Raw genomic sequence first — 72,089 nt, 5'->3', positions numbered from 1 at the left:
TGCACGAAGGTGAGGCAGAGAGAGCCTGTAAATCCCCAACTCTCTTGAGGGAGGATAAAGCCATGAGAAGAAGTGTCTTAAGAGTCAGGATCTTATCCGATACAGTTTCCAGGGGCTCAAACGGATGCCCTGACAAACCCAGTAAAACGATGGATAAATCCCATGAAGGAACTCGCACAGGGCGGAAAGGTCTCAGCCGTCACACCCTGTATGAAGCGAGAAACCAGTGGATGACGACCCACTGAGACACCACCTATATACTCATGGTAAGCTGAGATAGCTGCCACATAAACCTTCAGGGTGGCTGGTGTCATTCCATCCGAAAAACGGTCCTGAAGAAACTCCAGTACTGAAGCCACAGGGCAATAAACTGGATCCATATGAGTTTCGCACCATGTCATAAACAGTCTCCACTTGAAAGCATATAAGCGTCTCGTAGAAAACGCTCTAGAGTTTAGTATAGTCTCGGTGGTTTCAGCAGAAAGACCGGGATATATCAACTCACTCCGCTCAGAGGCCACGCCCACAGATTCCACAGATCTGGCCTCGGATGCCAGATCCGTCCCTGTGCTTGCGATAATAAATCCCGTCTGAGGGGAATCTCCCACGGAGAGCCCGCTAACAGATTGATGAGATCCGCAAACCACGGATGTGTGTGCCATCGCGGAGCCACCAGCAGCAGCTGTCCCACTCTGTCCCGCCGTATTCTGCATAATACCGCTGGGATCAGACGAATCGGGGGAAATGCATACAAACTGGTCCTGGGCCAGCTGTGAGCTAGCGCATCCAGACCCAGGGGTGATGGAGGGCATAGGGAGAACCATAGCAGGCAATGTGTAGTCGTGCTCAACGCGAATAAATCCACTTTCGCTTCCCCGAAAATCCGCCATTGGTGATTCACCGTTTGGGGGTGTAATCTCCATTCCCCCTGCTCCAGAGCCTGCCTGGATAGTAAATCCGCTCCGAAGTTCAGTCGTCCGGGGATGTAAACAGCCCGGATCGACAGAAATCTGTTGTGAGACCAAAGAAGAATACGTCTCGCCAGCCTGCACAGGGGGCGAGAACGCAATCCTCCCTGATGGTTCAGGTAAGACACGACCGCAGTGTTGTCCGTTCTGAGAAGCACATGACGGCCGATCAGTAGACTTGAAAAATACTGGAGAGCCAGAAAGACCGCCAGTAATTCCAATTTGTTTATGTGTCAGCTGCGTTGTGCCGCTGTCCACACTCCGTTGGCTGGGCGCCCATGACAAACAGCTCCCCAACCGGTCAAAGACGCATCTGTCGTGACAGTCTCTCGGGAAGCACAAATTCCCAGCCGAACCCCGGTGAGGAGAAATTCGGCTGACGTCCATCGTTTTAACGACATCACACACCTCCGTGTCACCGAGATCGTTCGATGCGGAAGACAACGGGGTGAAATATTCCGTCGTTTCGTCCACCACTGAAACGGGTGCATGTGAAGCAAACCCAGATGAATTACGGGAAGCGCCGCCGCCATTAGACCTAACAGTCTGAGGCACAGTCTCACTGTCACTGTGTGACCCGCTCTGAAGTGCTGAACGCATGACGCAATCGACTGAGCGCGCGGGAGAGAAAGCTTTGCTGTCATCGCGCGAGAGTCCAATTCTATTCCCAGAAAAGTAATCCGTTGAGAGGGGACTAACACACTTTTCTGGAAATTCGTGCGTAAGCCCAGGCTGTGTAAATGATTCAGCACAAGATCCCGATGAGAGTGTGCTTGAGTCTGAGATTGCACTAACACCAGCCAATCGTCCAGATAGTCAATGTCACCTTTATTTATATAGCGCTTTAAACAAAATACATTGCGTCAAAGCAACTGAACAACATTCATTAGGAAAACAGTGTCAATAATGCAAAAATGAGTTAAAGGCAGTTCATCATTGGATTCAGTTATGTCATCTCTGTTCAGTTAAATAGTGTCTGTGCATTTATTTGCAATCAAGTCAACGATATCGCTGTAGATGAAGTGTCCCCAACTAAGCAAGCCAGAGGCGACAGCGGCAAGGAACCGAAACTCCATCGGTGACAGAATGGAGAAAAAAACCTTGGGAGAAACCAGGCTCAGTTGGGGGGCCAGTTCTCCTCTGACCAGACGAAACCAGTAGTTCAATTCCAGGCTGCAGCAAAGTCAGATTGTGCAGAAGAATCATCTGTTTCCTGTGGTCTTGTCCTGGTGCTCCTCTGAGACAAGGTCTTTACAGGGGATCTGTATCTGGGGCTCTAGTTGTCCTGGTCTCCGCTGTCTTTCAGGGATGTAGAGGTCCTTTCTAGGTGCTGATCCACCATCTGGTCTGGATACGTACTGGATCCGGGTGACTGCAGTGACCATCTGATCTGGACACAGACTGGATCTGGTGGCCACGGTGACCTCGGAACAAGAGAGAAACAGACAAATATTAGCGTAGATGCCATTCTTCTAATGATGTAGCAAGTACATAGGTTGTTATGGGAAGTGTTTCCAGTTCCGGTTTACCTAATTAATGCAGCCTAAAAATCCTTTAACGGATTTGGATAATAAAAGCATATTAGTATGTTATGTGTATGCCAGGTTAAAGAGATGGGTCTTTAATCTAGATTTAAACTGCAAGAGTGTGTCTGCCTCCCGAACAATGTTAGGTAGGTTATTCCAGAGTTTGGGCGCCAAATAGGAAAAGGATCTGCCGCCTGCAGTTGATTTTGATATTCTAGGTATTATCAAATTGCCTGAGTTTTGAGAACGTAGCGGACGTAGAGGATTATAATGTAAAAGCAGCTCATTCAAATACTGAGGTGCTAAACCATTCAGGGCTTTATAAGTAATAAGCAATATTTTAAAATCTATGCGATGCTTGATAGGGAGCCAGTGCAGTGTTGACAGGACCGGGCTAATATGGTCATACTTCCTGGTTCTAGTAAGAACTCTTGCTGCTGCATTTTGGACTAGCTGTAGTTTGTTTACTAAGCGTGCAGAACAACCACCCAATAAAGCATTACAATAATCTAACCTTGAGGTCATAAATGCATGGATTAACATTTCTGCATTTGACATTGAGAGAATAGGCCGTAATTTAGATATATTTTTGAGATGGAAAAATGCAGTTTTACAAATGCTAGAAACGTGGCTTTCTAAGGAAAGATTGCGATCAAGTAGCACACCTAGGTTCCTAACTGATGACGAAGAATTGACAGAGCAACCATCAAGTCTTAGACAGTGTTCTAGGTTATTACAAGCAGAGTTTTTAGGTCCTATAATTAACACCTCTGTTTTTTCAGAATTTAGCAGTAAGAAATTACTCGTCATCCAGTTTTTTATATCGACTATGCAATCCATTAGTTTTTCAAATTGGTGTGTTTCACCGGGCTGCGAAGAAATATAGAGCTGAGTATCATCAGCATAACAGTGAAAGCTAACACCATGTTTCCTGATGATATCTCCCAAGGGTAACATATAAAGCATGAAGAGTAGCGGCCCTAGTACTGAGCCTTGAGGTACTCCATACTGCACTTGTGATCGATAGGATACATCTTCATTCACTGCTACGAACTGATGGCGGTCATATAAGTACGATTTAAACCATGCTAATGCACTTCCACTGATGCCAACAAAGTATTCAAGTCTATGCAAAAGAATGTTGTGGTCAATTGTGTCAAACGCAGCACTAAGATCCAATAAAACTAATAGAGAGATACACCCACGATCAGATGATAAGAGCAGATCATTTGTAACTCTAAGAAGAGCAGTCTCAGTACTATGATATGGTCTAAATCCTGACTGGAAATCCTCACATATACCATTTTTCTCTAAGAAGGAATATAATTGTGTGGTTACCACCTTTTCTAGTATCTTGGACAGAAAAGGGAGATTCGAGATTGGTCTATAATTAAATAGTTCTTTGGGGTCAAGTTGTGGTTTTTTGATGAGAGGCTTAATAACTGCCAGTTTGAAGGTTTTGGGGACATGTCCTAGTGACAATGAGGAATTAATAATAGTCAGAAGAGGATCTATGACTTCTGGAAGCACCTCTTTCAGGAGCTTAGATGGTATAGGGTCTAACATACATGTTGTTGGTTTAGATGATTTAACAAGTTTATACAATTCTTCCTCTCCTATGGTAGGAGAATGAGTGGAACTGTTCCTCAGGGGGTCTATAGTGCACTGTCTGATGTGATACTGTAGCTGACGGCTGAATGGTTGCAATTTTTCAACACACGGACGCCCCGGAGCCGCAACGGGGCCAGAGCTGCGTCCATGCATTTTGAGAACGTACGGGGAGCTAGCGCTAAGCCAAAGGGAAGAACGCGGTACTGATACGCTTTGCCCTCTAAAGCGAATCTGATGAACTTCCGGTGTCTCTTGATGATCTGAATATGAAAATATGCATCCTTCAGATCGATCGTGACAAACCAGTCGTTTGGTTGAATCTGAGACAAAATAGACTTTACCGTCAACATCTTGAATTTGCTCGACCTGAGTGCAAGATTCAGACGGCGTAAATCCAGAATGGGTCGTAATCCGCCGTCTTTTTTTGGTACCACAAAATAACGGCTGTAAAACCCTGACTCCATCTGAGAGGAGTGTACTTCTTCTATAGCCCCTTTGCTCAGTAGAGCTGACATCTCCTGTCTCAGCACCGCTATATCCATCGTTTTCACCACCGTGGAGAGAATTCCGCGGAAAGGGGGTGGGCCTTTCCGAAACTGAATGGTGTATCCGTGACAAATTGTGCGTAACATCCATTGAGAAATGCCGGGCAAGCGTTCCCACGCGGCCCGAAACAATATTAGCGGTCTCAAAAAGTCAGTTTCCTGCAACGCTGTCGCACACATAGAAATGTCCGGGCACAAAAAACTCACGGTGTTCGTGCACAGGGGAAGTATATGCATAGTAGTCGTTGCATCCCGTTGTGCGCAATCCTGAAACGTGTCCACGGCAGGAATTAGGCCAACAGATTGAGCATCGGGCTCTGTCGCTAGCGAAATAGCGGCAGCTGTGCGAGCCGTCATGACGGGCCGTTCGAGAAAGACCCTTTGAAGTGCCCCTCGAGCTCTGAAAACTGGATCGTGCAGAGTGTCTGAGGGAGCGTTTGGAGTTACAGTTCGCTCCAATGCTGTTCGAGGCGCTGTTTGCGGCGAAACAGTCAGGGTTTGAACGTGGGGACTGCAATGAGAGTGTTGGATGCGCGAAAGCGGACCAACAGCGCTCTCTAGCGGAGGGCACAGTCCCTGGCAGGCAGCAAAAAGATCAGGAGTTGCTGTTCGGTGCCCGAGAACGAGAGGCATTGGCTGTCAACTCAGGTTCAACCTTTTTCATTGGCGTTGTTGAGCCGGTGGAACAACCCTAGGGCCCCAATCCTTGCGAGGGGGCGCCATAGGTGAAGGCTCCTCCCGAGAGGCCACTCGCTGGCGGTGAGAGGAGGTTGAGCGAGAACGCGCGGGAAACGCGCGAGAACGCGCCTCTCTGGGTCTGCGGGGAATCAGCTGGCGGAAAGCGGCTGATTGCTGTTTCGCTGCTCTGAATTTCTCCACCACTGAAGTGACAGCCTTTCCAAACAAACCGTCCTTAGACACAGGGGCGTCCATGAGAAAAGATTTATCCTTCTCCTTTATGTCGGTGAGATTAAGCCAGAGGTGGCGCTCAACCGTGATTAATCCAGCCATGGAACGGCCCACTGCTTGAGCAGTATGTTTGGTAGCACGAAGCGCCAAATCAGTTGCTCGCCGTAATTCCTTAACCGCCTCAGGTGTGATACTCTCCCCTTCATCCAATCCTTTTAACAGCTCCGCTTGGTAGGCCTGAAGGACCGCCATAGAATGGAGCGAAGCAGCTGCTTGGCCAGCGGCCATGTAGGATTTCCCCACTAAACTGGACGTGACTCGACACGCCTTCGAGGGAAGGAGGGGGCGAGACTTCCACGCCGCGGCCGAATTAGGCGCAAGATGCTCGGCGAGAGTCTCTTCCACGGGCGGTATCGCTGCATAGCCATGTCCCGCCATATCAGAAATGGTGGCGAAATCCACAGCCCGCAGCGTTCGTGATCCGCGCCGAAAACGGCTGTTTCCAGGACCTCGAAACCTCCTGGTGGAGGATCCGGGAAAAAGGGTAAAGGCCTCCGGGGCTGCGCAGGTGTCCGACTAGTTAAGAAACGGTCGTCCAGCTTCGAAGAAGGTTGGGCCTCGGCCTTCTCAACCTCCCATTCCAGCCCCAATGTACCCACTGCACGGGAAACCACGTCCAACAGCTCACTGTAGGAGGCGGAAACACGCCTCTCCTGTCCACTAGGAGGGAGAGGGCTCGTGTCGGCCGCGAAGTCCTCAGACCCCGAGGCCACAGTGGATAGAACGTCGTCATCATGGCGGTCACAACCGAAGGAGATGGTGCTACATGCCTTCGGTGTGAGCCGTAAATCCTCACAGGAAAAGACGACAGGCTCAAAAGTTTTTCTGTGTATTAGGGTAGGGGAGAGCGAGCGATGTGGATAATAATCCAGCGCTGAGCTGTCCTCAAACTCCATGTCACACGTGTCACCCCAAGCTATCACCTCGTGCGGTGCCTCGGCAGTCGCAGAAGTGGTGTGGCGGGGGTTAGACACGGCGACATCGGAGAACACATCTACCCTAGAGCGCAGCACTCTGAGCCGCAGGCCATCGCAATGGGGGCATGAAGAAAGGCCGCTAAGCGCCTCCTGTGTGTGGTGTAAGCCTAGGCAAACTACGCACCTGTCATGAGTGTCCCCCTTTACGATGTACCTAGTACACGGGTCCTTGCACTTTTTGAAACTCATCGCGTCCGTGGAGAGGAGTATACTGCTCGTTGATGATCGCTGTGAACGCGAGACAATAGGGCACAGAAGATTCGCTTCGTACTGAAGGAATGAAATCTGAGGTAAATGGCGCGCGGCACCAGGTATATATATGCGTACGCATGCATGGGCGGTGCAACGCGCTATTTGGCCAATAGGATTGGCGGGATGGTATAGGGCTTCAGACATTCGTCACACCGAAGGTGTTCCCATACGTGGTGACGTCACCGCAGCATCGAAGTGACCTATGAAAGGGAACATGGGTAAGTGAGCTGACCTGGAAGCCTTTTGCTGTGTTTGATTTCTTCCTTGGGAGATAGGAAGTTTTCTTGACTCTTGAGTTAGTGGTAGTTTAAATTAGTTAGCTCACCAGTCCTTATTTAGGATTTGTTTGTTTAAATACACTTTTTGCTGTTTTCCTATTTTTGATTTTATATTAATTTACCTGTATAATAAAACTTTGACTTTTTGCCCTGGCCACTGCGGTGTTTGGTACCTTTCAGAATGGCTTTATTATGTTGGTCCATTAACAGGGTCCAACATAAAGGCAACAGTGTTTATATGGCTCTATGTTTGGGTGGTATCGATATTTTAGATCGGAAATGCAATAACCGACATATCCACAAAATATTTCAGACAAAGAGAAGGATTACGCCAAGTAGGAAATTCTATTAGGGTTCCTTTATAACAAACAAAAACTGGAGAAAGGCCTGGCTCTTTTTTTCCATTTCTAACAAGGTTAAGGAGACTCATTATAAAATCCTTCATAAAATTTACCCCATTAATTTGTCTATTTCTAAATATTCTAATGTTGATGAGCTTTGCTGGTTTTGTTGAGGTTTTTTGATTGTGGTGGAACCAACAAATGATGGGTTGACTTAAGCACCTATGTTTCTAACCTTACAAATGTGTCCCATACCTTCGTCTTCGAAGATTTTATCTTTTGTTATGAAAATCCAAAGCTATGCTGAATATGTTGTAAACTTTCTTACACTGAATGCAAAACTCATTCATAAGCAAAAATGGCTTAAATCTCCTTCGTTTTCCCCCCTTTCTATTGTTGAGTTGGACTCTAAAAAGACTTAGTCTCTTAGACTTACAAATAGCAATAAGAATGCCAAATCTTAGTATTATGACCACTTTTCTAAAAGAATGTAAGTTTATTTTTGCACTTTTGTATCGATAATGCTATAATTTGATATGAAAATCCAGAATATTTATTTTATGGTATTTATAGGATTGCTTTTTGTTGTTTTTTGTTTTTGCAATAAAGAAAGAAAACCAAATCCCGGCCATTTGTATTTGTAGTGGTTATTGTTTGCATGTAACAACATCACAAATGTGGATTGTATAGGAGGGTTGCAAGAAAAAAAGCTACTCCACAAGAAAGGCCACATGCAGTCACGACTGAGCTTCGCCAAAACGCACTTCGAAGATTTTCTGAGGTAGATTAGACTAAAATTGAATTATTCGGCTTCAACACCAAATGACATGTCTGGCAGAAATCCAGTACAGTTCACCATCCAAATGTTCCTTTTTACAACTCAATTTTATTTTTTCTTTCCGACATTGTCATATCTTTCACTTGGATGTTATAAGTTCCACTAAGTAAATGCATCTGCATAAAACCAAAACTGTGTCCATCTTCATTTCAGGATGCAAAGCAACAAAATGTGATCATTTGAAAGGGGGTGATTCTTTCCTATACTGTGTGTATAGATATAGATGTCCACTATTCATATTTTTGCTTTTTCCAGTGCTAGTAAATGGCCAGAAGCAACAGTTTTGGTGTGGTTCCATCAGCCTAAGGGGGGAGGAAACTTTCAACTTTTAAAGTTGATCATTGATTTCAGTAAACTATATTTATTTTGGATACAACAGTATAGTAAAAAACTACAATTCATTTTTCTATAATCAATGTAAATATTCAATTGTAATGGTCTGTCTAGTTTATCCAGCATCACTGCTAAAGTAATGCTGTTTTAAACCATAAAAAGTAAAAACCTGTCATCCCTAAAGTGTTGAACCACACCCTCTCCAATGGACCCCTGCCACTGGCTCCAGCTGACAACACGTTAATTCCTTCATCAGACATTCTAATCAGTGGCAACAGAATTTAGGAATATGACAATGGATTTCCCAGAAGCAGCTTTCCTTTCATTGCGGATGGCTTTGGAGGAACTGTCAGTACCTAACATGTGTTTGTGTTGGGAGTGCTACTCACCTTCAGGCTTGGTCATGAACTCTCATTCCCGTCTACCCAAAGGTAGACACACATTTTTTTAGCTGTTTGTTTGTTTTGGAAAAAGATTTGTATCAGAGCCCTATAGGCACACACATCTGTGATGCAGACACACAGGAACACTCAAACAAGCTTGTTGAATAACATGACATGCGCACACACACACACACTCATGCACTCCACTTTCCTGAGGATAAAAAGTCAGTCAGTCATTCACCTCTGTGCCACCACTTATGTTGAACAATGGAAGTGTGTATTCAAGCAAACAGGACATCCTTATTTATCAGAAAAAAAAATTCACTTGCACATACACATACACATTGTGTATTATGTACTGTGTAACTGCTGTACAAAGTGTTTAAAAATAATGTATGCTTTTTGCACATACATTAGACTGCAAATATTATACAGGGAGTAGAATTACTAAGTTCAAGTCATATGTGGTCTTATATTCTGCTTTTTATTATCAGAACTCTTTCTACATTGTTTGCTAAAGTTTATCTTAACTAAACAACACATTTCTTGAACCAAGTAAAGAATGTATTGTTTAAAAAAAAAAATTTAATTCTTTACGAAATTTACTAGCAATTTCTGAGTGAAGGTTGTTTCAAAATAAACACACTAATACACAATTTTCTGTTTTCTCGTACCACATAATAAACTAAATATTGTAACCACAATAAATATCTATTATAATGGTTTAATTATAAATCTTATTATAACTAAATAAACAATTAGAAAGATCAAAGAAAGATCCAAGTGAAATGTTTGTAGAATTTTAAATTGGTAAGAAGTTTTATTGTTGTATATTTTTTTTAACCATTTGAATGTGATACAGTCTCCAGAGCTTCCTTTATGTCTCATTTAATGCTCGAGAATGAGATATCCTTTTATGATTGCACATCTGCCCTGGGCGTACAACAGAAAAAAAGCTCCATAAATACTGATGGTGATGTCAGAGACACCATAAACAGACGGCGAGGTGGCTGATGTGTCTCTTCCTTTGAATAAACACTGGTGACATCTGAATAACCGTAGGAAAACGCCACACAAATGGTTTATGTCTCTGTGTGCGCACAAAGTGCTTTATTTATGACAACACATCCCCAAAGCCAACCTGGCGGGCAATAGACTTATACAGTATATAAACAGGACGTAAAACACACACATCTGAAATATGACACATACTATTTTAATAAACACACCAACTGTACAACAATGCTCAAACACTACTGGTATAGGATGTCAGAGTGTATGACTTACAGCAAAACAACTCAAGAGCTCCAAGAACAAAACAAGACTAGACAATTCTATTAATAGGTGTTGTATAGCTGCAGAGAAGGCAAGGGCGAGCGTGTGTGTTTGGTGGGTTTAACAGTGGACAGAAATTCCCACTGTAAAGATTTCTTTGAATAGACAAAATCCAAATGCATAATCTCTCTCTTCCTTTTAAGAGTGAATACTCTTAATATTATATAACTGAGCAATAGATCATCTTAAATGTATTGCCCTAAAGTCAGTTTCACATTAGTTTGAAGTCAACAGGAAATTACAGAGGTCAATTGTGTGAGGACAGCACTGTGTTCTTAAACTCCCTCTATATTTCACACACACAGAGAGAGAGAGAGAGAGAGAGAGAGAGAGAGAGAGAGAGAGAGAGAGAGAGAGAGAGAGAGAGAGAGAGAGAGAGAGAGAGAGAGAGAGACACACACACACACTGGTACAACTTCCCTTCTTTTCTGTCAGACTCAAGACAACATACACCTCTCTTATCTTCCTTTTCCCTTCTGTGCTCTGACCTTTGCACCTTTTACACCTGTAGGCAGATGAATGTGCAGTGTTTGTCTCAGGCTGTCAATCTACAGGAAAACAGACCGGGTCATTAGCACAACTCAAACACAGAAAACAGCCAAACCCAGTGAACTCTTGCCAAGAAGAGAGACTACTTGAATAAAAGTTCAAATTGAAGTTAAAAGTACTTGAATGCTAGCAGACCATAATATAATTTTTTACAGAATCATCAAACAATATGTCAGGAATAATGCAGTCAGGCAGTCATTATCGCATGAATAAGGTGTGATCAGGACCTTACTTTTTAAATCTCAAATTATTGATACATTATTTAAAATTACAGAATGTATACTAGAAGAGATTAAATAGAGATCATTTCTATGTGAAATATAAAGCTGCTGTTGGAAGTGAATGTTAGTGTAAAGCACTGATTCTCACCTTTTTTTGGACTACAAAACCCACAACTCTACACAATATTCTTTTCCAGCTGTTTGTTATTTACTGTATAGAGGGATAAGATAAGAATATTTTTGTTCTAAATATTTTTACTACAGTTTCTACCCAATAAAACATTAACATAAAAAATAATAATACAAAATAAATAAATACAATAAAGTATATATTATTATAAAAATGCCCACAGAGTTATAAGATTTAATAACTTCTTTGACTTTACAAGGTCTAGAGATCACACTTTTAAAACGAGGCTTCCTCATATATTTAGGGGTTTAAAAAATGCAAACACACGCACAAAAAAGAAATATTTTGATTTGTAATTGTCTTGGTTGACTTAAATGCTTGACTTGTCTTATTTTAAATAATTTTCAGTCAACCTGAGGCCCCCTTGGAAGTTTGCAGAGGCCCTCTATGTGGCCCCAGGGCCCTGTCAGAGAACCGCTGGTCAATTCTATTTCAAGAAATAGAATTGAATGAAATTAGGTTAATAAGGTTTAAAGACCGAACTAACAGAATAAAATCACTGACTTCAGTGCGTAAACACGAATGTATACAGGAAACTAGTGGTACAAAGATACCGAGGACAATAAGCTCGTTAAGCCTTGATGAGCAATCTGATTGGTTAATATGGTTCATTTTAACTTGAGTTCATCTAGCTGATCAAGAGTAAGGTCAGCGGGAGGTTTATATTTTGGGTGGTTCTTTTGTACTGTCATTAGAACATTCTAGGTCCTGTTATTAAAATATACAAGAATAAACTCGGAAGAGCTCTTATCCTGACAAAGACCTTTTGTTTAGCTGCCTTGAATGAATTCAAGAGGCTGAAAAAATGCATGTAAACAGACACTAACTTAAACACATACACCTATTTCGTGACCTTTGACAGTCCACCTGAGAGCTGATGACAGCCAAAAACATGTCTGTGACTTAGATTCATATGTTAATTTATAGGGTCTCTAGGGTAGAAGGAGAAGAAAAGAAGTGAGGAAAGAGAGGAACAGGGAGGACAGGGCAGAAGGAGAGAGAGAGAATAAACGAGAAAAAGAAACAATAGCATGCATTCTGAAATATTGCATCGGGCGGTTGATCTCTGCCCCCATCACACAGGACTTCATGGATATTTACGCAAACAGGCTCTTGCTTCATCAGCCAACCAGTCAGGAGGACGTCCCACAGGAAACAGTAGCGTGGGTCTGAAACAGTACTAAACTCAAGACATCAGGCACACATACCTAAACAAAACCACACACGTACATCATTACTTAAAAACGCACAAAAACTAAACTGCCACTACACACACAAGCCCATGTGTAAAGATACAGTTGATCACACAAAAGTAGAGCGGATACAATTTCACACGTCATTCTCTTATTCCAACATGCTCTTTTAACCTTAAAGCACACAGGTCACTAGTTTGAGTCCCAGATGGGCCCTCCGAGGATGTTGACATTGTGTGCCCATAAAAATGTTGCATTTGCAGGTGAGAACGACTGGTTCTAATGTCACTGCCCTTCTTTTGTTCACTGTCATTGCGCCCCAGGGCAAGGCACTTAACCCTTAGATGTTGAAGAGGCCTTCCTGCAGGCTAGTCCTGCCATTACTCATGAATTCAACCCAACAAGCCAAGTGGATTAAAATATGTGCTACTGTGCAAATGTTTTCAACTGATATAAGCAGTCCTACCTAAAACCCTAAATTTAGGTGATGGTTGTTATTTGTTCATCTGGAATGCTTTGCAATAGGCCTAACATCAAACACAGACAATGCCATGCTCTTGTACAACATTTAAATATATACATTTTTATTATAAATCACAATATAAATGTATTTCAATTAATATGATTCGTTATAGCTGAAACTTTTGTAAATTGTGATGTTTAATCTCCTGAGTCGAATTAATCTTTATAAAATAATATTCACTTTTTGGAGTAGTACTTAAGTGGCTCGTAAAAGTAAATTTCCGTCTCCACTTCCTGAAGACTGATGTAGGCTATACTTGTTTCCTATGGCGTAATAATTCCTACGATTTGGTATCTAATTTAACATAACTGAAATTATACTCGTGAAGTTCAGCATCCAGGAAGCAGTGATCGGCGATTGGTCTCCGTTCAGGTTTTACTGATACTCGGAAAATAGATCTCTGGGACCATCTAGTAGGTTACGTTACCTCTCTGTTAATATGTCAGGAATTTGCCGATGAGATTTAGGCCCGGTTTCACAGACAGGGTTTAGACTAAACCAGGATCAGACCATAGATCAATTAGGACATTTAAGTAATTTTTATAAACATGCTTAGAAAAAAACATTACCGATGTGCATCTTAAAACTAAAAAGGCACTGATATATTTTTAAGATCAGTCAGTGCAAGTTTATTTCAGTGGAAACAGCTCAGACTTACATTTTAGTCTAGGACTAGTCTTAAGCCCTGTCTGTGAAACCAGGGGTTAGTCTTTAGCACAGTGAGAACTTAAACATAAAGTGACAGTCTCTGGTTTATCGGATTTAACAGAAGCAGTGAGACTCTTTAGACCAAAAAAAAAAAAAAGTAGGATTATTTTTATATTACGTTAGAACGCCATCTAGTGGTCTTTTTATGGTGTAAACTTCTCATCGCTGTCATTTTATCAATTTTCTTTCTTCCCGTTACGTACACTAACACAAAAATGAAGACTTTCACATTAGTGGCTCAGATTAGGCTATTTGACTCCGTTGAACGTGTGTCAAACACTTTCATGATATCACATGAGCTGTTATCTCTAACTGGACTGAACTCATAAGAAAATGTCTCTGCACTTATACCAACACAGTTTAAAAAGACCACTGCTGTTGATCTTAAAAGTAAAAAACATAAATGATCATTGCAGGAGGCAGCATATTAAGACATATTGAGTCCATCGTATGCGGTCGTATGTGATTGGCTACATTGCAAGCCAAGGGGGATTTAATAATTCTGTAATTTACGCAGCAACCAACTTTACAGTTTTTGGACCAAGATTGACTGGCTCTTGTGTCAATAAAATTTGAATGTTCAAAGCAATGTGTGAATTAGTATTAACTTAACTTAGTCTTAAGAAGAGATTGTGGATAATTAAATGTATAAAAAATAAATCATCAGGTGATAAACAGTTCTTGAACAGCATCCTTATCAAGCCTGAGCCACTGTGAGCTGATTATATATGGGGTTAGAATTGTTGCTTTATTCCAAATAAATAGATTATGATCCACAAATAAATGTAACAAGATTCACAAAAATATATCAAATTCACAAATAAATGTACAGAGTTAAAAAAATATATATAAAACTCACAAATAAATAAAATCAGATTTGCAAATAAAAATATATATATTTACAAATGTGTTTAATGTCACAAACACAACTCTACCTGGTATTTATTTGTGAACCGCTGTCTGTGCATTTGTAAATCACTGCACGCATTTGTGGATCGGTTCCTGTGCATTTGTGGATTTGAAACACTTCTAGCGTCGACATGCAGATAAATCCACAAATAAGTGGACTCCACCCACCGTTTACTCAAGCCAATCAAATAACGGCCACATTGAGCTGACCAATCGTAGCACGTTATCGCTTCAACCAATCACGTTTTGGCTTAAATCCAGGGGGGGGGGGGGGGCGTCTTGCCTGATCGGCCATGTTATGCGTACTTGTCTGTAACGTTACTTGTGGACTTGTGGAATGTCATCAGTCGCTGCCCAAGTACTGTTTCCCTTTTCAAAGTTCACATCTAGCCAAGTCCAGTTCAAATCCCCGGATGTGTTCTTGCTCCGCTCCTTTTACCGAGGATGCATGGAGAGGTGACTTGTGCGGACTTGATACGGGCCATAACCCAGAATTCAGCTCGAACCAGGTTAGCATCAATGGCGGAGGAGAAAACTCACAACTGTAAGTTATACATTTCGAAATACTATTGTTGTTTTATCACAAAATGTAACGTAGTTCTAAGAGTTTTGATGCCAGAATGTTGTTTAAACTTCAAAGCTACCGTCGAATTTTAAGGAACTATTTGAAAATTTGCTCAGACGATTTCGTTACGAGTTGAAAAGTAGCCTAACCCTCGGCAAGTCCTCCAAAAAAGTAGCTAGGCCCTGTAACATTTTGTAAAATATGGGGCTGCCTGTGTTGATTCTGTAGTGGATAAACATTTGATATATTTTGCTTTGGGTATATCTAATGGGCAATTGTTTTGCCTGAGGGAAAAGTTTCCTAACTAACGTTTGCCTAACGATACTTATATCAAATGCAAACCTTATTTTAGAGTGCTCTTGTCATTTTAACCAAATAGTTTGCTTGTCTTTATTTAAATTTTTTTTACAAATTCTTTTATAATTGTATTATTTTTCATCAACTTAAATTAAGCATTATTTTTTATCAAGGGACTGCTGAGGAAACTCGGGCCTTGATAGAGTGGCGGGCGGCCAACGAAAGGCTTTTCACCGGGAGGCGCAATTCCTCCAAAAGTGGATGGGAGTGAGTATTCATTTTGAATTCTTGTATAATTCCCTGTATGTCTGAAGGTTTGGAGCTAGATTTGGACAGTCTTCATCCATGAAAATGAATACGTTATTGAAGTGGAATCATGTAAATCTTTATGGTTTTGTTTTGCCTATAGGCATTTTGTTCCACTTCTGGTTTGGCCATAACTGCCAAACAGGCAAAGAAAAAATTGAATAACCTAAAAGATAAATACAAGGTAATCTGCCTGTTTCTCTACTTTCTGTTACTGAAAGAGGCTTACCTAGATGTGTGTAAAGACTTTCCGGTCATATTTGAAACCTAACATAGATGCATTGGCCCTTACATTTTATTTTGTAAAATGTAGTTTACTCCGTTTACATTGTTTACTCTGAGACTGTAAAAAGAATAGTTCACCCCAAAATGAACATTCTGCCATTCACCTACAATTTTAAGTTGTTTCACACCTGTATACACTATTTATTTATTCTTTTTTTTTTTTTTTTTTTGCTTTACACAAAGGAAGAATATTTGTAACCTAAGAGTTCTGGGGCACCACTGACATGTGTAATTTTTTGGTGCCTCAAACTGTTAGGTTACAAAAATTCTTAAGAATATCTTTCTCTGTGTAGAGCAAAAATAAAAAATGTCTAAAAGTGTGGAACAACGTGAGGTGAGAACATGACAGCATTTTGCTTTATTTCAGGAGCTTAGGGACCCACCCACAGGAAAAGGGGTAGAGGCCGGTAGTGTGACTGCTGCCACCTGGCAGTGGTACACTGCAATGGATGCTGCACTCCAGGGGCAGCACTCAGTTACTATGCCCGTAGTTGTTGCATCAAACCCACTGCCACTACAGGTGGCTCAGTCAGCACACCAGGTTCTACCCCTTCTGTGGAAGCCAGGAGTAGCCAGCAGTCAAGAAAGAGGCGACGGGACAGCCAGGCTCTTCTTGAGTTTCTAAAAGAACAGGCAGAGAGGGAAGAGGAGAAGGAGAGAGAAGCATTGGCGAGAGAAGAGGAGAGAGAGAGGGCAGCAACAGCCAGAGCAGAGACATATCTGTCTCTGTTTGAAAAACTTAATAAATTCTAAATTAATGTTGTATTTAATGATAAATGATTTTATATAGATTATTTGAATAAAAAAAAATGAATGTATCAATTTCAACCCTGGCAAATCATTGTTATAGCAACAGTGTATTCTTTATATTTACAACAAAAACACAAATAATATAAAATAATGTAATATCCAATGTCTATAGTGGTATACAATTATTTACAATCATGCAGTTGAATCTCAAGAAGAACATACCAAAATTAAGAAAACGTATAAATGTATCTATACCCATCTACTTGCACATTTATTCATACCTATCTTTCTAATTAATGTCATAGCTATTTCAACTGTTTATGTTGCTCTTTTAATGAACATGACAACATCTGGAAAGGTTTACTGTCTAGATGTAGTACTGTTCAGTTAGACACCCAGGCAGTTCCACGGGAGAAGAAAGCTGCGCAGCCAGACGTCCTCGGAGATGGTTCCCTGATAGGTCCCTCTCACCCACTGCTGCATTCTCACCATCCTCGCGGTCTTTTTGTCCTTGGCTTTCCTCCTCCTCCTCCAAGAGATCACCTCCCATCACACAGATGTTGTGGAGGATACAACAGGCACCAATCACCTTTGGGGCGAACAGTGGCCTGATCTCCAGGGCCCGCAAGAAAATTGCACGCCAGTGAGTTTTTAACATCCCAATCATCGAGTATATATATCCCATCATCGAGTGCGCTCGATGATGTTCCGTGCTTGTGCATAATGCCTGTTGTATCGGGCTTCAACTTAGCCTGTTAATCAAAAATCGTGTAGAAAATGTGTAGTGTATTGCAAATTCATAACAGTAAAAATTTGGTTTATCGTGTGTGTGTGTCTGTCTGTCTGACATAAAAAAAGTGTTCTTACTTGCGACAGGCTGGCGGTATGGGGTCATGATTGCAATAGGATGCTGCAAGCAAGGGTATCCCCCATCTCCCAAAAGATAGTATCCAGCTGGTGAATACAAAGCCTGCTGGTACATTGGTGATCTGCGCAGCACAAGGGCATCGTGTACAGAGCCTGGATTGCCAATATACACATCTATAAATATGCCTTTAGCATCACAGGTGCCCTGTAGAATGATGGAAGGGAAGATCTTTCTATTTATGTAGCATCTTTTTTGTGGCATTGCAGGAGGAACAATCCTGATGTGGCACCAGCAGCACAGCGGAATGCCTCATGGCCAGCAAGGTGAGCAAGCCACCCCCCACCTCATCCATTTCCTCTGCTTTTGGAAAATGAATAATTTTGTGGAGGATGGTCATCATCTCCTCCACAACATTGTGAACAGTCCTACAAACTGTTGAAAGTGGCATGCTGAAGTCATCTGATGTGACCCTGTAGGATGCTCCACAGGCAAGCCAATAAACCGTAACAAGTACTTCAATTTCACGGCTCCATCCATGGGCTTTTTGACGGGGCAGCATCTGTACCAGCATGTTGATGCTGTTCCTGGAGAGCCTGAAAGCTGGCTTTAAATCCTCTCCAGAAAAAAACTTGACCAGGATTGGTACCTGGTCATTGATCTGTGAATACCTGCGAGTGGGACTTTGTTCCTGTTAAAATATATAGATAATATATTAAGAATGTTTTTACTTTTGTTGTATTATGTATTTGTTATATGTATTGCTTTTAAAAAGTTGTTACTATATGTACTGTCGTTGCATTGTATTTATTATATTTTTGGATTTAATATAAGCTATATACTCAGTTGTTTTAAGGATTTTGTCTAAAATTTACTAAAATCTGCCATAATTAAATCTCCCTCTAACATTTGCTCTTTTCGTGAAGTATTTCTTTATACTCTATTTCGGTTTCATTCATTTATTGATAAGCTCTAGCACAACATTCATCCCAGAGTCTAAAAGTTGTAGCCTATATGATTATTATAGATATTAAATTGTCCTGTTTGTGTTAATGCAGTAATATGATGTGCACCTAGCTATATAAAGATGATAAACTATAAACTTATTTGAGCACCACAAAGACAAATAAAAGGTGTGTGAAGTGTAAGCTAGTTAATTTAAATGTTATCAACTGTCAAACCTATTGTACTTGTCAGTTTATTTGGTACACTGAAAAATCTAATGTAGTCTCATTACATCCCTGCAATAGTTTACATAACTTTTTGTGAGATAGTACTTTGTAGTCTGTAAATAGGGTGCCTATATGATACATTATAATACATTTTTATTATGACTTTTCATTTGGATATACCTAACTAAGTCCACATAAGTATATGGGCAGTTTATGAAGAAAGAATAATTAGAAAAACATACAATGCTAGAGAGACATGCTAATATGGCACGTCTCTTCGCCATCCTCCGCTGCATCCTGGCTTTTCTTTGAAGGATTCGTCTCCTCCGTTCGGCAGCCTCCTCTTCAGCATCTTGATAAATAGCAATTGCAATGGCAATCCTAAGCTGTTCCATTTTGATTTACACTTATTTACAATTGATTTACACCTTTCAACCGTTTTTCCCGCTTTTTTATTTAAATTGTAGCTGAGTGGGTTTATTGCTAGATTGTTCTTAATGAAAAGAGGCAGTTGTTTCCACATATTTTATTTATTTTGAACGACGTAAATATAATCACAGTATTGATGTTACCTGAACCACATATTAATGTTTAATAGTTTTTAAAATAAAAAAGAGACAGTCGTTTAATATTATATTCAATTTCATTATAAATATAAAGTGAAAATAATCAGAGTAGGTACATATTAGTTTTTTAATACTAATATATTTAATATATTGAAAATAAAAAAGAAGTTAATTCAAGTAAAACATGCATGCTGAGTGATGCTATCAAGTACGCTGCCGTTCCATTTGTAGAATGACTGGACTCGCGTCCTCCCGTCCTCGAGAGTTCGTTCTTCTGAGTCCAACTTGGCATGTCCAAACTCGGAAGGACGGAAGTCCAGACTCTGCGAACTTGGTATTGAGAAATGCCCTGACTGTCTGTTGTTGGTCTCAAGTTCGGTGTCTATTCCCGCAGTTCCCCTGGCTGTAAGCCAAAACGTGATTGGTTGAAGCGATAACGTGCTACGATTGGTCAGCTCAATGTGGCCGTTATTTGATTGGCTTGAGTAAACGGTGGGTGGAGTCCACTTATTTGTGGATTTATCTGGATGTCGACGCTAGAAGTGTTTCAAATCCACAAATGCACAGGAACCGATCCACAAATGCGTGCAGTGATTTACAAATGCACAGACAGCGGTTCACAAATAAATACCAGGTAGAGTTGTGTTTGTGACATTAAACACATTTGTAAATATATATATTTTTATTTGCAAATCTGATTTTATTTATTTGTGAGTTTTAAATTTTTTTGTGAAACTCTTTATATTAATTTGTGAATTTGATATATTTTTGTGAATCTCGTTACATTTATTTGTGGATCATAATCTATTTATTTGGAATAATGCAACAATTCTAACCCCATAATTATACAGCAGTAGCGTTTACCTGAGTGCAGCAGTGAAGAGAAACCATTGTTGGGATAGTTATGTCACATACGGTGATACAAGAAACACGGGAGAGATCCAAATGCAGGTACGATGTTTATTGAGGGGCAATGCATAAGGAGCAAACAGTCCAGGCAGGGTCAAAACCAGACAATCCAAAAAACATAACAAGAACATACACTAAGAGCAGACTCAGGGAAGTATCACGCACACAACAAGGACTCCGTGACAAAGACTCAGACAGACCAGGTATAAATACACAAAAGGATAATGGGGAAACCGGAGAGAGGTGGGGAACAATCAATTAACTAAACAAGGAGGAAGGTGACCAAATAAGGAGACAGGAAGTGATAATATGATAAACACCGTGGGAACTGAGGACACCTAGTGGAAACCCAGGGAACACAACCCAGACACTGACAAGTTAGGGTCCTTGTCCTGCACCTCTTGAAGGTTCTGTAAGGTAGAAAGAGTATCCCTGATGATGCATTCATATATATATATATATATATATATATATATATATATATATATATATATATATATATATATATTATATATATATATTATATATATATTGTGGTCAGCAGAAGAAAGAAATTCAAACAGGTTTGGAACATCTTGAGGGTGAATAAATGATGACAGAATTTTCATTTTTGGGTGAACTATACCTTTTTAAACTATATCCCTGTGCAGTCTTAGTGAGCATAGACTCATGATTCAAAAACACGATTAAATTATTCTTAGACACAGTAAACAGTCATCTGAAGACAGTAATTTGTTTGTAATCTTGCCCTTTGCGACTGGCCTGTGTAAATATTGTAAATATACAGTTTTGAAGTAATGATATCTTAAAACAACTGCAGTAGATTATGGCATTTAACAATTAAAACACTCTTGAGTAAGTACATTTACTATGAAAAGGCGCAATAAATTGAGATTAAAGACCTAGAAAGCTATACGGAGAATGACACGTGCAAGTTGTCTATCAGCCCGCTTGTGTGGAGCTCTTTAAGTTGTCCATTAGTGCGCCTGCGCGCGCGCGTCAGTGCTGAGACGAGCGCTAGCGGAGGCATCAGTGGCGCATCTCACATCACCGCTGCTGGAATATAACGGCTGCTTTAGGATGTGAACGGGTCTCGGCCTCAGCACCGGCCAAAGCTTCTGTTTTCCCATGACAAACAGCTGCGAAAAGAGAGCGACCGCGCGCGAGAGTGAACGGTACAGGGGAGCGGAGAGATCCTCGGTATTATTATGAGAAAAGAGGACGGGGTTGTCGGAGCCGTATTTGTTTTGCTCGCGGAGATGAGGCGGGGGGTAGCGAGTCGCTACAACATCGTTGGGCTCCGGGCAAGCATTACACTGTTTTAGCACATATATACCGCCGCGCTTGCGTTTTCATCGTCAACTGACTCGTTCGATCGTAACGGTTTGTATCGCAGAAAAATAATGCAGCTGTCTCGAGGACATCTGTGAGAATCGCGGACTGCTGTTGTCTCTGTCATGACAGACGCAGGCTCTACCGAGCAGGCGGTGTGAGAGAAGCACGGCCCCAGCTGCAGCAGCACGGCCGATGTGGGCTGTGTTTACCGGGGGAGATTAAATCTGTAAATACTGTTCGCGTTATTCCTCATTAATCGTGTGCAATCTCAGGGAAAATGTCCTCTCGGTCTGCTTTACCGTCTGCGAACGACCGGAGCACAGATCATGTAAGTATCTTAAATTTAAATGAATTATTGTTTTAAAATATCATCTCAGTGTCCCGTTTCCATTCATATCCTACAACGCCCAGTGTTTAACGTCAGGTGCACTGTCATTTTTGCAGCCGGGACGAATATCAGGCATTCATTGCCTAATCGTTAATGGGAGGATGGAGAGGCAGGATACAGTGGCCCATGTACGCGTAGCAGGTTCTTTGGCAAAATGGGCCGCATCCTTGAATGTGCAAAGCAGCAAAAGAGGCGCTGCGAAACGCACAGGCAGTAGAGCTCAGGCCATCCGCATAGTGTACACATCAGCGCATCATCCGCGCACGAGCGCCATGCGCTCTCAGCGCGCGCTCCTCTCCCAGAGAGCGGTTTTGCTTCATTGGCAGAATATGCGGGAGAAAAGCAAGAAAACATTGTCTCTGCATCAGTAAATGAATATAGCCATTCGGTGCACCAGAATCGACTACGGAGGGTGGAGTGATGTTTCAGCGTTATGTGCTCCTGAAACTGACGCACTGGCTGGTGTAGTGGCCTACCAGTTCTGCGCCAACAAATTACAGTGTGGTTCATGAACTGACTCAGACTTGTGTTTGCTGATGTAGTGTTGCTTTAGTAAAAACTTATCTAAAACAACTATATTTTTATCCAATGATTATTAACGCGCTGGAGAAATAAAACTCATGTGATGGTAACACTCAATAAATTTTACTCACTGTAAAAAGGAAATGTTTTTGTAATTGGCTGGAGTATGTTCAGCTAACCAAATTATATATAATGACCAGGTTCTATTGGCTTATAAAATTATTAATTCCTTTCTCTTTATTTTGCCCCTTTCACACTGCCATTCCGGCAAATACACAGGTAAAGTGTTCCGGCAATTGTTCCCGGGTCGCTATTTTGCACTTTCACACTGCCAGTGATTACCCGGGATATGTGTGATATGCGTGCTTTCACACACAACCTGTAAAGATCCCGTAACGACACGTGACATCAGTGTGTGACGTGTAATGTACGAGTCGAAAACGTTAGGCACGTTATACTTTAACTGATGCAAGCGAACGATCTCGGCGTCAGCGCGAAAAGTGAGGAACTAACTGATCTCTGCTTCATTACAGTTTGCACATATTTTTTCGTCGCGAACGTTGATCTTCCTTCAAAACAGCTGGTAAAAGAGTCCCGCGATAACGCGCGTTATCACTTCGACATGGCATTAGATCTGGCTTTTGTTCACACAGCGCTCGTCCCGGGTTGAACCCGGTGTTGTGCCCGATTTCGACCCCCTTGCCGAATTATTACCCCCCTAGTATAGGTAGGTTTAGGTGTAGGTTTGGGGGAGGGGTTAGGATTAGGCAATCAGGTAGCGATTTGAACTAGGGGGGTAATAATTCGGCAGGGGGTCGAAATTGGGCACAACACCGGCAATTTTACTAGGTCCCCGACCCGGGTTCAATGCCGGAATCAATCCCGGGATGTGGTTGCTTTCACACAGAAGGCAACCCATTGCCGGGTCGGACGTGCAGTGTGAAAGGGGCTTTTGTGTGTGTGTTAATTCTCAATATAATTTCTAACAGTTTGGTACGACATCCGCGGTTCAATATGCGCTTTTGAATTGCGGTTATTCGTTTTGCATTTAAATAACTTCCCAAGTTTTATTTCTCTTCGAATTTTCTCCGTGTGTGCCCATGAGTTCGAGCATTTGAAAAAGCAATACATGACAATTAGAAATGGATTACTAATATACTTTATTATTATGAAAATACCCGAGATGGCTTGAAGAACACAGATAAACTGGTTATTGTCTACTCGAGGGTTTATTGTCTTCTTGTTTCATAATTCAAAACCTTTTTATCCACTACTCAGCCTTTGTCCATATTAGGGTTTTCCTGGAGCCTAATCAGTTCTGTTACTTCTGTTACATATGTGGAGTTTCTGCGCGAGGGCGACCTCTGGCTTCCAGTATGAATGAAAAAGAGACATCACATGTGTTCAATAGCGCTTAAAAATGGCCACAAAATGGACATATGATAATTAATGTTTTTTCTCCAGTTTATGTTTGAAAAAATTTCATTATAAATTACAAATCTAAAAAAAAACACTCTGATGTGCCAATTCATCAGAACCGAACAGAACCGAAAACGGTGGTTTAAAAACCTAGGTATGTATTGAACCGTAGCCTAACTGTATTGTTGCATATATAATACATACATTATACATACATAGACATACACACACACACACACCAGAATTTTCAGATTCACATAAACCAGAACCTTCAGTGTCATGATCTTTCAGAGATCATTGTAATATGCTGATTTAGTGCTTAAGAAACATTACATATTGTAATCAGTGTTATCTTTTAATGAAAAAATTATTTTAGACACATGGTAACAGAGATAAACACATGATTCAGAGATATCACAGATGATACATCTATGCCATCAAAAACCAACTAGATAAAGGCATCTTAGTATGTGACACAAAATTATATGTGTGTAACTTGTTGAGCCAGAATTGGACTAAGATTACTAAACACCCATCCATGCTCTCTCCTGGCTGGATTTCTCTAAAGAGACTCTGAGGATTTTCACAACAGTCTGTGATAGTTTATTTCTTTTGTTATAATTCTATAAAAATAAGAATGAGAGCTTGTGCACAGTATGTACCATTTGGCATATTTTATATACAGTGTGTGTGAGGCAGAGTCCAATAAGAGTAGGGCAGGGCATCACGAGTAATTTATTCAATCCCAGCGCTGTAATCCTGTGGTCAGAGGTGCAGATGGGGACCTGGGCATGTTTGATTTCTGTGTGAGCTCCTTCCTATCCCCTCTTAGGGGGACAGTTTGAGCCTTTAAGGAAACTTTTATCAGACGTTAGCCTGAGTGTTCAGGGCTCAGTCAGGTTTAAATGTGCTAATCTAAATAGAAAGTTTAGTTTCAGCTGTGGCAGACTAAAACCCTGTAGGCAAAGTAAGTTAATCCTGTATTATAGGGCAGAATTACTCACACACCAATGCTAACCTCAGTTTTCCCGCACACTCTCATATACCATATTCACATTAACAATCTGAATGATAATGCATTTGTTAAATTTAGTTTCCATGTTTACGACAACAAATTATCATTATTTCCTCTTACATTTATGTATTTCTGAATACTTTTAAACACTCTAAGACACACGAAAGGCAAAATCTTTTTTTTTTTTTTTTCAATTCTGATTTAATTCTGCTGTGGCACCAGAGGTTTGATTCATTGTGTGTATATTGAGAGTCTTTTACAAACCCACTTAGTTTGTAACTGTGTAAACATTGTGATGCACTGAAATAAATCTTTTACCTGAAACACTTAAACCAAAATTAAAGTTTTTATTTACCCAAAGGAAAAAAAACATAAAATAAAGTTTGAGTTATTAAATATGGCAAATTTGGTAATTGAATTTAATAATTTGTTTCCAAATTGAATTGAATTAATCTTAATAAATTTTCTCTGTGTCTGTCTCTCTGTCCAGCATGCGTCTTTGGTGGCGAGTCGTTCAGAGAAGGGAACGAATGTGTCGAGTCGTTCACTGGGTGCAAGATGTCGTAACTCCATGGCCTCTTCCTCAGACGAGCTGCCACACATCGGAAATTACCGGCTCCTCAAAACCATCGGCAAGGGCAACTTTGCTAAAGTCAAACTAGCCCGCCACATCCTCACGGGCAAAGAGGTGAGAGAAAAAGACTATGAGAGAGAGTTTACATAGGTAAAACCAGTAGTGTATGATAAGATGTTGGTACAGGAGTTACTGTATTATGTCTCTTTCTCATCTGAACACTTGTGAGCTGTAATTCTTTGGGTGGTATATTTGTAAAATGGTACAACTTAAGTGTGAAAAACTCCATCCCCACGTTTACTTTTTATAAACCAAAGCTGATATATTGTGATTTTAGGTGGTCTTTTTAGTGGGCAGCAGAGAGCTTTAATAATCTTGGATAGTAATAAATTGTGATGTTTATAGAATCATGCCAGCATACAGTGTTAAAATATTGAAAGTTCTAGAATTTACTAGTTGAATAACATAATAAAGAGTTTAAAAACATTTGGAGCATTAATAGGGAACCTACTGTATGTGTGGCAGTTTGGAGCCACGTATACACCTTTGGGAGTGACAACTGCATTTAAATACAGATGGTAACCCCATAAATTATGGTTGTGTTTGTATACGGAATACAGTCGTCACTCCCAGACTCATGATGGCTGACATAACCACTACAACATTTTGGCTGTAAATAGGTAACATGGATGCTAGAAGTGTTGTGCTATTTTTGACCTAAATAATATTAGTGATTAGATAAAGGTTCTAATAAAATACCCATTAACAGAGTGTTTTGTTTAAGCTCTTTAAACTGCTACTAACAGCATGTGCTCTGTTTGAACTGTACCGTATGAGTTGCCTTTAGACCACATGGCTGGTGGGAGCAGCTACGGTGGAGCGAGACAGACTGGCATGTGAATTTGCCAATGAGTCAAGACACATGGTTCTGGCTCTGACTAGTGCCACACAAGAACAAAAGAGACTTATATGCACTTTTAATTACATCATTGCATTAACAGTTTGGCTCTGTACACACTACAGATTTAATGAATACATTTGTTTATCACCTGAATTTTTTTATTTGTTGAATGTGGAGTGCTTTTAAAATCCTGACACAAATTTATCTTCATATAGCCTACTATGATATACAGTGGAGTCAAATACACTACTGTTCGAAAGTGTGGTGGTTGGTAAGATTTCTTTTTCAAGGCAAGTAATTATTTTATTCAGCAAGGATCCATCAAATTAATCAAACGTGACATCAAAGACCTGTATAATAGAAATAAAAAAGAATAAAATTAGTGTTCAAATAAATGTTGTTTTAAACTTTCTATTCACCAAAGAATCCTGAAAATGTCACATTTTTTCACAAAAAAATATTTAGCAGCACAACTATTTACAGCAATGACAACATCGTTTTCAACATCAATGATAATAAGAAATGTTTTTTGAACACCAAATTAGCATATCTGAATAATTACTGAAGGATCAGTGAAGACTGATCCTGAGGTTCAGCTTTAACATCACAGCAATGATTATTTTAAATCATATTTTACAGTGTTACTATTTTACTCTATTTTTGATCAAATAAGTTTTGAACAGTAATGTATATATTCTCATTTTTGTAACAAAGAATGGTTTAATCTGGTTTCCCCATCCATCAAGCTTGTTTTTTTTAAAAGCCTAAACTAATGAATGTCAAATTACACTATATCAGGTTTGATGACAAACAATTAAGACTTTTTGGGAGGATATCTATCTGCAATAAGATACATTTCATTTGGATCTTAAATCACTATTTGTGCATTGTATTTGTAGGTTGCAATAAAGATTATTGACAAGACTCAGTTGAACCCAACCAGCCTACAAAAGGTAAGACCAGTTTTCAAGACATTTTTTCTTTATTAATGCCGCTTTCCAGGCAACCCGTAACCCGTGTTTTTACTACTATTGTTCTAAACTATCCTACTAATAATACTGCCTACGGATGCAGTGTTTATGCAAGTGGTACACGTTGAAAAAACGATTTTAGGACAATGTTACGTTGCAATAAAATTAATAATCTAGCTACAATTCCTTGCGCTCAGGAAGTTTGGCTTGACTTGCCTGGAACGGTACAAAGTCGTTAGTCGTGGTTTGAAATCGTGACTTACGAGCTCCAAAACCTGCCTGGAACGCAGCATAAGTCAACTTAACCCAGCATAAGTCAGCATAAGTCATATTGCCATGCAGTGATGTCATGCATCATAGCACATAAAAGGCGTTCCCTCATTTCTCTCTTTCCTTTGCTTTTAAATAGCTTGTAAAAGTGGCCGTATTCAGTTTTTAATTGTAGTGTCCTTTCTTTTACTGAACTAAATTATTTTTTTTACTACAAAAGATCAAAATGATGGTTGTGGTCAGTGCCGCGGTGGGCAAGTGACATGCCCAGTGTGGCGGCTTAACACCGGTATCACCGTCAGCACCGTCTATCGTGGCAAGCCTAATATATATATATATATATATATACACACACATGTATATACATGTATAACAGTGTGAGGCTCTTATAAGTATTGCAGCAATATTTGTGTGGTATTAGTGTTTACTTTAGTGTTGCTGGTGAGTTTGCACTCTCTCCTGTACACCAGTGACTCATCTGTCTCATAATAGATTATACCGGCCTTCAATCCTCTTACTGAAGCCCACCGCTCAAATATAGCACTGAGTTTGAGCATACATCAAGAAGTCTATTGATTATTGACAAAGCTATGCTTTAAATGCTTCTGACTTTGAACACACTTGTGAAATCAGTGGTTCTCTTACGAGAGCTCTCTCGTACTGCGTCTTAACTAAGACGCTACGGGAAAAGTCTCTTTTCACGAAATACTGAAGCAAAAAATTATCCTTAATTTTGTATTTTTGTAAAGCGCATTTGCAGCAGTACACAGCCATAGGCGAGACGGCTCGTTCGCTCATTGGCTTGTTCTGCGGCAACTGCACAGCCTATCGAGCACGGGCTGATGCAACATCAGACCAATAAGGGTGCTTCGCGCCCTTCTTGCCACTTCCCGCCGAAACGGGTGTGGCCCAACCTATAAAAGGAGCTCGAAAAGGCTGACTCACCTGATTTTTCATCTCTTCAGCGAAGCTCACGCATCGCTGGATCACGGAGGAAGCAAGCGCCGTCTGAGAAAGCACATCAGCAGGACGAGCCATTCTGAAGCTGCTGGCATCGCCGCCTTCCATTGCCGTTCCTGCTGCGCTATCCGGCGCCTATATCCTTTCAATCCTGTTATATACAAGCTGTTCTTTATGTGTGTGTGTGTGCTCGCCCTGCGACACACACTCGTAAAAGAGCTCGCGTCTTTTTTAAGATGCCTTCCTGCGGCTCGTCAGAGCCCCACTCAGCGAGGGAGACCGGTACGTCATCTGTGTCTCCTGCCTGGGTGAAGATCATGCAGCGCTCGCTCGCTGACGGCGGATGCCCCCACTGCGAGCTGTTGCCATGGTGACTCTGAGGACTCGCCTGGCCTTTTTCTCTGAGCCTGCATTCTCCGCTGCGCTGAGGTGCCGTAAAAGCATCGCTTCCAGCGGATTCCGGAACCGTCTTCAGCTCAACCGAGCTCGCCGGTTCGCCCTGCTTCACCGGCCCCCCCCCTGCATCGCTTCCCGGTGGGCAGCGCCCGCTGTTTGCCGGCGCGTCGTCCGAGGAAGTCGATCTCAGGGCCGCGTCGGGGGAAGAGGACACGCGCTCTCTGCTAGCTTCGGGCAGTGAGGGCTGGGCGAGCTCCGAGGATCTCGCGCCTTCTGCTCAGAAGCCCAGCAGACGAGCTGACATCGAGAAGGAGCCGGGGCGAATGATCGTGTTGGCCGCGATGAGTCTCGGCCGCGAGTGGTTTGCACCAGCGCCCCCCCTCTCGTTCCCGGCTGGATGGTATTTCCCTTTCGGATGAGCGTACTTCTCAAAGCCCGCCTCATTTCTTCCTGAGCTTCACGAAGAGGTGGCGAAGGCTTGGAACGCTCCATATTCAGCACGAACTCGTTCGTCTGTCTCACTAGCATTCTCCACACTGATGATGCTAAAACAGGAACTACCACTCACTTCCGCCGGTGGAACAGGCGATAGCGACGCACCTTTGTCCGCCCTCTGCTGGACGGCGGCAAAAGCGGTGTTGCCATCTAAAGCCTCCTGTGTGACGCTGCGTCGGCGCTACTAACGATGGCTGCTTCATCGAAGCGCAGGTGTACGAGTTCCGCTGTGGCCGAGCTCTCACCCAAGCGCGCCGCTGTTTCAGTTCCAGGAATTGTGACTGTCTCAGCGTTTTCTGCAATGCTCAAGCCTGCACAGTTGCCCGCTTGCCTGCACACAAAAGCCGTTATCACAACAGCTTCAGCAACGCAGCTCGAGACCCCCGTTCTCGCTCTACTGGCCGTCGCCCCGCGCCGCGGGGACCGCGGCAGAGGATTACGGTGAGGCCGGGAGCCCCGAAGCCATCCTGGGAAAGCCATCTACGCATGCTGCATGACGCTGCGTCGGCACTACACACGATGGCTGCTTCATCGAAGCGCCGGTGTACGAGTTCCGCTGCGGCCGGGCTCTCACCTAAGCGCGCCGCTGTTTCAGTTTCCAGAGATTGTGACTGTTTCAGCGTTGTTTGCAATGCGCAAGCCTGTACGGTTGCCCGCTTGCCTGCACACGAAAACCGTTATCACGGCTACCCAGATATTTCCCGAAAAAGGTGTAATTTCTGGTGTCCCGGCCACGGCCGATGGTGCTATAAATGTAGTGACGATGCCCACTGCTCAGTGCCCATCTCCGCATATAAGCACAGCCCTTCACACAGGGCTCGCGCCTATAAAAGCGACTCAAGTCGATCACGCGCACTACATAGTAGACGTACCCACTCCTCAGTGCCCACAATCACTATGTCACACGCGTCATGTGGTTTCTGTAAAAACGAAACCCGTGCACGTTCGTCCGGCCACGGCCGATGGTGCTATAAATGTAGTGACGATGCCCACTCCTCAGTGCCCATCTCCACATGTAAGCACAGCCCTGCACACAGGGCCTGCGCCCATAATGTCGACTCAAGTCGGTCGCGCACACTGCATAGTAAACGTGCCCACCCCTCAGTGCCCACTATTACTATGTCACACGCGTCATGTGGTTTCTGTAAAAACGAAACCCGTGCATGCTCGTCCGGCCACGGCCGATGGTGCTATAAATGCAGTGACGATGCCCACTACCCAGTGCCCATCTCCACATATAAGCACAGCCCTGCACACAGGGCTAGCGCACATAAGATCGACACAGATCGGTCGAGCGCGCCGCATAGTAAACGTGCCCACTTCCCAGTGCCCACATACACTATGTCACATACGGCGCGGGGCTTCTGTAAAAACGAGGCCCGTGCACGTACATTCTGCACAGGCAGACAGCGAGTTTAAAGTGGTAAAAGTGCACACATGCAGCCCACGGTTACTCGCAGATATATCGAGTCCCACGGGACCCGCTCAGCCTCCCTCCAGTCGGTTAAGCGCCGGAACGGGGTCGAGGAAGAGCGATCTGCCCGCTGTGATCAACGCGCTCCCCGCCTCAGATGCGCAGCACACTCGAGCGCCGCCGTTGCCCAGTCAACAGAGCGCGTTTCGCATCCAGCCCTTAGCCATTCATGCAAATGCATGGTCAGTGCTTCCAGGGGTTTCGGATTGGCTGCTAGGCATTATAAAGAGAGGCTACACGCTACAGTTTTCTCGACGCCCACCGTGCTTTTCAGTGCGCGTCGAAACTACGGTCAAAACAGAAGTAGCACACATACTTCGGGCCGAAATATCAAAACTGTTGAGCAAAGGGGCTGTAGAGCCTGTGTCTCAAAGCGAGGGGGGGCTGTACAGCAGATACTTTCTGGTGCCCAAGAGAGACGGGGGTCTCCGGCCCATACTGGATCTAAGACAGCTGAACAGGCATTGATGAAACGCAGTTTCAAAATGCTCACGACCAGGAAGCTCCTCGCGCAGATTCGCAGAGGGGACTGGTTCATGTCAATAGATCTGAAGGACGCGTATTTTCAAATACAGATAGCGTCAAACCACAGGCGATATTTGAGATTCGCCTTCGAGGGCCAGGCATACCAGTTTGCAGTCCTGCCATTCGGCTTGTCCGTAGCTCCTCGTACGTTTACGAGGTGCATGGATGCAGCGCTCGCTCCTCTTAGACTCAGAGGCACACGAGTGCTGAATTATTTGGACGACTGGCTGGTTCTGGCCCGATCATGAGCGGAGCTCATGGACCACAGAGCCGTTTTACTCGATCACCTCGAGAAGCTCGGCCTCAGTGTCAATTGGGTGAAGAGTTCGCTGAACCCCAGTCAGACGATCCTGTTTCTGGGTATAGTTCTGAACTCGTGTTCCATGACGGCGCGGCTGTCACCACAGCGCGCGATGGGCATTCAGCGTGCAGCGAGTTCTTTCCGCTGTGGCGCGACTGTGTCGCTCAAACACTGTCAAAAGATGCTGGGTTTCATGGCCTCAGCATCTCCGGTTCTGCGGCTGGGCCTGCTCCGCATGCGCCCCCTGCAGTTCTGGCTGAAGGCTCGGGTGCCGCGCAGAGCGTGGGTGTCTGGCCGGCTGCATTTCAAGGTCGATCAGAGCTGTGTTGCGGCTCTAGCACCTTGGACAGCGAACGGCTGGTACCGATCAGGTGTAAGCCTGGGGACTTCCCCGAGTGTGAAAATGGTGTCGACGGACGCCTCCACTTCGGGATGGGGAGCGCTGCTCGAAGGCAGACCGTCCTTTGGCCTATGGTCAGAATGGGAAAAGCTCCATCATATCAACTGCCTGGAAATGCTGGCAGTGGAGAACGCGCTGACGCGCTTTTGTCCCCATATCAAGGATCACCACGTCATAGTCCGTTCGGACAACATGTCCGTGGTGTCCTACATAAATCGCCAGGTCGGTCTCGGGTCCCGAAACCTGTGCAGGCTGACGGAACGCCTCCTGATTTGGGCTCAGCGCAACGTGTGCTCGCTGAGAGCAGTGCATGTGCCTGGACTGCAGAATCTGGGTCCAGACAGGCTGTCCAGAGGCAATGTTCCTACGGGCGAATGGTCTCTACACCCGCAAACAGTCCGGCTGTTGTGGCAGAGATTTGGCATGGCGGAGGTGGACCTCTTTGCGTCCCACGAAGACGCTCACTGCCCCGCGTTCTTTTCCAAGAACGAAAGCGCGCTGTCACGGAGATGGCCGTGCTGCCCGCTTTATGCGTTCCCTCCCGTCTCCCTCCTTCCGCAGGTGATAGAACGGGTGAGAGAAACGAGATGTTCAATACTGCTTGTAGCACCTCTTTGGAAGAACCAACCATGGTTCCCAGATTTGATGCAGTTAGCAGATGTCGCCCCGTGGCCGGTACCATTGAGGAGAGACCTCCTCTCGCAGGCCAGGGGCTCGATTTGGCACCCTCAACCGGAGTTGTGGTCCCTCTATGTATGGGCACTCAATGGTTACCCGCTGATCTCGCAGTGAGAGTGCTAAATACCATCACTCAGGCTAGAGCTCCGTCGACACGACGTCTGTATGCCTCGAAGTGGTCGGTGTTCTCCAGCTGGTGCACAGCTCGAGGTTATTCACCCCTTAGTTGTGAGGTGACGGAGGTCCTCTCCTTCCTTCAGGAGCTGTTGGATAAGGGCAGAGCCCCATCCACGCTCAAAGTTTATGTGGCTGCCATCGCGGCGTTTTCTGAAACGGCGTCCGGTCAGTCAATAGGAAGGAATGGTTTAGTCATCCGGTTCCTCAGAGGAGCTAGGAGGCTGAATCCTCCCAGACCTCCGTCAGTCCCTATGTGGGACCTCGCGGCGGTTTTGGAGGCCTTGAAAGGTCCCCCTTTCAAGCCTATCCAATCGATTAGCCTTCAGCATCTGTCGTTCAAGACAGTATTCTTGTTGGCTCTCGCTTCTGCGAAGTGTGTGGGTGATTTGCACGCGCTCTCGGTGAGCCAGTCGTGCTTGGAGTTTGGGCCCAATGACTCAAGAGTCATACTCAAACCTAGGCACGGTTATGTGCCGAAATCCCTCAACACACCGTTTCGGGCTCAGGTTATTGCCCTGTCTGCCCTGCCGGTGTCAGGGGAGGATGGAGACTCGAGTCTTCTTTGCCCTGTCAGGGTTTTAAGAGCTTATGTGTCTCGCTCTGCTGCCTTTCGGCAGACGGAGCAGCTATTTGTCTCGTTCGGTGGGCGTTCCAAGGGAATGGCTGTTTCGAGATAGACTCTATCCAGATGGATAGTTGACGCCATAGCGTTAGCTTACGCTTCCAGGGGCCTTCAGTGCCCGTTGGGCGTCAGAGCACACTCCACAAGAGGCATCGCCTCGTCGTGGGCGTGGTCTACTGGGATCTCCTTGCAGGATATATGTATGGCGGCAGGTTGGGCCTCGCCGTCTACATTTATCAGGTTCTATAACCTGGAGGTTCCCGCCTTGCAAGCAAGGCTGCTGTCGGTATAGGCGAATCAGGGCCCTGAGGGGAATTCTGAGTTCACGAGCGCTATGCGCTGCCGACTGTTATATGGGCAGTATTGCGTAAGACCCGCATTGCCACATTGGTCAGGCCTTGCCTCGGCTGTGTGACATCATATTGCCGCATCTACGGATGCTGCTAGATATGGGACGGAGGGCTTTTTCCCTTTTCTGTCCTGGACTCTCTGTGAGTCCCTCAGGTGACTGTGCACTGTAAATCCTGGGCGTTGCTTCAGGTTTATTGGTGTGTGATCCCTGCGCGCACGGCGTTTTACATTGGGTTCCCGTAGCGTCTTAGTTAAGACGCAGTACGAGAGAGCTCTCGTAAGAGAACGTACTCGGTTACTAAACGTAACCTCGGTTCTCTCTAGAAGAGCGAACGAGTACTGCGTTCTCTGCCGTGCGCACGATTCACTCTGGTTCGCTTCGGCGATGAAATAAATCAGGTGAGTCAGCCTTTTCGAGCTCCTTTTATAGGTTGGGCCACACCCGTTTCGGCGGGAAGTGGCAAGAAGGGCGCGAAGCGCCCTTATTGGTCTGATGTTGCATCAGCCCGTGCTCGATAGGCTGTGCAGTTGCCGCAGAACAAGCCAATGAGCGAACGAGCCGTCTCGCCTATGGCTGTGTACTGCTGCAAATGCGCTTTACAAAAATACAAAATTAAGGATAATTTTTTGCTTCAGTATTTCGTGAAAAGAGACTTTTCCCGTAGCGTCTTAGTTAAGACGCAGTACTCGTTCGCTCTTCTAGAGAGAACCGAGGTTACGTTTAGTAACCGAGTACGTTTTCACTCATCTGGAGGGATCTTACATCAAATCTCAGCAGTCACAACTCAGCACTTACTCTTTTGTGTGCAAAATTTGAAGCACTGTTTAGATCTAGCCATAGCCAGTCTTGTTTTCAAAATGCATAATTTGTTTGTGTGGTTAGTGTATGTGTTGGAGAGGAGAGGTCGACAGCTGCAGTTCTCCACAGGCCCAGAATGCCCCACTGTGATTCAATCCCGGCCCTGTAATACACACAGTTAACTGTACACAAACCATAATCCATCCTTATTGACCATAAGTCACGTATGGCTCATATGACTGGTATGAGCTGTTGTAGTAATGCTGGAATCACTGTTTAGTGGAGCATTTGTCACTTGTCAGAGTAAGTGTTTGTCTTATCCCTCTGTTTTAAACTTTTGTGTTGCACATAGATAAAAGCTGAGTTATGTTTGCTAGATGATAGTTTCTATGCTTTACTATATAAGTGATATCAAATAATGGAGTATGTTTACATGTGACCGGGCTCATGGCATTCATTTCTGTGGCTGTGTCAGCAGTATATCTTTTCTGATCTTCCTCTGGCCTCCCGATTTGCATGTTTTAGCAGTTCATTCAAACATTTCTGAGCTTTTATGCAAACAATACAGTTTTAAAACATTTTTATTCTACTTAAAGTCAAAATGTTTAAAGAGTGCCAAGAATAAAAATAAAAAAATAGGGCGGGGACTTATCTGACTATGTCTGTTTTTGATTGGATGGAGGCAGATCTGCAGGTGAGCTTGCAGATGTAAGAAAGGAGTGGTGTTTAAGAAGTCCAACATATGTCACCTTTAGAACAAGATACAATATTTTGATTATATTATACAAGGTAAAAAAAAAACATATGCAAGGATAAATCATTTACAATAAGATCAATAACATACTTTTTTATTGCCAACAATATACAAACAGGAATGAGAACAATCAATAGCCAGGGGCGGAGCCCAAGAGCATAGGAACCGGGGGGATGGGGGGTCCCCTCCAATACTGGAGTAATACAGTTAGTCGCATTTGTCCCCCCAAAATATTTTACCGCAGAGGAGAAAAATATTTGATTTTGAAATCTTTAACTCGCATGCTTTTATTTTGAAAGTGCAACACAGCATCTTGTCACCTCAAGGGCTCAGGGCTGAGTTTCCCAAAAGCTTCGTAAGCCTAAGAAGTTCATAAAAATGATTGTACGACTGATCTTAATATTACGGTCTGTTTCCCAAAAGCATCGTAACTTAAGTAGCACTTGAAAATAATCGTAGATCTATGAGTGCTCTGGAGTAATCGAAAAGCCCTAAGTGCATTGCTATGCAGTCACCTGCAGGACAATCGGCAGATTGCACCTTTAACTCGATTCAAGTGAAATAAATTTTTTTTTTATTAATTTATAAATGAAATAATTAAAAAGGGCAGAAAAAAAATTGAAATACACATTTAAATTAAATGACAAAAAAACAAAACAAATAAAAGAAGTACCCGGACCCGGAAGTAACGTCGCTCTCTCTCTCTCGCTCTCTATATGTATATAAATTGTATTATATATTATTATGTAAAGTATAATATTATACATTATATTATAATATAATATTGTATTGTATTATAATTATTAGCCTATATCCAAGTTGTCTGTCTGTAAAGCAGCATTAGGTTAACGTTAATAAACGATTGTGTACTACAATTAAGAGCCATTCTATAAGGTGACATTTCAGCACTTGACAAACGGATAGCGACTCCTAAGTAGCACTTAAAGCACAGCTACGTGCGATGGCTTTACGTGCATTTTTGGGTAACGCACATGAAATAACGAATGATCATAACATTACTCGTAGAAAACGTTCTTAAGCTCTAAGATCAATCGTTATCGGGAAACCCTGCCCTGATCTGTTTCCGATATGTGTCCCCGCCAATGTTAAACTCATTCCTATGCCCCTGGTGGAGCCCTTTGGCCTCCCCACTCAAAACTGCTGTTTTTGTCCCCTTTTTTTGTTGACAAGAAATGCATTTATTAAGATGCGGAATGCCGTATCTCTTTATGACCACAACAAACGAGAGAAGTTTCAGAAGCGCACTTCAGCTTCAACTTAGCGTCAGGCGCGAGTCAAGCGAGCACGGAAAAGCTACAACTGCCTAATCAGCTTCAGTAGAACAACTGTGAACTTCAGTCTGATGAGATGTTGTTAGACTAGCCTATATGTCAGTAAAACACACTTTCCTGTCCCATCTGCCGTTTTACTGTGCCCACGGCGCACACTCTTCAGCAGTACGCAGGTATGTGGTGGACGCTCTGTATCACTTAATCATAATAACCTGCACAAGAAATATGAGCATACATACCTAGTTCTGTCATCAGTCATGAAATCTCCAAAAAGGCGATTAAAGCTGCAAACTGTGCATGTATACGCAGCACACAAGAGCATCGCTCAAATGCATATACTAAAATATATTCTGCAATTCGAGAACACATAAGGCACAAACTGATATGTATTTTTGATTTGTAATTTTGATGCACAAATAAATGTGAGCACATACCACTTATACTAGAAATGCTCTAGTGTAAGTGCACTGTGCTCACATTTATTTGTGCATTAAACTACACATTTTGCAAATCTAGTAGAACATATGCCAAAATGAAAATTTAAATGCATAAGAAAAAAGTTATATTCTGGCATTCATGTCTACTGTTGACTTTCCGCCTTTTTCAAAAAAATTTCTGCATGTCTCATCCACGAGTATGCAATATTGGTGAGCAAGCATTCGGGAGTTTTGAAAAGTTGAATGAGCAATAAAGCTATAGAGAGTCCCTTTATTAAAATACCTGGAAGTGAGGAATAATACAAAAATGTCATATTCACTATTACTTGATTTAATTCACAATATCTCAATTACAGTTTAGTAGAAATTAATTGTACTGTACAGTCCAGTACATTATAGAAAACACATTTTTATATTGAAATAATGAAGATTTCTGTGCCACCCCTATGAAAACATCCTGGCTCTGCCACTGTCAATAGCATACTTTAAAATATGTATTTCATGCTGACTTTAAACTGACAATAGCAGATTTTCAATAAACGCAATATCGTGCTTTGTCATTATGAGAGACTGAGACAATGTGATTAAAAAAAAAGAGAAGTGTAATGTGATTGACTTATAAATCGACATGGGTGAGGAAAACAGCTGTTCATGTATTCTTGTGATTTGATTGACAGGGTTAGCTCCCCCCAGAAGTTTCATTAGACATCTGTATTGACTAGAAGACAGACTGGCTTGATTTAATCTTTACATATTCAACTGTGTGTGTGTGTGTGTGTGTGTGCTGTAAATGTATATGTATCAAGGGATAATGTGAATTAACGAAACCTGGGATGTATCAAAGCCATTACTTCTGAACCAACGTCTGTGAGATGTTTTATGGGACAGATGCAGGTTCAAGACTCATCTGGTTTCCACAGCAACAGGGATTATATACTGAGTACTTCGCACCGAAGGAGAGAGAACAAAATACAGAAGTATATTTATTGTGTATGGATATTGCTGTCCTACATGAAGGCTTCATGCTCATGCTTATTGATTTATTCTAGGAATAATGTAAATGGTACAGTATGTATTATTCTGGACAATGATTGTAAATGTCGCAGATATTTTTTACCTTTGAAAGGTTTTTGGTTTGTTTGTTTGTTTTGTTTTATAAATTTTGTGGTAATACTTGTGTGAAAATTGTATTGATCTACATGATAGTTTGGTAATAGTGACACCCCAGGGGGGAAAAGGAGTAATATAAGACGTATTGGTCATGTGATTTTATATTTTGCGTGCTCACCGGAAAAGGAAAAAGAAAAAAGATAAGAGAGAAACACGAGGTGTCGCACACAAATCGAAAGAGGTAAAATAGAAAGAGTGTTCGAGCAAAATTGTCTACTAATGTCTCCTGAGTCCCGATTGGAAAGCACACGGTATGTTTGTATGCATTTTGGTTATTGTTTATTTATAATTTGATGTACTGTGTACATTGATTTCAGTTTTCAGTTTCGAGTGATGTCATGGTAGAATCACTTCAACAAATTTGATTGTAATTTTGGTTTATTTTTCAGTTTTTTCACGGTGTCCATTCAATTTTTGTGATATTGAATATCATGATTCCTGAAAGGAAGACATTAAAAGATTGAAGGCATCAGTTGAAGCGTGATTTTTCTGGTCTGGAAAAAACATTCAGGAGCCGTTATAATGATTTTGTTCTCTCTTCTTTTGCAGCTGTTCAGAGAGGTGCGGATCATGAAGACTCTCCGTCACCCCAACATTGGTAAGATGCACTAAAATGTAATAAATGCAAGCCTACTACTTTTATAATAATTACAATGCGAAATAATTAGCTATTGATGTTTAAATGTAAGCTTACCAAAAGTATTATTGCCATCTACTCTTATATATTACAGTCCGACTCTTTGAGGTTATTGAAACAGAGAAGACGCTTTATCTTGTGATGGAATATGCAAGTGGAGGTGAGCTCTGACCTACATACTGGAGAATGGAATATAACTTTGTTCTATAGAAAACAAATCTAACTTAATTCTAGTGTGGCCAACTTAATTAAAAAAGACTTGATGCTCAACATATTATTTATAGGTGAATCTGTGATATTTGGGATATTATTCATGTGTGATTTGGTCTTCCAGGTGAGGTGTTTGACTACCTGGTGTCTCATGGGAGAATGAAAGAAATAGAGGCTAGAGCCAAATTTAGACAGGTGAGACATTTATATTATCACTGCAGCATATAGTGCAGGATTAAAGATCAAAGTATTGCATCAAGTTAAACCTCTGGTTTACAGTTTTAGCTTTCATGTGTTTTAACTGGGTTGTGTTGTTTTTTCGTTTTGTTTCAGATTGTGTCAGCTGTTCATTACTGTCATCAGAAGAATATAGTTCACAGAGATCTGAAGGTATGAGCTGGAATCTGGCGACAAAAAGAAAAAAAAACATATATATATATATATATACAATTATTATAAATTTTTTTAATCTATAGTTTTTGTCTTGTTTTCCACTAAAAATATGCAAATATCCGTATAACACAACACAATATAAATTTACTTGAGAAGCAAAAATGAATTAGGGAACTGTATCAGATCCCATTAACCTATCTTTTGCTGTTTTGATACTCAGCTAAATTAATCTGGTTTTAAATACACAAACTGCTATATATATATATATATATATATATACATACACACAATCACTATACAAAAGTATAAAGTATTAGTATATATAGTATGTGTTTGTATCACTTTCTGTCCTGTTTTTTCTCCTTGTTCTTTCTCTCCTTCACACAGTTCTGTATAACTTAATTATTTCCCTCTCTTTCATTGTTTTTGTCTTTACAGGCAGAGAATTTGCTTTTGGATGCAGATGCTAACATAAAGATAGCAGACTTTGGCTTTAGTAACGAGTTTACATTGGGGAATAAGTTGGACACCTTCTGCGGTTCCCCACCTTACGCAGCTCCGGAGTTGTTTCAAGGAAAAAAGTATGATGGGCCAGAGGTGGATATCTGGAGCCTGGGGGTCATCCTGTACACACTGGTCAGCGGGTCACTTCCTTTTGATGGACAGAACCTCAAGGTACGGGTGTTCTTACACCCACTATGATCCATTCCAGTCTCTTGACACCTTACTTACATTGGTATTTACAACAAAATACAAGTCTGTCGCTTTTATTTGTATAGTGCTTTATACAATACAGAGTGTGTCAAAGCAGCTTTACAGTGTTAAACAGGAAAATAATATTTCGATTATGCAAACAAAATTCAGTTCTGTAAAGCAGCTCTAAATGAGGACAATAGTAAACATCCAGTTTTTCAATTAGTCAGTTCATTGTTTATTCGGTTCAGTTTAATAGCTGTGTGAAGTCCATCAATCATGGAATGAGTTCAGTTCATCTATAAAGCAGTTGACAAAGCTGAATTTTCAGCAGCCATTACACCAGACTTCAGTGCTACATGTTGCTTCAGAAATTGTTGTAATATGTTGATTTGGTGCTAAAGATGAATAGAAAGTTCAAATGAACAGCATTTTATTTTTGTAACAATGTAAAAGTCTTTCAATTTGATGCTCTCCTTCTGATTATGGTAATATTAATAATAATAATAAAAAAATCTTACTCTGAAATTTTGAACAGTAGTGTGCATTTAGAGAAATTCATTTAGAATAGTGCACTGTTTTTTAACTTTGGACCTTAAAAGTTCTTTAAAACCTTATTTCTTAATCCTTTAGTAACTTTCTATCTAAAGACACACTGACATTTGTTTGTCACAAATTTTGCATATGCATGTTTCTTTTCCAGGAGCTGCGTGAGCGAGTGTTGAGGGGGAAGTACCGTGTGCCCTTCTACATGTCCACAGACTGTGAGGGGATTCTGCGCAGGTTTCTTGTGCTCAATCCCAGCAAACGTTGCACTCTAGAGGTGCATATTTGCCGATACATCGACACACTCTGCCATACTTAATCCTGTACCAGATACATTATATGATGCCTCTGTGCTGAGTCATATCGCTGTAAAGTTTCTGTGTTGTAGAATGCATACAGCATGCATTTGCTAGAAATTGCTAATTATTTATCAGTGATTCTAGTTATGAAGTTAGCACAGCTGAATGACTGAGTTAGGAGGTTTCTGTGTAATGCTGGTATTTCCTCCACAGCAAGTGATGAAGGATAAGTGGATGAATGCAGGGTATGAGAGCGATGAGCTAAAGCCTCACATTGAACCAGCGGAGGACTACAGTGACCCCAACCGCATTGGTGAGCATGTAGACCAGTAGGAAACTGATTCAGGTGTTTTACTTTGTTTTTTGCTACTATTATTATTTTACTGGTGTGGTCAAATTATCCTTAGAATAAAGAGACTTGATGTGTTTGTAAATATTCCTCTCTGTTCTCTGATTTCTTTCCAGAGATTATGGTAGGGATGGGTTTTACCACAGAAGAGATTAAAGACTCTTTACTCAATCAGAAATATAATGAAATCACGGCTACATATCTATTGTTGGGCCTGAAGACTGAGGTAATACATTGTACACACACACTGTGTTACTATATACCAGTTTTCTACTTAAAAATACCAATTGTTTGCCAGCATGGAGCACAACAATGACCTGAATTGTCAGAGTTTATTTTTTACTGTTTTTCTCTATTGGCATCTGGTCATAGGATGGTGCTGAGTCAAGAGTTAGTGGCAGTATGACTTTGCCGCGTGTACGTCCAAGCCCAATTACCAATGGAACCAACAAACACTCATCTTCTTCATCATCTTCCTCATCCTCACACAGCAAGACTCAGCGCAGCGCCTCTACCTACCACCGCCAGCGACGGCACAGTGACTTCTGTATGAGACACTTCAGCTTAAACTCTAAACAGAAGCATACTTCCAGTAGTTAATGATTATAATTATTCATTTCTTTTGCAGGTGGTCCCAGCATGCCTGTGATGCACCCTAAGCGTAGCCCGACCAGCAGTGGAGACCGTGAGCTGCGTGAGAGCCGCATGCCACCGAGGAAGGCCAGCTGTAGCGTAATGGGCAGTCGGACCCTACCACCTTCTAGTCCAATGGTCAGCACCGCCAACAACCCTAATAAGGCTGAGATACCTGATCGACGCAAGGAGATGACCGCCACCACTGTGAGACCACACTTTGATAATTTTTTCATATATATATATATATATATATATATATATATATATATATATATATATATATATACAGTACAGACCAAAAGTTTGGAAACATTACTATTTTTAATGTTTTTGAAAGAAGTTTCTTTTGCTAATCAAGCCTGCATTTATTTGATCAAAAATACAGAAAAAACAGTAATATTATGATATATTATTACAACTTAAAATAATAGTTTTCTATTTGAATATACTTTTAAAAAATAATTTATTCCTGTGATGCAAAGCTGAATTTTCAGCATCATTACTCCAGCCTTCAGTGTCACATGTAACATCCAGTCTATCACATGATCATTTAGAAATCATCCTAATATTCTGATTTATTATGAGTGTTGGAAACAGTTCTGCTGTCTAATATATTTGATGAATAAAAGGTTAATTAAAAAGAACTGCATTTATTCAACAAAAAAAAATTATAATAATATATTGAATTAATCTTTATTTCGAACAATTCATAAAAAAATAAAAAATAAAAATGACAGCAATTCATAAGAAATATCCATATAAATAAACAAACATGTATAACATAATAATATTTTTTTTATATTATTTCTTTACTATCACTTTTTATCAATTTAGCACATCCTTGCTGAATAAAAGTATTGATTTTATTAAAAAAAGAAAGAAAAAAAAATTACTGACCCCAAATTACTGACCAGTAGTGTATATTGTTATTACAAAATATTTATATTTTAAAAACATAGCATCTATTTTTTTTTTTTTTACTTTTTATTCATCAAGTGGTGGGCATAGATAAATTTTTTAAATCTAGATTAGTCTCACTGTAATCTTGGAATTAATCTAGATTAAAATGGCTCCATTTGAATTCTGCCGAAGACATTCAGAATATGTGTACTACTCAAATAAAATAATGAATAAAAGTAACGTTAAGTCTTTTTGAATGGGTTTCTCAAGCCAGGTGGTGCATTAGACCAGGGGTTCATCTCCTATTTCCAAAATGCATCACAAACTGCTTGAGAAAGCTGTAAACTAATTCCACATTGCACAAGGTGCAAACAACCTTACGCCTGTTTCACACATAATCCGTCTGCAGTGCGTATGCGTTTCGTATTTTTTTACACACCCATGTTAACGGATTCCAGCGTTAACGTGGTTGCGGTCCATCAGCGCGTTCCAGGAGCGTTGCGTCTGCAGCAGTGCAGCGATCGTTTACGTACCGAGTAGCAGACTGCAAACGTGTCCTGTGCTTCAGCACCACATACGAAACACTGCATACGGACTGCATACGCACTGCAGACAGATTATGTGTGAAATAGGCATCTGAGTCTTGTCGAGGTTTCAATTGGGAAGCTTCTTTAAAAAAAAAAAAAAATTCCCTGAAACAAACCCGGCGGCATCTTAGCTGCATCCATGTTAGCACGTCACGTTTGATGTGGTAATTTCACAGTAGGCATACACACAGGTTTAAAGACTCGTTCTCGCCCCCTACAGATTCGGCTAGGTATACATCCATGCTAAAATATCAAGGTGAAAGTCATCATAGCTCGCGTAGTATAGACCCAGCTCCCAACCCAACTTTGAGAAAAGATTAACAGCGAATTTTTTTTTTATCGCCCGATAAGAGTCTCACGTTAACGCAGCACGTTAATGGCGATAACTGCCCACCACTAATATTAGGTATGCAGCAGTTGACCGGCCATGAATCAGATTTTTGGTCTTTTTTTGGCCTATTTCTTCCGGAAGTGCGCAATGCACATACTACATTGTAATCATTCGCGATGTCATTTGTGTGGAAGTATTTTGAAATCTGTGCGCAGGACACGGGCAGCCGTCCAGTACTGGAAATGCAGAGCTTCATGTCTGAGGCACAGATAGCAGGAAGCGATCAGCCGTTGGTTTACTGGTGCACAAATAAGAGTCCCTTTTCTGCACGCTCTAAAGCTGCGTGAGCATACTGTATGATCTGTCCACGCCCTGCACACGCGTAGACCATGAAGAGATGTTCAGATCAACTTCTCGTGTGTTGGATGAGAAACGAAACGGACTAAGCTGTGACAAAACTGAAATGCTTTTCTTTTTTTTTTTTTGTAAATTAGATACACGTTTGAAAAGCCAGAAGTAAACGCCAGTTCTGCATTAGGATGATCATTTTTATTTTAGCTTAAAATTACACCTGCTGTAGCACACTGAAAACAAGTGTTTCATTCATCCAATTAAAATTTTTTAGGGTAATGATTCGCATCTCTATTTTTTTACTTGTGACAATAGTTATTTATTTTTCATTGGCTCAAGTAAAACAATATAGATGTGAATCATTACCCTATTTTTTTTTTAATTGGACGAATGAAACCAAATTTAAAAACTAAAACAAAGACTGAACGCTGATTAAGAAACATCTTATTGAATGTGTGTTGATTGTGTTGTTTGGATTGTAGAACTATGCAGTTATTGCCTTTAATTTCATGGTTACAGTTAATCTTTTCATTTAAGGCCAGTTCTATGTAGTTTCAACCCAATTCAAAAACAAAAGCTAAATGCTGATGTCTGTACCATCTATGTTTGTATTGAATGTAGGCTACTTACTGTGCAGTTACTGACGTTAATTTGCGATGGTTACGGTTATTGTTTTCAATAGCCAAAAGCCAGTTTGGCCTATTAAATACCAAATAAACATCTTTTAAATGCACACTTTTCTTCTTTCTTGTTTGTTGCTTAAAGATTAAAAAAAAAATCGGAAATCGGTATCGGAATCGGCCAGTTTGCTTGTAAAAAAATCGGAATCGGCCATGAAAAATCATGATCGTGCATCCCTAACTAATATATATATATATTAACAAATTTATACTTTTATTCAGTAAGGATGCATTATATTGATCAAAAGTGATAGTAAAGACAGATAATTCTGCGAAGTATTTCTTATAAAATATTACAAACAAGCATTGTTCTTTTGTACTTTCTTCATTGTTCATTGAATTTTCTATTTATTAAAAAAATCCTGAAAAAGTATCACAGACAACTCCAAATATTAAAAATAATCATTAAAAAAAATATATATAAAATCTTCTGGGCGAGTGGATTCACAGCAGCTTCTATCGCTATGACTCCTCATGATTGTAGTGTGTTCTCATTGGTTTGCTGTCATTTGTGTGATTTAAAGCACGAGGTATACAGTCTGCGAAGCGCTTACCCAAGCAGAAAAATGCTGCTGCTGCCAGATTTTGTTTGCTGAAAACCACACTGTGTTTGATGCAAAACCATCTTGACTAAAATGACTTAAATTAAAAAAAAATGCTTTATCAAGCAAAACATTTTGAAAGAGCACTGAAATCGAATCTTCTTAAATTTTTGGTCATAAACAATGTATGTTGAACGTTATTTAACAACATGCATGAGTAAAGGAATAAAGTGAAAAAAATATACAAAAAGTTTTTATAAAATGTATATAAAATTTTAAATAATAAACATAAGGAAAACAAAGGAAACAATAAAATCCTCAGAGCATTCCCTAGTGAAAAATAGTATTAATAAAAAGAAATGTTTTGAGTGGCAAATAATTATAATAATAATTCATAATGATGCAGTACTTTTCAATAATTTAACCACACTTCAAATAGTGCTTTTCAAAGTTTTGAATGGTTGCAAAGCAGCTTTACATACATATGTTTCCCTGCAGCACAAAAGCAGTCACAGGTATATTTGTAGCAATTTAGCAGACTTTAAATATACCAATTTATAGTGAGCCACAAATATATTTAGTTATACTAAAGTACATACAAATAAATTGTACTTAAGTATACTATTTTTTCACTAAGGTTTTCTGAAGATTTTTTTGTTCCCTTTGTTTTCCTTATGCTTGTGTAGCTTACAGTTGTGTTTTACCGTTTTTGAATCCATTCAGCTGATCTCCGGGTCTGGCAGTAGAACGTTTAGCTTAGCTTAGCATAGATCATTGAATCTGATTAGACTAGGGTGACCATATGAGCCATTTTCCCAGGACGCGTCCTTGCCAGGATTTCTATATTGCCTAAAACATCCAAAGTGACCAATAACATGCAGGTATGGTACATAATCAACCAATCGTGGTGTGTGAGAAGGTGAGATATACAGAGAATGAAATGCAATGCAAATACACGTACAGTACATGTTAGGTGTTTGTTCGTTCATTCAACTTAAAGCGTCGCTGCGAACCGATCATTGTATGACACCAAAGTACCAAGAGAGTGATTTTAATGCATAAGGAGCCGTCTGCTCTGCTCTCTATAGCTCTTATGAATGTCATACAATGATCGATCTGCACAGCACAAACTGCCAAAATCTGGATATTTTAGCCAATATAAAAATCCTGGCAAGGATGCGTCCTGGGAAAATGGCTCTAATGGTCACTCTAGATTAGACCGTTAGCATCTCGCTCAAAAATGACCAAAAAGTTTTGATATTTTTCTTATTTAAAAATGGACTCTTCTGTAGTTACATCGTGTATGAAGACCGACAGATAAATGAAAAGTTCTAGGCTGATATGGCTATACTCTCATTCCGGTGTAATAATCAAGTGCTGCAGGTGCAATGATATTACGCAGTGCCTGAAAATAGCCTTCAGCTACTTTGTGTAGTTGCAGAGTTGCTGGGACTATTTTATTTTAATATATATTTGACATTTTGGGGGTTAATGAAATAATGTGTCCCATCTTTGTTGTAGAACAATATTCCAGGAAGTACTATGACCCGAAGAAACACATACGTATGTACAGATCGTTCTAACACTGACCGTCACACACTGCTGCAGAATGGCAAAGACAACAGGTGACATACAAATACATTCACAAACACAGATGCGATCTGCCACTGTGCTGCACGCCCCATTGCCTCTCATTCACTGAGCCTGTTTCTCTCTCTTCTCAGCTCCCTGTCTCACCGCCTCCCTCCCACCTCTCCTTCCACTCTCAGTATTGTCGGAGCAGGAGCATCCTCCTCTTCTTCCTCAGGTGAGCGCTGTCGGTTGACACGTGGATCCACCATCCGGAGCACCTTTCATGGGGGTCAGCTCCGTGACCGTGTCCCACCCACCTATGGACCTCCGCCCACGTCGCCCACCCTCAGCCATGACGCTGGAGCCCTGCCACCCAATGCCCGCAGCCGGGCCACTTCTAACCTGTTCAGCAAACTCACCTCCAAACTCACACGCAGGTAAGAGAAGAGACTTATATCATAGAAATAAAAACATCCACAGTTGATGCATTAAAAATCTGAAAACCATGTAAAGCATCAAAAATGTCTGTCTTGATTCAGAGAGAAGTTATTCTAAAGCTCCAACCAAAGTTTTTTTTTTGTTTTTTCATGGAATCGGCAAGTCAGTGCTCAATGTCAGGCATTTGTGCTGCTGGATGCAGCAGTGTATAATGATCATATAATATGAACAAGATGAAGAATTAATGGAAAAATGCTCAATAGGGCGGCTGTACAGTGGATAGAGGCATCATAATGCTCAATTTAACAACAGTACGAACAGAAGTCCTTCCATAAAGTGCAGTCACATTTACCATTGTTTGAAGTCGTCATAACCAGCTCAATGAAAATATTTGTCTGATGGTCGTCTGGCAGCAAATAATTTTTCTTATGCAGATTTGGTATCAAGTTAATGTTTGGTGAACTTTGGCACAAATTTGCAGCACTGATCAATAGCAACCCTCTTGGTTCAGTAGTGACCTGTTGGTGGACGTTCATAATTTTGCAACATAGCAAAACAGATGAGAGGTGCTCATTCTAGTTTTGTAAACACTACTACACCTTAATATTAGCGTGGCCGGTGGAGTGATTGGAGATGAGCTACACCTGTTCGACCCGCCGGTCTCGAGGCCCACGGAGGAGATGGAAGGATATAAAACTGGAGCGACGAAAGTGAAGGACAAGAGAGGACCAGGCCTGGGCTTTATTTTAGGTTTTGGTTTTATTTGTGTGCATCAGTCGTCCGCGAGGGGCTGATGCGCTGTTTTGTGTTTATTTTTGATTATTAAAGTTTCATTTGATTGTCCGCCAGTTCCCGCCTCCTTCTTCCCGATGATTAGGAAGTTTTAACTCATTACAACAACAATTTAGTAAAACAGTATAAACCTATACACAACTAGCCTACTGACAGATTTTGACTATAAATATACTATACATAAATGTTTACCTATACATAAGCTAAAAATATACAGACTATACGAATACATCACATAATAATATTTGTCCTTATTTGTAAGTCGATTTGGATAAAAGCGTCTGCTAAATGAATAAATGTAATGTAATGTAAATTTAATAATATACCTATACACCACTAACCTACTGACAGATTTTGAATATGAATATACTATATATAAATATTTACCTATACATAGACTGAAAAATAAAAGTATAAAGACTATACGAATGCTTCACATAGTACTGTACATGTGCAAAGAGAAACATCGTAAGTCAAGCAGCTGGCTGGGGAACAGTGTAAGATGATTTGTAGTGCATGATCATGTAACACACATATTACTGAGTCTTTTGTGGGATTATGTACACACAGCAGTGTGTGTAAAGTGTGTCTAATGTGCATAGAGGAGAATTGCACAGAAATTATTTGAATACACCCCCCCCCCAAAAAAAAATGTTTCAGACAGTTTTTCTGTAGTGTGAGATGGTCCATGTTTCGGGAGGTTGGGGGTTTGTGTGGGGTTTCAGAGGAGGGCGGGTTGATTTGAGTTCAGGGCTCTCACAACCTGGGGGAAAAAACTGTTGAGCAGTCTGGCTCTGATGCTCCGGCACCGTCTTCCTGATGGTATGAGCTGGAAGAGACTGTGGGAGGGATGGGTGGGCTCCTTCACGATACTGTTGGCTTTGCTGGAGCATCATGTGAGGAAAATGTACAGGATGGAGGGGAGAGGGTCACCGATGACCTTTGCAGATGTGTTCACTGTCCGCTGGAGGGTCTTGTGGTCTGCTACACTACAGTCCCTGTACCAGACAGTGATGCAGCTGGTCTCTATGGTTCCTCTGTAGAATGTGGTGAGGATGGGTGAAGGGAGACTTAGTAAGAAAGGCTGTTTGCAAAGGTTGGTTTGTTTGCTATCAGAATAGCTCTGGATATTAGTTGTTATTTTCATATCATTCATCATATTTTGTCATATCCGGTCCCACGTTGATCAATTTTGCCAAGCAACAGTAAATGTGAACAGACATTAGTTAATCAGCTGTTTGTTTACTTTTGAAAGTGAATTTGTCTGGAAAATACTGTTCTTTGCATGAATTGCCCTTAAGAAGCACAATTGATACCAGATGTGGTCAGATTTTTTTTTCTTTAATTCCTGATTTGTAATATGCTATTGAAATGTAGATCCTACGGTCACAGATTTTCACATTCAGCATTTAGCACATAGCTGTACTTCATTGGCTGGAAATGAATAGACTAATTATATAGAACAATCACTCACAGTAACATTAACTTTAATGATGCACAGAAATTTTAGCAACCAACTTTATTCGGCCTGAAACAGCAAAAAAATCAATCAATAAATCAATCAATCAATCAATCAATCAATCAGATCAGCTAGGGAATACTTTTGGAAAGCCAAAACTATTGATATTAACAGAGAATTTAAAAGTTTTTCTAATCCGTTTTTCTGATGCGTTTTGACCACGTCAATGTCTATTTCACGCACACAATGTGGATAAGCTGCAAAAGTTAAATATGTCAGCAGTGTGGATGCACTTCATTATTACTATAATGGATGCTAAAGTATCAACATGTAAAATATTAAGAGGCAGCTCATTGTCAGTGAACTACTACTGGTTCAATTTATCACCTGAGATCCCGCCAACCTGGAGGACATCATATCAAAGTCAGTTACCCAATTACCAAAATTTTATTTTTGTTTTCTGTTTTTTGGCAAAATGAAAACATTTCCTTTAAATATACAAAAAATAATAATTAAAAAAATCTGTGCTTTAGTAAATCACTAATTTACTTCCTCCATTTTACCTACCCTGAACTTCAGTATTTTACAGGAGACAGATCATGTGCTCAACTAGCTTCACTCTTATTGGTATCATCACATTGGGTCACTGCTCATTTGCATATATGTAAACTTTTCTAAACTTTATCTAGTCATTGGACAAACACACAACCCTTTGCCAAAGGTCATTGTCGCTCCTGTCAGTGGAAATCGACAACTGTTATTGCAAATGAATGACTTTGGATTAATTTGTCACTTCAAGTTGCTGTCAGTGTGAATGGGGCTTAGGCAGAGGTTTGAGGCGATACTTGAGTGGTTAAATTTGTAAATATGCTTTTGACAGACACATTCTTCCAACAAATAAATGCATAGACTTGATGATTTATGTCACGCATTACTGCAACAAAAAAATTTGATTCCTTTAAAAAAAAGTGCCTGAGTGTTGCCTGTCCAACACTGGGGTCCCACTGGGGAATTCTTTCAGCTTAAAAGTTGGTTTTACAATCACACTATACACATTCATCATTCCTTGACTTATTTCCTCTCTTTTTCAAGCTTCCTAAGCATACAAATGTGTACCTTCCATAGTCTCTCCCACTTTGCCCTTATTTCTATGTTACCTTTCTTTATCTCAGTTGCATTTGCTCTCTCTTTCACTCAATCTTTCTGTGACTTTCTGCATCTCTTCTCTCTCTTTCTCAGACTCTCCTCATTGTGTTTCTCTCTCTCTCCTAGGGTCAATCTTGACCCCTCTAAACGCCAGGGCTCTAATAAATCAGTGTCGGGTTGTACTCTTCCACAGGGATCCAAAACAGTTAGTAAGTTTCTCAGTCTGCCTCATTGCCTGTCCGTTGCTGCTGCACGTCCGTCTGTCTCTGCACATTGCATGCCTGTGTGCATGCAGTCTCCTTTGCAGAACGTGTGTCTGGTAAACAGGATATGAGAGTAAAGAAAGGCTGGATGATGGTGCATGGAGGTTATGTCTCTTATCGGTTTGCATGCATTTAGGAACATATGCAAGTTTTTATTCTATGACCCATTACACATCGCTCAGGTCAACATCAGTCAGCTAGCTATATTGACCTGCAAGCAGATTATAATTGTTGGACAGGAATGAGAGATCCAGATATTTATGTGTTTTTTTTTTGGTCTATGGTGGAGTTGTGTTGCATGGATCAAACACTACTGAGGTAATGCAGACCATCTGAATTTTTTTTTTTTTTTTTGAAGGGTCACAAATGAATCTGAGGGAGTCAGCAGATCTTCGGTCACAAGGTGAGTCTTCATATTATACTACGTCATGATTAAGAATGGCCCACTTAAGAAATTTTGTTGTGCTATTAACACTGGTTTGGGCCAAGCAAATGAACCAAGTGCCAAGTGTGCATCTAGATGATCATGTTTTGACATTTTGATTAAACTTTATAGGCCAATTTCTTTTTAAAAATGAAACATACATGGATTAATTGTTTACAATAATATCTAAAACATGCATTCACATTCACATTCATGCATTCTTTCAATTTAAAAATTTTAATTAGCATAATTGTTTTACATGAAATATTGCCCAAAGCATCAATACACACACAAAGTGACATAAAAGATGATCTGCCAGTTAACATAAAAAGAATAGTAATACGAAGCAACAATAAATAATAGTATATAATAATAAAATGTATTACATTAATAAATTTAATAAAAAAAATCAAATAAGCTACAATAAAACTTTCTACAATGGTGATAAAAGCATTGTTTGCTTTCTGAATATGTAAATCTCAAATAACAGTTTGTCAGGATTTTTTTTTTGTGTGTGTGTGTAAATCTCTCAGTGTTGGTGTTCCTCTTCATACTCTCTTTCCCAGTGGCCATTTATCTGGGGATCAGAAAGCGTCCGAGCCCTGGAGCGGGGGAGGGGGGTGGGATGTAAGGGGCTATCTCTCCCGTCCCCCCCGGGCCCCTGCAGAAGTGGTACTGGCCTTGCATGAGGCGGCGAGGGGATGCGGCTGCCAGGTCCGGCACGCTGGCCCATTTCTGCTGTGCTGCAGTCATGGGGCGGCAGGGTCAAAGGTCGCTTTCCAAGCTGAGGTGTGCCAACTGAGTGTGGGTCCCACAGAGGCAAACGGAGTACGATACACACGCCTGTGGGGGGCCCCCCTCGCCTTCAGGCACATCGCATCGCAGATCTCTAAAGAGGTGGAGCTCTGAGGGGACAGGGGAGAAGACTTGAATCTGAGACGTCCCCTCACTATATCCATCGTTATAGCGAACTGACGTTGACCCACCCACTTATGTGTTATAGACTGATCCCTCCTCCAGTCAACACTCGACAAAAACCGAAACTAAACACACATACACGTAAACAAACAGTCACCTTAAAAGCACGGCACACTCAAACCTGACAATAAGGAAATCTGAAGTACAAAAACAAGCACACCCTTCCATGCACAACATAAGCCTGAGTGGAAACACACACACACACATTCTGATTCTGAACAGCCTCATTCACTGGATCTGGATTGAATCCAGTTTAGTATTTTTATTCTCATTCTAGTCATGAAATTCTTACTTAAATAACTGATGTCATTCTTTTTTTAACCACTTTTATATGTTTTCAACAAGTCTTGACATTTTAAACGGGTCATCATTTTTATGTTTTCGTGATTTAATGTGTCTTACATTTCTTAATACTGAGTCAAAAGCATTGAATCATTGACAATGTAGTATTGTAGCTGCCAATGAACTATTTGCACAAATGTGAAGTTGGCAAACTTATCCTAACTTCATCACAGCTCACAGAGCCCACACAAATCTACATTGCTGGCGACCACAAATTTGATCAGGCTGAAAGCCAACCATCTACACTTTGTTCTTGAAATAGTCCAAGCTAAAGTTTTGTTCCCTAGAAAATCTGTTTTTGTGATGTATAGTGCCAGTTTACTTGCGTCCTACCAATTTTAATTTAGAATAGACTTTTAATGCCAAATGACTTTCCCTGACCCTTCGCAAACAGGCTCTGTGATTGGTTGGTCCTAGATATTAATCCTTTATTTCAAATCCTATTCAGTGATGCTTTGCAAATAACGTCACTTATCCCTTTACCCAGTAAGAGTGGAGTAGTGGCTACCACAAAGGTGATTTTACAGAGTGAGGTGGTTTTAGTTTTCAGTGTTATTAAAGACACGTTTCATGCATTGAAGATATCTGAATAATTTTGAAAAAGACCTATTGGACAGTGGATCCTATTGGATGTTATTTGATTGTAAAACAAATAGCAATTTATGTATTTAGTGAAAAAAAAGTTATACACCCCCAGTATTAAAAAGGAATAGGAAAATAAATATCAAATACAGAAATACTAATTTACAGCAAAATATGTTGTGGCTAATTAATTCATGACATTATTCCATGACTATGAAAATTGTAGAGTCACACTGAAGGCATCAAGGGCTATTTGACCAAGAAGGAGAGTGATGGGGAGCTGCGCCAGATGACCTGGCCTCCACAGTCACCGGACCTGAACCCAATCGAGATGGTTTAGGGGTGAGCTGGACCGCAGACAGAAGGCAAAAGGGCCAACAAGTGCTAAGCATCTCTCGGGGAACTCCTTCAAGACTGTTGGAAGACCATTTCAGGTGACTACCTCTTGAAGCTCATCAAGAGAATGCCAAGAGTGTGCAAAGCAGTAATCAAAGCAAAAGGTGGCTACTTTGAAGAACCTACAATATGACATATTTTCAGTTGTTTCACACTTTTTTGTTATGTATATAATTCCAGATATAATTCCACATGTGTTAATTCATAGTTTTGATGCCTTCAGTGTGAATCTACAATTTTCATCGTCATGAAAATAAAGAAAACTCTTTGAATGAGAAGGTGTGTCCAAACTTTTGGTCTGTACTGTGTATATATATATATATATATATATATATATATATATATATATATATATATATATATATATATATGCTGGTCATATAATTAGAATATCATCAAAAAGTTGATTTATTTCACTAATTCCATTCAAAAAGTGAAGTATGATCATGTACAGCACTCAGTCTTTAGTTGTGGCTCCTTTTGCCTGAATAACTGCAGCAATGCGGCGTGGCATATCAGTCTCTGGCACTGCTCAGGTGTAATGAGAGCCCAGGTTGCTCTGATAGTGGCCTTCAGCTCTTCTGCATTCTTGGGTCTGGCATATCGCATCTTCCTCTTCACAATAATAGATTTTCTATGGGGTTAAGGTCAGGTGAGTTTGCTGGCCAATTAAGAACAGGGATACCATGGTCCTTAAACCAGGTACTGGTAGCTTTGGCACTGTGTGCAGGTGCCAAGGCCTGTTGGAAAATGAAATCTGCATCTCCATAAAGTTGGTCAGCAGCAGGAAGCATGAAGTGCTCTAAAACTTCCTGGTATACGGCTTCATTGACCTTGGACCTCAGAAAACACAGTGGACCAACACCAGGAGATGACATGGCACCGCAAACCATCACTGACCGTGGAAACTTTACACTGGACCTCAAGAAACTTGGAAACTTGCCTCTCCTCTCTTCCTCCAGACCAGTGGTAGGCAAGTTCGGTCCTAGAGAGCCGCAGTCCTGCACAGTTCAGCTACAACCCTGAAAAAAGCCCTCACCTCCCTGTACCTTAGTAATCCTGAGTGGATTGATAAGCTTGTTCAGGTGTGTTTGATTAAGGTTGAAGCTGAACTCTGCAGGTCTGCGGCTCTCTAGGATCGAACTTGCCTACCCCTGCTCCAGACTCTGGGACCCTGATTTCCAAAGGAAATGCAACATTTACTTTCATCAGAGAACATAACTTTGGACCACTCAGCAGGACTCCAGTCCTTTTTGAAGCGAGACGCTTCTGACGCTGTCTCTTCAAGAGTGGCTTGACACAAGGAGTGCGACAGCTGAAACCCATGTCTTGCATACATCTGTGTGTAGTGGTTCTTGAAGCACTGACTCCAGCTGCAGTCCACTCTTTGTGAATCTCCCCCACATTTTTGAATGGGTTTTGTTTCACAATCCTCTCCAGGGTGCGGTTATCCCTATTGCTTGTACACTTTTTTTCTACTACATCTTTACCTTCCCTTCGCCTCTCTATTAATGTGCTTGAACATTAATACCTGAACAGCCAGCCTCTTTTCCAATGACCTTTTGTGTCTTGCCCTCCTTGTGCAAGGTGTCAATGGTCGTCTTTTGTGTAGCCTACAGAACTAGTTTGAGAGACAATTTAAAGGTCTTTGCAGGTGTTTTGAGTTAATTAGCTGATAAGAGTGTGGCACCAGGTGTCTTCAATATCTAACCTTTTCACAATATTGTAATTTTCTGAGATACTGAATTTGGGATTTTCCTTAGTTGTCAGCTATAATCATCAAAATTAAAAGAAATAAACATTTGAAATATATCAGTCTGTGTGTAATGAATGAATATAATATACAACTTTTTGAATGGAATTAGTGAAATAAATCAACTTTTTGATTATATTCTAATTATATGACCAGCACCTGTATATATATTACTATTATGATATTAAAAAAAAATAATTTAATCCCTTAACTAATCAGATTTTACTTGAAAAGCACCAGATATTTAAAATGCAGGATGTTTTCATGCAGGAATGCAGAAAGAAGTTCAGTGTTCTTACTGTTATAAATACTGCTCAAAAAAATAAAGGGAACACTTGTTGCTTACAATGTGTGTTTAAGTGTTTCCTTTATTTTTTTGAGCAGTATATTTTAGGGGCAAAGGCACCAACGGGGCTTCGGAAAGATTTTTTCTTTTTTTTTTTTTTCAGTTCAATCCGTTGCACTTGCAATATTGTGATAATATGGCATAATTTATGACTCTGTTTCCACTGTAAAGCCTTAAAAATGCTATGTAACATAAACAGAGATGCAGTTTAAGATTGGACATTATGTCATATTTTTGCTGTAGCTCATGATGGTTGTTGGCCATATGCAAGTTTGTCTCTTTTAACAGATGTGGAAGCATGATGTTATCGACTTGACAGGGATTTCACGCTGTTTAAGATTATTTCTCATGAGTAGGAAATAGTTTTGTTTGGAGCGTTTCTGTTATTTTTTCAAAAAATACTCTTGGCTTGCTTTTTTGACCAAACCAGTTCTGGTCATTTGTTGTATAACAAGGCCTAACTTTGCAATAGTTGTCAATTTAGCAAGCATAAAATGAACAGTAATTCACAACTGAGTGGATTAAAAACGTACCTATGAGTGGTGATAATTGTGCAATAGCAATAGATGTTTCTGTCAGATTAAGAAGTTGTTTCTGTCTTAATGTAAAGCCATGCTTCGGCCCTGTTGGTGCTGCCAGCCTGTAGACAGAGCAGGTACATGGATTTGAATAATGAGTTGTTGTTTTTTCTTCAGTCAGGAAGGGGAATAGGACACTTCTTGCTAGTACAGTATGGATAAACAGGCTGGTTTAATATGGTTGGTCTGTTAAGTTTTGACTGGGGAGTCATTGTGCTATAATGTATGAAATATGTTGTAGATACTAAAGAATTATATTCCACTTTCTCCATGTTTGTGATTGTGTCTCCCTCTGTTCATGAGAGGTTGTTGGATTATGGTACAGAAAACAAGCTTGGTTCTTGATTTTGATTGTCTGCAGCAAGTATGTAAGATGCTTGGAGGTGCTTGAAAGTTTAGTTGTGATGACTTACTCCACAGCAATCACTGTGGCATGTCATCTTCGACCTTTAGCCACACAGTGAGCCTCCAGATTAAGTCTGCCATCTCTTCATCCATCCACTTTTTTTGTTGTCTCGTTCACTTTATTCTCTGCCTTTGTGCTACACATTTGCAAAGACACACAGTTTCTCCTCATCCGATTGCAGAATCACTGGAAATCCTTGTGTCATTGATATGTCTGCTCTGTGACTGGACTCCTGTTTTGGAGAAGCTTCCTGTTTCAGACTGAACAGGGTAAGGACTGGACGTCCTGGACCAGTCTGACGTGGTCTCCGCATCAGACCAGCTCTATCTGGTTTGGACTGTTGAGACCTGTATCTGTTCGATGTCCATTAAGATCTCTGTGCACTCATGTTGACTTGAATCAGCTGCATCCACCGGTAGGCGCCAGTGTCTTAAATGTGAACACTTCGATTTGTGTATATTTGCACAGGTACTTAATTTATTTTCTAGAATAATTATCTTGGGAGAAAAAAAAATACATGGTTTATATCAGTCAGACTATGGCTGTATATAAAGATTATGATACTGATGATAATATTGTGAGTATAGTATATACAGTATCTTAGAACTCCAGGTTAAATCATAGCTAGAGCAGAGACCCTCTGCTAGCTCTCCAGACGTTTCTATGTGTGCTGAAGTGAAAAACTAACCTGCAATCCTGCATGATTCAGAGAAAGGATGGAGAAAGAGAGAAGACAAATGTGAAATAACAGAATGGGCAAAAGCAAAATTATTTAAAGCGCGACAGAGTGTGTATGCGTGTGCATGTATGTGTGAATGTGTGCGTCTGTGTACTGCGCTACTCTGTTGCTCTGCCTCCCTCTCTCTGCTGGTAGGAAATGTTTGTGTGAGACTATTAGGGCAGACTTTTACTCTGTCAGCCATGCTTGACCTGGAGTGAAAGAGTTGGTATGAATGAGATTTTTAATGTCTCAGGCATTAAAAAAGAGAGGATTAGTGAGAATTGTGAGTCAGGCGCGTCACATCTGAATGGTAAATCCCTCCAGTTCAGTGTTGTGCTGTCTGTGATGTAAACTGTCTGATATGACGTTGGGTTTTTCATGATGCATTTAGCTTATATGCAATATGACAAGAGAGAAATCAAGTGGACAAACTATATATATATATATATATATAGGCTGCCGTTCAAAAGTTTGGGATCAGTAAGACTTGCAATGTTTTTTTTTTTTTTTTTGTTTTTTTTTTAAGAAGTCTCTTATGCTCATAAAGGCTGCATTTATTTGATAAAAAATCCAGGGAAAAAATTAATCTTGCAAAATGTTATTACAATATAAAATAATGGTTTCTATTTTAATATCCTTTAAAATATCATTTATTTTTGTGATGCAAAGCTGAATTTCCATCAGCAATTACTCCAGTATAAAGTGTCACATGATCCTTAAGAAATCATTCTAATATGCTGATTTATTATTAGAATTATCAATGTTGGCAACAGTTGTGCTGCCAAAGATTTTTTTTGGAAACTGCAATACTTTTTTTAAGATTCTTTGATGAATAAAAAGTTAAAAAGAACAGCATTTATTCAAAATATAAATATTTTCTAACAATATGTATCTTTGCTCACTTCTTATCAATTTAACACATCCTTGCTGAGTGAAAGTTTTCATTTCTTTCAAAAAAAGAAAGAATAAAAATTTACTGACCCCTAACTTTTGAACTAGTGTATATTGTTAGAAAATATTTATATTTTAAATAATTCTTTTAAAGATTTTATTCTAAAAGAATCCTGAAAAAGTATCACGGGTTCCAAAAAAATATTAAGCAGCACAACAGTTTCAACAGTTAATAAATCAGCATATTAGAATGATTTCTGAAGGATCATGTGACATGATCTGAAGTAATGGAGTAATAATGCTGAAAATTCTGCTTTGCATCACATGCATATATAATTTTTTTAATGTATATTAAATTAGAAAAACATTATTTTACATCATAATAATATTTCACAATATTGTTTTTTTTTCTGTATTTTTGATCAAATAAATGCAGCCTTGATGAGCAGAAACTCCTGTAAAAACCTTAAAAATCATTCTGCTCCCAAACCTTTGACCAGTAGTGTATAGGAGAGAGCAAGAGAGAGACTGCTGTTTGCAGAAAGTAACTTTTTTCCCCCAGAGGTGTTTGCACCTCTGGCCAAATATTAAAATGGAAACTTGAGAGAAATAAACTTCACTGATGTTGGCGTCTTTGCTTGTGCTTGATTATTGCATCATTTTTATTTGGATGAATTGTATATATATATAATAGACTCGCAAATTTGAAAAAATAGAAGACATGTTTATATGTTTTATGGGGTATTTTTATTTAAATACAACTTGATTGATTCACTTTTTACAACCAATGCTGAAATTAAGGTGAAGCCTCGACAACAGGCACTCACACCTGCGCCAGGAATCTGATCCCAAGATGTTAACAACTAAACAGGAAACAAAGTGGAATAAAGTGATAGCGAAATGACATGAAGGATAAAAAGGAAAGCAAGACAGATACAAAGGCAAGACTGTCTTTTTGAGCAGCAGTTTCCTCTGCACTGATGTCAGATTGCAGGATGGACTGTAAAAAAAAAAAAAAGACAAAGACTAGAAAAAAATGGAAGGGTTCCTGCTTTACTTCTGGGCAGGGATCATGCTGTCAATGGACTCGCCCTTCTCCAGCTTCTTCTCCATTTCGATCATCAGCTTGACGCCATCAACCACACACTGCACTTGATCGACCTCTGAAGAGCCAATACGGTCAGCGTTGGAAATGTCAAACACTCCTCCAACAGATGCGGTGTCCACACCACCTGAGAAGATAAATGAGGATGGATGTCAACAACTGGAGCAGATGTTAATTATACAATGTACAAATATAAACATTTGTACAGGATGTTCAGGCAGGGCTTCAATACCTGTGCCACGCTTCTGCAGGCGCAGTCTGGTCAGGATCTCCTCAAACTTGGCATGTGTGCTCAGCTTGGGCAGCTTGACGTGGACACCACCACGCAGGCCTGTGCCCAGGTTGGAGGGGCAGGTCAGAATGAAACCAAGATGCTCGTTCCACATGAATCCATGGTTGTGCTTCTTGAAAATCTCCTCGATCTGTTGAAGCAGAACATACACATGCTTACACATGCTGTGGGCAGCAAAAGCTGTTTACATATGTGCATTTATATGTACAGGTTCAACATACCCTCTGAAGACCAACACAGAAGCGCTTGAACACTTCCTTCATGTTGCCCCCTGGCTGCATGGAAATGACACGCAGATGATCCTCCTCGTTCACCCAGACCAGGAAAGTCTTGTTCTCATTGTGCCTGTAATTGAAGCATAGGCCTCACCCACTGCACCGCAATTTATTTACAATTAAAACCTAATTTATATAATGCTTATGTTCTATACTCTGTAGGTTGAATCACACTGGAACTTTCCATTGTATCACAATCTGTCTGTCTTTGTATGCACTTTCCAGGTTACACCAGTAGGTGGCAGCAAGTGACTGTCTTCATGAGTGAGTCACTGAATCATTCACTCAAACCATTGATTCAACACTGATTCATTCAGGACCTAAACACTACTGTATGATGCTCGGAAACACAGAAACATGTCGTTTCTTTTACTTAGCAAAAACAAACTACTTGGCAATAGTCTGTCTAAAACGACTTATTGTTAATATAATGATATTACACCATCATGCTGTTGGTGTGCGTCCATGCGGATAATTAGAATGACAGCACTCTTGCTTATGTGTGATATTAATTATGTATGACCTTTGTTCAGTCATTTGCTATGTGTCTCATTGGATGTCTCATTTGGCGAAAACGTTTCATAAAATTGAAAAAAAGGCTGACAAATGTGACCTATGAAGGGTGCAACCTTTGAAATAAGACAGAAATATTATGATTATGATTTGACTCACCAAATGCCTCTGCCATCGGGCCAGTCACGGGCCATACCAGCAGCCAGCAGCAGGGGAGAGACGGGTTTGTCAAAGAGGAAGTGGTCAGCAATCAGCTGCTCCTGCTCGGCGTCAGTCATGGACTTCAGGGGGTAGTATTTGCCCTTGAACTCTCCGTCCAAGCTGTTCAGAGCTGAAGAAAGAAAGAGTGCTTTAAACTTATACTGTTTCTTATACATACTTTCATTTTACCCATTACATTATTCTACGATTATTGTGCTATATGCCCTTACTAACATCTGGACTGTTGTTGGGGTTTGTAAGGAGTAATAACCCTAGGGTTCATTTCAACTGGGCCTGAGTTGAAGTACCATTGACCGGTATGTTATGTGTGCTATTGTTACAGCTTAAACTTTTAAAAATAATTCTTGTTAACTGAAATAAAGTTGAAATAAAATAGAAATATTAGATGACTATTAGACTTAAGCTTAAAATGAAAAATGTTGCCTTAGCAGCTACTTGAAATAAAATAAGGTTAAACAAAAAAAGTATAAAAAAAACAACTACAAAACTAACGAAAAATAAAAGCACAACAAAATGACTAAACCTTTCAAATGAAAACTGTATTGAAAATATCAATAAATACTAATTACAAGTACTGTAATGACGACACACCTTCAACAGACAGCTGCTCCACAGCTCTGCGCTCTCCACGGCTGTTGTGGGGGGGCAGGGCGTATCCCTTGATGCTACGGCCGGTACGCACACGGCTACTCAGAACATAGTTGGGGTCCAGGTCATCTCCACCCTAAAGATAGAGATTTAATTCATTTCAGAAAATTTCCAAATATTGCTAAACAATATGCATATGAAGCATTCCCATATGGATTGATTCTAATATTTATTTGCTATCTCACATTTCAGATTATGCAAGTAAATAAATGATTGATGTCAAGGAGACAGTGCTCTTGTTATTTCTGTTTTATACCTTCAGGTTCTCAAAGTTGAGGTCAGTCTTGTGCTTGTCAGTTGCCTTGTATCCACTGTGGCGGTCTGAAATGACAGGGTCGAAGAGATCCTTGAACACTTCATAGGACTCCTCATCACCAGCAACACAGCCGACAGTCATGATGAAGGGGTGACCTGGAGAAAAATGTCATGTCATCAGTATATTAAGGAGGGACACTTGCTGTGTACTGGTCCATGTTTGATCGGGTTAAATATGCAGTAAGGATTTGACACAACGATGTCTTAACTCACCTGGGTTGTCTACACCGGTCTGGATGACATCGTCCAGGGTGAATCCAGTGGAGGTCTGCTTGTCCCTAAGCTTGCCATACATTTCCTTAGTCAGCACCTTAGCCATGTGGTTGTTGTGCTTGGTAAGGTCTGGAAACTCATCATCAACTGAGAAGTTCAGCTTGAAGTTGTTGTGGGTGTTTCCGAAAGGCATGATTGCGTTTATAACACTAAGGATTGGATAAAGAGAAAGTGAGAACAAATATTTGTATTTGATTCCTTAAATAATCCTATATTACTTCTGCATAATACATGTCTCACCTGTCTGACTTTGTCTAACAACTGGAATATAAATTTGGCTTATTCTGTCTAGTTAGTTGGGACTGAAAAGGGTTTCCTCGACCAAGCATGTAAAAGCTTGCAATATGGTTGTCTCACCAATAGCTGCAGACACTATAGCATCATGTTCGTATTAAAAAATTGCAATAAAAGTGGAATTTTAGCATATCCAGATGATTTTCAAATGTTTTACAGCATGCTGACTGAAAATCTGTGAAACTGTATCAGCTTCCACTGGAATGTGATGAACGATAGAAACACAGCTGCACACATTCAAACAGTCTGTCTGTCTGGTATCCTAGCAACCTCCACTTGAGGTCTGCACATATTATATGATATATATGTCCAGGAATGAGAGAGATGCTCTCAGGTCTAATTGTAGACTGATCTATTTTTACTAGGGTCTCCACTCCCTCCCATTTACTCTGACATAATCTCAAATTTTTTCCAAAATACTCTGAACATGTTGCAATGTATTCTGTCTATATAATCACTTATGTCAATACGTTATTAAAGTGTTCCTACGCAGTCTGACCTTTGGGAGTTTCCTTAGACTTAGTTATTTTATCATTTACCACGTACAAATCCTAATATTAACTTATGGTGGTCTGAACTACGAGTCATTTGATTTCATTTGTTTTAAAAAAGAGCCAGCAGAGGGAATCTGTCTTGTATGAGTCAGTAGGAGAAACAGAATTATTGTCCCAGGGTTTTATGGCTGTGTACATTTATGCTCTCAGAGCAGCTGCATATCACACATTTCAGCACAGGCTAACCAAACCAGTACCTCACCCAAAATTTTTGAATGAAATGTTTTTTTTTAATAGTAAACTTAGATGCCTTTCACAAACACTCCTGTACTTCTGTCATAAAAATTGCATCTGCTGTCATGCTGGTGTCTATCATAACAGTATAACAAACTGGAAAATGTATGCAGCTCTACAAACCACTTACATTTTACTTTAGATGTTTTTTTCTTTTTTACGGAGTATTCCACTAGAATTTTGTTTTTCTAAAATATTTTATCTTATTTAATTTTTTAAGCTTTCTCTCCTCACAGTGAAAAAATGTTATTCAAGAATTTTGTATTTACCTGCACACAAGACAATAAAAGTGGTAACAGTCCTTGGGATCAGATCCTGTTCACCAAAGCCGAAATAGGGGTCACCCAAGCAAGAAGGGTCTGATTTGGGTTTATATACCTCCAACCCCTGCAGCCATTGGCTGGTCCATTTTTAGAGCTCACTGAAGTCTGATTGGCTGGCACCAGCCTCTTATGCCCTGTTTAGTGTAAGAAAGGCTTCAATTTAGATCACAGGCATCTTAGATGAGGTGGCAGCTGTAGGTTGTGTCCCCCTCCCCTCCCCTCCCATATCCATTTACACTACCGCCCCATACATAGCTTTCAAGTAGGGTATAGGTTGGAGGAGGGGTGATGGAGGGTCTACCAATCTAAAAAGGCTGAGCAGCACTTTTTCCAAACATGCCATGGATATCAGAAGTGTTCACGTCAGGACAATGTCTGAAAAAATCAGCTGTTAGGCTCAGTCCATCACATGATACTTGGTGCAAATTCATTTAGCGGTTTTGCAGGTGAAGTTTCTGCAGTGACATTTAATTCATTTACTTGTTCATGTTAGATGTCATATTTGCAATGGGGTAAAATGTCATCAGCTGCCACTAGAATGAACTAACCATGAATTAAGGAAGGCAGTGGGTGTGAAAGTCAATTTGATAGACTCTCAATTGTGCACGAACACCCCAAACTCATGAAAAGTCAAAATAATTTGAAAAGAGAAAATCATACAAAATTTTACAAAAACGTACAACTCATACCTAAACATAACAATGAAGTCCAACCCCTAACCATGACTGTAATTGGGGGGGAAAACAAGTTTGTATAAAACGTTTGTATGATCCAAGTCAGATAATAACAGGTGATTTTACCAGAATTACTACATATCTATTATGTTGCCAGAGTGTTTTTACCGTTTAGAAACCATCACTATTACAAAATATTTTGAAGTCTTCAGGTTTGTATTTTTCAGACACTGTTTTGCTTTCTTTTATGTAATTATGCAATTCAAAATTAGGCATTTCGATCTCCAGTTTCGGTCACGTGCACACATACATGTTCTCTCTCAGGGAGGCCCCGTTAAGTATCCCCGCTAGATATTATGGGTAACCCCCTCCCCCAGTGTATCTGTCTAGCAATCCATTGAGCTGCAGCTTGTATAACACATTTGGTACATTTTGTTAAGTAATGCATTGTTAAGAATTACATTTCACAGTATTTGTTTATTTTATCTCTTTGCCTCATGGCTTTAGGTTATACAGGACGCTAATGCTAGTCCAACTATCTCCAACATTGCACCGAGTGTGAATAACAGGCCTGCCATGGCTCAGATGCTTACCAGCAGCTGTCATGCATGCACACACTTATCAGCACAGCTTATCATAGAGACAAATGTAAAGTTTTTCTTTTTCTCATTATGCTCAATTAATTACTCTGACTTCAGAATTAATTGTGACCCCAGGCGTGTGTTTCATAATCAGATTTAAGAGATAATAATATTTGAAGACTGGTTGGTTGGGGAGGGTGTAGTATCTGGCCAGTACTGGATATATAAGGAGGTGGGGTCATTCACTGTGGCTTTGCCCTGTGGGGTCACCCAATGCCCCCTTACTCATACAGCTGTCTCCTATATGTCCCTTTATCAATAGTATGCTAACATATTTACCTATTTATCTATCTATCTTACAGAAGTATTTTTAGAAATACACTACTATTCAAATTTCTGGGTTCTGTAAGATTTTAAAACAAGTGTTTAATGCATTTATTTGATAAAAATACAGTGAAATATTATTCCAATTTAAAATAACTGTTTTGTGTTTCAATAAATTTTACAATGCAAGTTAATCAAGTCAAGGCAAGGATGAATTTCAGCGGCCATTACTCTAGTCTTCAGTGTCATATAATCCTTCAGAAATCATTCTAAGATGCTGATTTGGTCCCCTTGTTTTTGTGTTTTGTTTTTTAATCAATGCTGAAAACTGTTTTGCTGCTTAATATTTTTTAGCAAACCATGATGCATTTTTTCAGGATTGTTTGATGAATCGATCGTTTAAAAGAACAGCATTTATTTTAAAACAGAACAGTAGAGAATGGGATAAATGCCTTCCAATCATTAAACGTAATTCCTTCCGTCGGGTGTGTATAGTCATGTCTAATCTTTCTAGGTCTCTGAGGTGGTGTCAAAATGATATGCATGTGTAAGGGGGGAAGGTTGCGTAACATTAGTGTGTTTGCGTATACAGTGAAAGAACAGACCCTCAACTCCAGCTACTAGTTACACAACACTGAAGACAATGTTTTTAAAAAGTATTCTTTCTCATTTGATTTTTTTGCATACTAGGTACTGTTGTTAAACATGGTATTAAATGATAGTGTGCAATACATCCGATCATACATTTTTTCTCAAATCTTCCTTCAAATGATGACTTGTTTAGAAATACAGTCAGGGAGTGGTGTAAAATGCATGGATTGTTTACTAAAGAAGTAGAATGGTGTCTTTTAAAACACATATTACACAAACAGAATGTGGAAGTGGAAGTAAGACTTGGACTGGAATGTCTTGCACGGATTCTCAATGGAGAATTATATGTAGTGTGTGTCTGTAGGTATGGGGAAGCCATCTCATCATTATGTTCAGTGATCTTGGTAAGTGTAGCCAGATAACAAGCAGTGGTGGCTAAACCTGGCCTTTGGAAGGGGAGCATGTAACATGAGTCTAAACACTCCATATGACCTTCAGCCAAAGCTGCTTTTAAGGTACAGTGTTAAAGCTGATACATTTCTGCAGGTTTTGTTTTATCTGCTAGGATGAATCACATGCTGCATATTGTCCCTTTTGAATACACATAAATATAAAAATGTTCTTGCATGCTTGTAAAAAATGTTAGGTGGTGGGAGGAAGGAGGTCTTGCAGGTCACCTGGAATGGTGTGAAATTTCATTTTCAATTCATATAATAGTCTGACACTGACTATATTTGGTATTCCTGAATGATGCACAACACTACGCACTAATATTGTATGAATCCATTAACTAATTGAATTTAGTGCAATGCAACTGATGCCTAAATGCATGGAAAATACACCACTGCAGGTCTGTGAATGGGATGTGTTCATCAAATGATGTTATCAAATAAAGAAGTGAAGTCTGCACACTGAAAACTACTGCTCCAGAGGAATTTAATTAAGCTCAAGCAACGTTTCGACCTTCAGGTCTTCATCAGGCACCGTGCATCAATGATGTTACCATTTGTTCAGTTGAGTCTAAGACTGGACAGAACATATGAAATATTAGCTTATCAACCAATACTAACTTGTTAAGCTACCAATAACTGCAGAAGTATCTAATAAAAGGTGAAACATTCAGGTTTGTTTTGTGACTGTATCAAGTATGTGACATCAGAAGGGAAGACACATTAAGACACATTTCAGTTTATGTATGTTTTTGTTAAACTCTCTTTTATTTTTCATACCCCATCATCTCTCTTTTTTCATCACTCCTCCATCCCACCCTCCACCTCTTTCTCTCTCTGTCTTACTTGGTTGTATTGCTTTGACTCAGCAAAGAACTCGAATCAGAATTTTAATGTTAATGATTGAATGGCAGAACTTGGCATGATGCATATGGATACAGATTAAGGAAACTTGAAGTAAATTGACTGAAACCTATGAAACTGTTTTTCAATAACTGAACTGCATTATATTTCAAGTGTAGATTCAAACAGCAAACATTCAGAGAAGCTAATCTGACTTATACATGGCAAGACTGTATCAAAACAAATCAAATCACTTTTCTTGTCACATCATCACAGCACATGTGCCTTGGTGAGTGAAATTCTTGGGAGTGTGCTCCAAACAGTGCAGAAACAATTTACATATAGACCTACAGACTTATACAGATGACAATGTGCAATATACAAATACATATACTCAGTACACACAGTGTAATATTAGACATACTTACAATTAGCAATACACAATTATACACAGTATGTACACATTCTGCATTGTGTAGACATACATTCACACAATATATGCGAAGGTGCAACAGATTATAGATGATCTGGAGATGCAAAATGTCATGGATGTGCATTGGATGGTATCCAGTGGTAGCAGATACATTATAGTATTTAGAATATACATTATTTTATTTACTGAATATACTTACAGGCATACAGAAAGTGTGAGAGAGAATTCCCCCTTTTATATCAATAGTAGTGTGAGTCTGCCAATGGAGTCACAAATAATTATTCTGACACCCCAGTTCATACTGTTTCACTCGCTAAGTGTGTGACTGCAGTCTAGCCACTTACATAAGTACATAAGGAGTGTATCGTGTACATTTGGCATGTGTTGCATGAAATGTGATACGACTGAGTGTAAAAATGTGCAGCTCAGTGAGTCCATAAGCACACAGTGTGCCATGGCCAACTTAACATAGCATTTATATAACTATGGAGCATTTCTCTCTCTAAATAATTATACAGTGCATATGAAATACATACATACATACATATATACACATATATATATATATATATATATATATATATATATATATATATATATATATACATTTTTTTTATTTTGTAAATATTTTACTGCTTTGTTAATGTGTATTTATGAAATAAGAAATTGTAGACAGATTTCAGATGATATTGCTGTGTTATAGGGTCTCGTTCTCTGCGATTACAATGAAATGAGTGATTTGTAGTTGCTGGTTCGCCACATTTATGTGGTTATGCTGAGGTTTGTGTGGCTTCAGCAGCATGCAGGATGTTGTTCTGAGCTCAGGAGGCAGATGTAGACCAAATAAAGTGAAGCATTGTTATTGTTTGTGTTTCAGATCCTGCAGATACAGAATTCTAGAACTGCCCATCAGTAGAGACAGAACAACCAACAACTCTCCCTGATGGCCACCTGCTGCCACTGCGATCTGAAAGCAAGAGAGCAGAGTGATGTGAGGATTATGAGAATGTGATAATAATACAAGCAATGAGATGAAAGAGTGCATTGTTAATCAATTATTAATCAATAAATAACCACTGATAAATGAAGTAAATGACAAGGGAGTTTTGTTGCTGTAGTTTTACGTTTAAACTCAACTCTTTAGAAAGCACTGACTACAATGCTGTCATATTTTTCGTATCTTTTCTCAGTATATTGTTTTTTTAATAAATGTTTAGGGTAACACTTTAGAATACTGTTTCTTACTTACTACATAACTAATAAGGAATTATTGAAGAACTAACAGGTGATTATTCATTAACACTTAACTCACTACTGTTAACTACTAAGGAAGATGTGTTAATTAATCAGTATGTAATATAATTTTATGATTATCTTAAGTAACAGTTAGCTAATCAATAACTAATATATTCAGTCATACCTCCTTAAGAACTACTATTAATTATCTACTAGTTAGGGTTCAAGAAAAATAACTATGAAGTAACTACTAATTGTTACAGATGAGGTGTAGTGCTAAACGTAAAACAAAGTGCAAGAGGAGGAGAAGGAATAAATGAGGAGTTTACTGACGATAACGAAGAATACAGACAATATTAACAAGATAACATTTAGCATACAAGTCACATATATCCACAACGATAAACATTCAACAATAATCACGGACAAGGGAGAACTAAACAGACCAGGTATTTAAACACACAGGTGATGAGGGAACTGGGGACAGGTGAGGATCAATCAATTAACTAAAACAAGAAAAGGAAGATGACCAAATAAGGAAACCAAAAGTTCATAAACGTGACACTAATGAACAGTTTTACACAATTACATTGAATTGTGACCCTTTCATATAAATGTTATTAGCAATATTAGTAGTATGAAAATGCAATATTAATAAATGCAATACATTTTATAGAGGTTTTGCCTATGTAGTAAATTGTTTTGTGAGTGTGTTTTGTAAGAAATCAGCTTCCAACAGGAACCCCACCACGACTCCAGTGCCTTGCGATAACTTACCTTAGTTTTTATATTTTATATACACTACTGTATGTGTGCCTCCTCAGCATACCACATTACCATTAATTCAATTTCTGTATGTAAGGCAAAGCCTGAGGAAAAGTGAAAATACAGGTATCCAATTTGTAATTAATAAATTATAAAATAATTATGCAGGACTTATTTTGAACCTGAAACATTAGGCCTATTCTAAAGTGAAAATATTGGGAACCCATTAGTAATTGATAAAGAATTATCAGATAATTCCTTGTGATGGCCGAGGACGTGGCCACACCAAAGGGGCAGTAACTGAGAACCCATGCACACATGCATCCCTCTTTCTGGGTTGTTTACACAATTATTTTAGATTATGTTTAGTATTTCATGACACATTTGTTATAGATACCTTGGTTACAGATCACGCTATTCGCATATTTCATAATAATGACAGACACAGATTTAGTTTACGTTCATTGTTTTATTTTCAAATTTGTTTTCTGCCATAAATTTCTAGTTTGGGTGCACACTTTCTAGTTGTTACTGGCATGTTAACATTTATTTCTTTTGAGTTTAAGTTCTTACGTGGAAAGAGTGGAGGGTTGGTGCTGTCTGGGACGTAGCGCTTCGGTGGAGGTCCGTTCCGATAAAGGACCGGCTGGCGTCAGTGGCTGCCATTTTGTTCTGTTGGATTAAACCATGTTGCTAATTAGCTGGGGGTGCCAGATTAATTATATCTGTTTATTTGGTTATTATAATTCTATGTATATTTTGTTGAGTATGATTCTTTGGCTATATTACTTTGTGGATGACCCATTTATTCATGTTTCTGAATTTATTACTTTATTTATTTGAATTGTGTTAAGTAATGTTGGTGTTATTCCCTGTGTATGTGTAATGGACTAGTCCTTTGTGTATATAAGTTCCCCATGTGTGTCATTTGAGAGGTCATGTTTCTTTTTGTCTAGTTTGGTTTTGATTACTGTTAAGTTTGGTTCTGTTCAGTTGACCCTGTTTTTGGGCCTAGACCTGACTTTATTTTGTTCAGTTTTTCAAGTAATTTAATTTGTAATTTTGTTTGGCATTTAATAAATCATTTTCTTGTTTTTGGAAATCCTGCATTCTTTGCCCTTGACTGCTTGGTCCCTCACATTCCTGAAGAATTACTTAGAATCTGAAACAGTATTCTAAAGTGAAAACATAGGGAACCCATTAGTAATTAATAATTAATTATCAAATAATTCTGCAGGACTTATTTTGAACCTGAAACATTAGGCCTATTCTAAAGTGGAAATGTTGGGAACCCATTAGTAATTAATAAAAAATTATTAGATAATTCCTGAAGAATTACTTAGAATCTGAAACAGTATTCTAAAGTGAAAACATAGGGAACCCATTAGTAATTAATAATTAATTATAAAATAATTCTGAAGGACTTATTTTGAACCTGAAACATTAGGCCTATTCTAAAGTGAAAATGTTGAGAACCCATTAGTAATTAATAAAGAATTATTCAGCTGCAACGTGATCTTATGAGAATACGTGTGTATTTTTACGTTAAATGTGGTTCTACCACACGTACATTTACTTACGTTTTCATGCACATAAAAACGTACAACCTTCACGTATTTATAGCAGTAAAACGTAAAAATACGTGTTAGCAGCTAAAAAAACGTAAATAATCTAACGTAAAGTGTGAATGTATATGAATCCCCATGTATTAATATTAAAATCGTGGCCTTGATTTAAATCTGTTGTATTTGTCATATCAATACATGTTTTTAGTGAATTTATTGAAAGCAGTTTACTCATCTAACGTTACTTAATAGGAAATAACATTTCTGTATGGGGTTAGAATTGTTGCATTATTCCAAATAAATAGATTATGATCCACAAATAAATGTAACGAGATTCACAAAAATATATCAAATTCACAAATAAATATAAAGAGTTTCACAAAAAAATATAAAACTCACAAATAAATAAAATGAGATTTGCAAAAAAAAAAAAAAAAAATATTTACAAATGTGTTTAATGTCACAAACACAACTCTACCTGGTATTTATTTGTGAACCGCTGTCTGTGCATTTGTAAATCACTGCACGCATTTGTGGATCGGTTCCTGTGCATTTGTGGATTTGAAACACTTCTAGCGTCGACGTGTAGCCTGGTTAAAACCAGACCCTTTTCAGTTGAAACTGAGTTAGGGTCTGGCAAAGCCTATTATGCCTCTGGGCGCAATTGGATAGACCTAAAACCAATCAGAGCGATGAAGGAGATGACGTAAGACAGCGATAACATCTTTTTTTTAGATATGAAGGCTTCA

The 72,089-nt window shown here is 40.0% G+C and overlaps 2 protein-coding genes across 5 annotated transcripts; one reads left to right on the top strand and one right to left on the bottom strand.

Moving 5' to 3' along the window:
- Window positions 1–21,379: 21,379 nt before the first annotated feature.
- Window positions 21,380–53,839, top strand: LOC132139574 (MAP/microtubule affinity-regulating kinase 4-like). Of its 4 annotated transcripts, none has more exons than XM_059548039.1 (18): window positions 21,380–22,027; window positions 25,534–25,731; window positions 27,418–27,471; window positions 39,140–39,188; window positions 39,322–39,387; window positions 39,562–39,632; window positions 39,771–39,827; window positions 40,269–40,505; window positions 41,227–41,346; window positions 41,582–41,681; window positions 41,834–41,943; window positions 42,090–42,264; window positions 42,346–42,557; window positions 47,266–47,369; window positions 47,469–47,753; window positions 51,278–51,360; window positions 51,773–51,821; window positions 52,372–53,839. In XM_059548039.1, the coding sequence occupies exons 1-18, from the start codon at window positions 21,977–21,979 to the stop codon at window positions 52,745–52,747; spliced, it is 2,397 nt and encodes a 798-aa protein (XP_059404022.1). In that variant the 5' UTR covers window positions 21,380–21,976; the 3' UTR covers window positions 52,748–53,839. The 4 variants fall into 4 exon arrangements, with proteins under 4 accessions (XP_059404022.1, XP_059404020.1, XP_059404019.1 ...); XM_059548037.1 differs by having other exon boundaries at window positions 51,773–51,817; window positions 52,405–52,605; XM_059548036.1 differs by lacking the exon at window positions 51,278–51,360 and having other exon boundaries at window positions 51,773–51,817; window positions 52,405–53,839.
- A 5,716-nt stretch (window positions 53,840–59,555) lies between these two features.
- LOC132139573 (creatine kinase M-type-like) lies at window positions 59,556–63,967 on the bottom strand. Its single transcript, XM_059548035.1, has 8 exons — window positions 63,826–63,967; window positions 62,415–62,623; window positions 62,143–62,297; window positions 61,830–61,962; window positions 61,176–61,347; window positions 60,450–60,573; window positions 60,169–60,358; window positions 59,556–60,063 (listed from the first exon to the last, which is right to left on the bottom strand). The coding sequence occupies exons 2-8, from the start codon at window positions 62,605–62,607 to the stop codon at window positions 59,885–59,887; spliced, it is 1,146 nt and encodes a 381-aa protein (XP_059404018.1). The 5' UTR covers window positions 62,608–62,623; window positions 63,826–63,967; the 3' UTR covers window positions 59,556–59,884.
- Window positions 63,968–72,089: the final 8,122 nt, after the last annotated feature.

This window comes from Carassius carassius, chromosome 4 (genome assembly GCF_963082965.1).
Source record: "Carassius carassius chromosome 4, fCarCar2.1, whole genome shotgun sequence".
Classification (NCBI taxonomy): domain Eukaryota; kingdom Metazoa; phylum Chordata; class Actinopteri; order Cypriniformes; family Cyprinidae; genus Carassius; species Carassius carassius.
Note: the sequence above shows the minus strand (reverse complement) of the source record. Positions and strands in the feature narration are given on the sequence as shown.

Coding starts and splice junctions, on each gene's coding strand:
- LOC132139574 (XM_059548039.1), top strand. CDS start 21,977: ATGTCCTCTCGGTCTGCTTTACCGTCTGCGAACGACCGGAGCACAGAT. Junction 39,633..39,770: donor CTAGAGCCAAATTTAGACAG/GTGAGACATTTA, acceptor GTTTTGTTTCAG/ATTGTGTCAGCTGTTCATTA. Junction 51,361..51,772: donor ACAGGGATCCAAAACAGTTA/GTAAGTTTCTCA, acceptor TTTTTTTTGAAG/GGTCACAAATGAATCTGAGG.
- LOC132139573 (XM_059548035.1), bottom strand. CDS start 62,607: ATGCCTTTCGGAAACACCCACAACAACTTCAAGCTGAACTTCTCAGTT. Junction 61,963..62,142: donor TCAACTTTGAGAACCTGAAG/GTATAAAACAGA, acceptor CTCTATCTTTAG/GGTGGAGATGACCTGGACCC. Junction 61,348..61,829: donor GGAGCAGCTGTCTGTTGAAG/GTGTGTCGTCAT, acceptor TTCTTTCTTCAG/CTCTGAACAGCTTGGACGGA.